The sequence below is a fragment of the Dipodomys ordii genome, unplaced genomic scaffold (assembly GCF_000151885.1).
Source record: "Dipodomys ordii isolate 6190 unplaced genomic scaffold, Dord_2.0 Scaffold182, whole genome shotgun sequence".
Classification (NCBI taxonomy): domain Eukaryota; kingdom Metazoa; phylum Chordata; class Mammalia; order Rodentia; family Heteromyidae; genus Dipodomys; species Dipodomys ordii.
Window position 1 is genome coordinate 187,103 of NW_012267398.1, and position 72,089 is coordinate 259,191.

The 72,089-nt window shown below is 42.2% G+C and overlaps 1 protein-coding gene across 1 annotated transcript; it reads left to right on the forward strand.

Moving 5' to 3' along the window:
* The first annotated feature begins 7,105 nt into the window (after positions 1-7,105).
* Hmgn3 (high mobility group nucleosomal binding domain 3) lies at positions 7,106-37,501 on the forward strand. The gene is made up of 6 exons (XM_013034103.1): positions 7,106-7,276; positions 25,575-25,625; positions 32,122-32,151; positions 35,200-35,253; positions 36,339-36,452; positions 37,013-37,501. The coding sequence occupies exons 1-6, from the start codon at positions 7,262-7,264 to the stop codon at positions 37,049-37,051; spliced, it is 303 nt and encodes a 100-aa protein (XP_012889557.1). The 5' UTR covers positions 7,106-7,261; the 3' UTR covers positions 37,052-37,501.
* Positions 37,502-72,089: the final 34,588 nt, after the last annotated feature.

Genomic DNA, 72,089 nt, shown 5'->3' on the forward strand with positions numbered 1-72,089 from the left:
TTGATCAAACAGAGTGCATACAAGAAGAGGCTCTCGCTTGGCTCTGCATTCTTACAACTGCAATCTTAGCTACTCAAGAGGCTGAGATCTGAGGATCACATTTTGAAGCCAGCCTGGGCAAGAAGGCCTGTGAGACTCCTATCCACTGAACCACCTACAATCTGGAAGTGGAAGTGGGGCTCAATTTAGAGCAGTAACCTTGAGTGGAAAAGCTAAGAGACAGAGACTAGGCCTTGAGTTCAAGCCTCAGAGTCAGTATCTCTCTCTCTTCCTCCCCCTCTCTTACACACACACACACACACACACACACACACAGAGATCTGAAGTCTGAAGCTTGGTAATCCAAGGTTGGGACAGATTCATACCATGTTCCTTCGTCCATATCTTGTGTCCTTCATTTCTGTGGCTAACATGGCTCTTTTCTACTTTTAGACACTGTGGCAACCTCTATTTTGGAGGAAGGGGCGGAATGGACAGAGGTGGGTGTAGATATTTACACCTCTTCCTCTTGACTTCCACAGTCAGCTAAGTAGTACAACTTACCATTTAGCAGCCGCTATCCTCAGAGAAGCAGGGGACTAAGGCATTTGTTTTGGCCAGGATCTATGCCAAATCAGAATTCTGTAGGAAAGGAAGTTTAGGGTGGATATTGAACACATAACTAAATATATATGCTTCTGATTGAAACAACAACAACAATTTTCCTCATAGTATAAGGAAATCAAAGTTCAAAGGGGTCATGTGATCATTGCTCAATGATAGATTTGAATTTACACCTGTAAATTGACTTTATAAATGATTAAAAACTTTTTTAAACTGACAAAGAGATGAAACAGACTTTTTTTTCCTTCCAATTCTGGAGAAGTCAAATGGATGAGAGAATTCTAATGTGAATAATATGTTTTCATGCTTAAAAAACAGTACCCTTGAGATTGTGCCATGTTTTCAGGCTACTTTTCCTTGGCTGGGTGAAAATGTCTACAGCCTTGTGGCTAGAGTTCATAGTGACCTGGCACTCATTTTATTGCCTCTATTAACTCTCAGCTAGTGCTTTTGATTCAGAATAGTCATCAATCAACCTAACCTGAAAATTATCTCCAATTGTTCAATGATCATTTCCAGAACAGTTCATTTGGTCTCTCATATTCCTCTGCCAGAATGTGTTCATGTCCATTAAGAATGGAGAAATGGCAGATCTGCCCTGAAAAGGTATGACTGCTGAGAACAGTGACATCCATGGCTCCCAGAGGTGCCTCTTCAAACTCTCAGGGATGCTGAGATTGGACAAAACACAGGAGCCAGAGCCCAGTTGACAGAAGGGTGTGTGTGTGTGTCTGACAGTGGCTGGCAATGATGGTTGTCTAGCGGAATGTGGAGCTTAGCCTGAGAGCCACCCCATTGATTTTTGGCACCTGGTGGCTTTGTTCCCTAGGGGGATGGGAGCCATCCTTGCTGTGTCCTCATGGTGAACCTCCGGTGATTGCCCACTGCTCATTTTCCCCATTTTGGATCTGGCAGGCTCTTAGCAATCTGGCAGAAAAAGTTGACTCCAAGAATGTAACCCAATCCTTGATGCTTGCTGCTTAGCAGGCCTAATACATCCCCAAATAGTCATTTGTGGGCTACAAAGGACGCACTAATTACACTTGGTGAACTCAAGCAGCAGAGCAAGACAGAAAGGTAAACTAAACAGAGCTTGAACCTGAAGAACTGGTGGGCAGAAAAGCTGTGGAAAATACATTTGGGACAAAGAATCTGTTCTTGGATTAAATTTGATTAAGGTCTGAGAAAGCAAAAAGTGGGCTCCTGTTGGAAGTCCGCAGGAGACACCTCTTGCTGTTAATAGTTTCAAGGTATGCTTGTACAACTAACTCTTGACATCTCAACACAGTGAAAGGCTGCAGCTTGCAGGATTTTGGCTAAGGTTCTCAACGTGGAAGTAGAGAGTCAAGAGCTGAGAGACAGGCCTCCTTGTTTAAGTAGCTAGGGATAAAAAAAATAGTGGGGCTGGGAAGGTGGCTCAGTGGTAGAGCGCTTGCCTTGCATGCATGAGGCCCTGGGTTCGATTCCTCAGCATCACATAAGCAGAAAAAAGCCGGAAGTGGTGCTGTGGCTCAAGTGATAAAAGCGCTAGCCTTGAGCTGAAGAGCTGAGGGACAGCGCCCAGGACCAGAGTTCAGCCCACATGACCGGATTCCAAAAAAAAAAAAAAAAAATGGTGGACATACTGGGCGTCAGTGGATAATGCCTGTCATCATAACTCCTCAGGAGGCTGAGATCTGAGGATCATGGTTCAAAGCCAGCCTGGGCAGTAAAGTCTGTGAGACTCTTATCTCCAATTAACCACCAGAAAACTGGAAGTGGCACTGTGGCTCAAGTGGTAGCGCACTTGCCTTGAGCTGAAGAGCAGAGAGACAGCGACCAGGCCCAGAGTTCAAGCCCCCACAACCGACAAAAAAAAAAAAAACAAAAACAAAACAGAGGACATAACACATGAGAGATAACAAATGGTCCATCATGGCACTTCTTCCCATAATGCCCTGGGTTCCCATTCAACCAGTGAAAAGAACTGGGACAGTACATACACAGTACATACACATCAAGCAATCAGCAAGAAGCCCCGAGGAGGTGGTGGGAGATGAGAGGAGCCTGTACTGTAATACCCTCTTCCAAGAGGATTCTGTTGGACTCCCAGCTCTAAGACCCCTCTCTATAGAGTCTATACACTACATTTTACTTTTTATTTTTGCTAGTACTTGAACTCTGGGCCTGGGCTCTATCTCTAAGCTTTTGTGCTCAAGACTAGTGCTCTACCACTTGAGCCACAGCTCTATTTCCAGATTTTTCTGTGATTAATTGAAGATAAAAGTCTCCTGGCTGGACAAAGGTGGCTCACACCTATAATCCTAGTTACTAAGGAGGCTGAGATCTGAGGATGGTGGTTCAAAGCCAGCCTGAGCAGCAAAGTCTGTGAGACTCTTATCTCCATTTAACCACCAGAAAGCTGGAAGTGGCTCAAGTAGCAGAGTGCTAGCCCTGAGTGAAGTTGTTCAGGGACAGTACCCATACCCTGAGTTCAAGCCACACGACCAACCAAAAAAAAAAAAAGTTTCCTGCACTTTCCTGCCCTGGGTCAAACCATAATCCTCAGATCTCAGCCCTTTGAGTAGCTAGGATTATAGGTGTAAGCCACAGGTGTTTGGCTGTATACTACATCTGATTTCAAATACACTTCCTCTGGCTGCTTTAAGCATTTTCTTGCCTTTTAATTCTTTAATCAGCACAGAAACAAACCCAGGCCCCTGCGATGGAATCTGAGTGATGGGTGGGAGGATGAAGGAGGTGGTGATCTAGTTATCTGCAGGTGGATGTGGAAGCTTCTCAGTCACTCTTCAGGTTGCTTGCAACTAAGGATGAAGAAGAATGTGAAGTAAGGGCTCCAGCCCAGCCAACTTGGAATGGGGAGCTGGAGGAAAATAAAGATCTATGGTAGGAATTTTGCCCACAGGTTCTTGTTTCTGCTTTTGAAATGTGTTTTTTAAAAGTCAACACACCTATTTCATACACACGTTTTATTTAGACATATCTATTTTACACATCTCACAATCCAACTTCAGTGGACCTTTCTACCCATAGGCTCTACATCTGTAGATTCAACTACCATGAACCCAAAGTATCAGGAAAAAATATATTACATCTGGACTAAACATATATAGTTCTTCTCTTGATATGATTCCATAAAAGAAGATGACATTACTATGAATTTTTGAACATTTATATGCATTCTGTGAGAAGTGGGATGATTTAGAGTATACAGGAGGAGGTATATAAATGAATAGTGCACAATTCATAAAGGGATATCTACAGGTTATGCTGTGGGAGCTTTGGAAACCAGGGAAGACTCTGCCAAAATGTAATAGAGATTTGCTGAGAGCAAAGATCTTGTCCAGAAATCTCAAATTCCAGTGTGGCCATAACAAAAGAAGGGTTGGAGTTGGGGTCTAAAAACCTGAATTCATTAGCAAGTAGCTCACATGAGTCTGGAGAAGCAGCTCTTGATTCGCATGTCCACTTTGTAACAACTCACCTTAGTCTCTTCCAAAGTTAGTATGCAAAAAAAATTAGCATTCAATCAAGTTAAAATTTTGATTGTAGCTACACATGAGGTAGAGATGGAAGGACTGTGGTCTGAGGTTAGGCCAAGTGAACAAAAGTCTTCAATTCAAAACACAATCCAAACATGATAGCACACATTTGCAATCCTAGCTATAAAGGAGGTGTTTGTAGAAATATTCAAATCCAGCCCCAGGGGGAAAATTGATTAAACACAAAATAAAGAATATGCTTTTGCTATCTCTTGTAATTTTTAATGTGTTGTTACACTCCTGAATTCACTTTGGAACTCTTTGCAATGATTTTGCCTTTTTGTTTGGAAAGTTCTGGGGTCTGTTAGGATTCCAGTAATTTCTAGTGGGAAAGAACGAAGGATCTAGAGATGGAAAAAAAAGCTTGCTCATGGGCTGGGAAGGTGGCTCAGTGGAAGAATGCTTGCCTTGCATGCCTGAGGCCCTGAGTTCAATTCCTCAGCACCACATAAGCAAAAAGAAAAAAGCCGGAAGTGGCGCTGTGGCTCAAGTGGTAGAGTACTAGCCTTGAGCTGAAGAGCTGAGGGACAGCGCCCAAGCCCAGAGTTCAGGCCCCACGACTGGACCCCCCCCAAAAAAAAAAAGCTTGCTCACTAATTTCTTCCTCAGGTAGTAAGTCTTTTAATATTGCCTGTCTTAGCATCCTTCAGAGAAGCTTTTACTACCTTAGTGGTTGGTGCTCAGTAGAATGTACTAACCAGATTTTCAAATTGTGGCAGGGTGACCTGCATGTGGCATTTTCACTTCTGCTCAGGTGCGTTCATCTCTAACCGGAATTCTACTGATGGGTGAAATCTTTGCAAACTACTCTTACCTTCAGTGCTGCCAGCAGAGGTTTGAGCTGATTTCCCAGATCCTGAAAAAAAACAAGGGTAGAAGGGAAATATTAGATATAGATCGAGATGTTGAGATGTTATTTTCTTACATGGTTCCCAAGGATACCAACTCAAAAGAAACTGGACAAGGCAAAGTTTACATTTGCAGAAAAGCACACCACCAGCCAAAACATCTAGCAAGCAAGCACACACACCAGGCAGGCTGCCCCCTTTTTATCACTAACCCCGAAGGCCCTGCCCCTCTGCTCACATTGGCTGAGCTCAGGTTCACAATCTGCAGAAGGATGTGATTTAATTCACAGGATGTAACAAACATTCAAGGAACTTCTAACAGGATGTCTTAAGTGTAGCAGGAAAAGGATGTAACTGAAATGTAATTAACAAAGCCCAAGCACCTGGCCAAAGCAGGAACCTTTCAGAAAAACAATTCTTACAAGATTAACAGAAAAGAAACAAATTATTTTCATAGAAAAGATGCTTTTCTCAATTCCCCATTCCTGCTCAGTCCCCATTCCTGCTCTGCTCAGTCCTGTGCAATCTACATCAAAAGAAAGATAACCATTTCTATTTTTCAACAGTTATTTTCAGCACTTGTAAAGGAACTAAGAGACCCAAATGACTTAATGTTTCGCATAATCAACTTTGTCTAGTCACCTAGCAAGCTTCAATTTCATCACAAGTATTTTATTATGTGCAATAAAAATAATCACGAGTTTGTTTGCTGTTGTGAACTGACCATTTGGCCTTGAGAAGCATAATGAAGTCAATTGTGTGAGTCACTTTTCATCACACAGAAGAAAATTAATCTTACCTTTGTCATCAAAATCTTTATATCTCCATAAAGTAAAACGGTTCAATGTAAATTGTTCTACTTAGCATCTTTCTCATGTGTCTTATTAACAGTATCTTCCATGGCTTAAGGATACTGTCAGAGGGCTGGGAAGGTGGCTTAGTGGTAGAGTGCTTACTTTGTATGCATGAAGCCCTGGGTTCGATTCCTCAGTACCACATAAACACAAAAAGTCAGAAGTGGTGCTGTAACTCAAGTGGTAGCGTGTTAGCCTTGAGCAAAAGCTTCAGGGACAGCACCCAGGTCCAAAGTCAAAGCTCCAGGACTGACAAAAAAAAAAAGTCTTCCCAGACTTTGGGTTGGGAAGGTGGCTCAATGGTAGAATGCTTGCCTAGCATGAACGTGGCCCTGGGTTTGATTCCTCAGCACCACATATGCAGAAAAAGCTTGGAAATGGCGCTGTGGCTCAAATAGTAGAGTGCTAGCCTTGAGCTAAGAATACTGTCAGATTTTTGGCAAATTAACTCTCTTCCAAGATACCTTCATTATTACTATTATTTTAATGGGTAAAATTACTAACCTCAGCGTTTTTGCAGCTCTAAAGTAATAGATTGACTTTTATCATAGTTCTTCTGAGTATAATCACATTGTCACCTAGTGAATGCCTGAGAGTAGGTATCTATCAATCACAAGTGGGGAACCAGACATTAATTTGAATAGATTCTCATTGACTAGACAGGACAACATAAGCATTAAAAATGACAATAATGATAGAATTGGGTGCTGTAGCTCACGTCTGTAATGCAAGATATTCAAGAGGCTGAGATCTGAGGATAGAGGTTCAAATCTGAGACACTTGTATCTCCAATTAACCACCAAAATGCTGAAAATGGAGGTGTGGTACAATGGTAGCACAAAAGCTAAGGGAAGCACACAGGCCACTAGTTCAAGCGCCCCCTCCCCCACAAAATTAAGTATAAAGTACTTGCTACATATACCTTCACATTAGAAAGTTAACGTGTCCATCCTTACTCTTTTATTTCCCTTCTAATGAAATTGCACTCTGCTCCCATTAACTGAAGAGAAAAAAAAAAGGAGCTTAAAACAATGACACTGGGTGTCCAGAGGCGCCTAGTTGAACTGCGCATGCTCAGTCGCCAGGCAGATTTGTCCACGGAGTGGAAACCACACCAGCGCGTACGGGGGCGGGACGGACATGGGCGTGGCCTCGTGGAATTTAGAACGGGGCCTCAGCCAATGGAGCCTCGCGTCCGGCGGCCGGAGCTCCTCATTGGAGGATCGGCAGGCGAGCGAGTGGAGGGCCGGGGGCGGGAGGGAGTCGCTGGGGTGCAGGTCGGGAGGCCGGGCTGCGCGGTGCCACGTGCGGGAGGGACCGGCGGACTGCACATCCAGGCGGCACCCGGCGGGGCGGCGGTGCCCGCGGACCCAGCCAGCGGCTTGTACTTTTCTCCCCCGACCACACAGTCATTATGCCGAAGAGAAAGGTAAGTCAGCCTAAAGGGAGAGCCGGGGAGAAGGCTGCTGCCCAGGCCTTCGGCGGTGCGCACGCACGGTTGGTCTGGTGGCGCGCGCGGGAGCAACTCGGGCCGGGCGCTCCCGGATGCCTGTTGCGGCCCTCGTCCGTCCCCGCTCCGCCCGTCCCCGCGTCCGTCCCCGGCGTCACGCCCGTCCCGGCCGGCCGCTCCCGGTTCGGGGGCCCGTCCTCCCCGGCACGGGGTCCGCGGCCTCCGCGGGGCCGGGTTCTCCGCCCCCTCCGCGGGAGGAGTTTCCTCCGCGCCAACTCCGGGCCCCGCGGGCGGCGGGGAGCGGGAAGGGGAGAGAAACGACGGGACGGGAGGCGGGCTAGCCGAGGTCGGGGTGACCCCGGAGCGGGGCCCGCGGGGGAGGGCGGGAGAGCCGCCCGGACCCCCACCCCGCGCCCACACCCTCCTCCCCGCGTCCGCCAGGCCGGGCCCGCGGCGCGGGACCTGGAGCGAGCAGGGCGCCGAGGGCGCGAGCGGGGCCGGGCTGGCCTCCGGGGTCGGCGGGGAGGCCGCGGGGCGGGCGCTCCGGGCCCCTCCAGCCTGCGAGCCCAGGGAGCCGGCTCGGAGTCTCGTCTTCCGCTCCCCTTCGGTGCTCCCGCGCGGGTACTGAGGACCGCGCGTGGGGTCCCAGATGTGGCTCAGGGTCGGGGTTTCGAGCAGGCAGTGACCCAGTCAGGGAAGGGCAGGGTCCCCAAGAAAATGGGGATCTCAAGTCAGCCAGGAGGAATATTCGATTGGAAGCATGATTGCAAATAATAATATTCTCTTTCATCAGAGACATGGTGGTGATGATGGTGGTGATGATGGTGGCGGTGGTGTTTGATTACATTATTTAAAAATATTGGAGGTTTAAAAATTCAGTACCATTTGCCTTCTTACTAAGAATTGGGGGCAAACATACCTTCTCCACTTATTTTTTTTTAAAGAAGGCATAGTAATTAAAGTATTTTTAATGCTTAGTATTTAATGTGTTCCTACTCTGCACCATATGACTTGGATTCTTTTATTCATGTCTCAGAATAGGTTGATCAAGGATGGAGTTCATAAGCACAAAAACTGCCTAAATCTCACCGACCATTAGTTAATAGCCAAGAAGCTGATGTGGCATATCCCAGAATCCTCTCCCAACTAGTCTTTGCTCCTCTTCCCTTGTGGAGGTGGTTGGAATTTAAGAATTAGGAAATAGGAAGGTGCTGGTGGCCTGAGAAGATGAGCCTTGAGACTCAATATTTAAACTTAATTTTGAAAGCCCTATCGTTTTTTTCTAGGGTGGTGGTTTTGGAACAAGGCTATTAAGGTGATGGCCTGATTTCCAGCGTTTTGTCAGAGGATACCTGGTGGGTTGGGAACTCTAGTGGAATCAGGAGCCAGTAAGTGATCAAGGTGTGAGTTAGAAGACAAGCCAACTAGTTCACGTTTTCATTCAGGTATGAACCTAGATGTAACACAACAACAATAAAAATGAGATAGAAGCACAATAAAGGGGGAAGCTGGGAGAGAACAGTGGGAAGAGAGAAAGGAGAAGATACTGAGAGGTAGCAGCAGCAGAGTGTACACACACAACATGAAAATAACAGTGAAATTCATTACTCTTTGAAAAAGGGGAATCCAAACGCAGGTATTAAAAGGTACAATGAGGAGATGAATCTGCTTGAAATACATTCTATGCCTCTGAGAATGTCCTGATGATGCCTCTTTATACCATTAACATATGCTAATAAAAATGAGTTACAGGGTGAGTTGGTGCTACTTCCCCTGCCCCAAGAATGATTACCTGTGTAGATAAACAGCAAATTAGATGTGTGTCCCTTATGTGCCAATAAGTAGACCTTGGCTTTTGAGGGCCATGCTGAGAAAACGCAGCATCCTCTGACAAAATGTGTTTTTGTGGCTAGCTGAGGGGGGATGGTGATCGCTCTCTGGTACATCCCTAGAAGGCCCATGGCTGCCTACCAAGAATCCTGGCCCTGGGGAACACCTAGGTACAGGCTCCTGTGTGTGCCCTTCAGGACTCCAATCATTCTTCCAAGAAGGAACTGTTTAATAGGAAGGCTTTATGCTCGTATCTGAAGCCCAGGGACCTGGGTTCTTCATCTGTCTTAGCTTTTGGAGTACCAAGAAACTACCAAAGCATTCATAGACGACTCCACAATGTTGTTTTCCTCGACTAAAGAACCACTCTTTGTGCATTATATACATCGCTTTCAAACTGCCACCCTTTGGCCCAGCACTGGTGGCTCACACCCGTAATCCCAGCTACTCAGGAGGCTGAGATATGAGGATCATGGTTCAAAGCCAGATGAAAGCCCATGAGATTATTCCTCTAGTGATCCATAAAAAAAGCCAAAAGTGGTATGCTAGCCTTGAGCAAAAAAGGTCAGGGATAGTGTTCAGGCCCCGATTTCCTGCCCTAGGACGGTCATGCATACATGCACACACATAGACTTCCCTTCATACCTTTTTTTTTTTTCATCTTAGCTTTTTTGTCTCACCTTTCCCTGGAAATCAAGAAATACTATTTAATTAGTTTCTAAGTTCTACAGAGCAAAAAGTGACAACAAAGTCAGGGAGATGTGGAATCCTGGCCCTGTTTTAAGGCTGTCAGGCCCCCACAGCTTGTTCTGCAGCTGTGTGCATGCTGTGAAGTATGTAGACTTGCATCACAAAGGCTGTGGGAGAGACAAGGAAATAGTTTGAGGTTGGGATAGTCCTGAAAGGTGGGAAGAACTCCCGTGCACAAAGAGAAAATCAGTCATGTTCTGTTTTCAGGTATTTGAATATCTCTAATCTAATTATATCTCAACATGACTAAATGTGTTACACAACTTCAAGGTCATAATGTCTTCCATATTGAAAACATTTTTATGTAAGATTATTTAGAACTGGTGATATGTATATGCATACACCCACAACTATACATGTGTTATATCTGTGTGTGTGATAGTTAAACCTGATTTTGTGTCCAGTATTGAGACTTGAACTCAGGGCCTGGCACTCGTGTGTCATTCTCCACTCAAGATTGAAGATCCACCATTTGAGCCACACCTCCACTTCTGGCCTTTTTTTTTTTTTTTGCTGGTTCATTGGAGATACTAGTCTCATGAACTTTCACCTTCCTGAGTAGCTAGGATTAAAAGCATGAGACACCAGTGTTCAGCTTAAATGTAACAATTTTTTTTATAAAGGAACTCTGTGTTAGGTTTTGAAGCACAATAGAACCTAGCATTGTGATCTGTTTTTGAGTTTGTAAAGGCTACAGTTGCATCTCCTTGGCTATAAACTGGGTAGGGAACGAGCAAAAGAGCAGGAAAAGGATGAATGGCAGAACAGTGAGTGGCTGAGTTCTAAGCTGTTCTGGTCACATGACCACTAGTGCCTGCAGTAGTCATGTTGTCTAGTGATGATCTAGTGTTTCACAAAGAAGCAGAGGCCAGGGAGGCCTGGGATCATTGGCTTGGCCTAAGAGCATCAGCGAACTGGTTTCCCCATCCTTTGTACTGTTCCTGTCCTTATCCTTGAAGCATTGTGCTAAGAAGGGGAGCACTTGTGGAATGTGTGTGTGTTGGAGAGACACACACAGTACACACAGTGTTGAGAGGTATAGACACTCTGAAGCAGTGTAGATAAGAATTTGCTTTATTTTTTAATCAGTTGTGGGGCTTGAACTCCTGCCTGAGCGCTGGCACTGAGCTGTTTTTGCTTCAAGCTAGTGCTCTACCACCTGAGCTACAGCACCACTTCTGGTTTTCTGGTGGTTAATTGCAGGTAAGAGTCTCACAGACTTTCCTGCCTGTGGTTGGCTTCAAACTGTGATCCTCAGATCTCAGCCTCCTGAGTCACAAGAATTACAGGTGTGAGTCACCAGTGCCCAACTAATTTTATACTTTTAGAGAATCATCTTCAAGTAATTGTAAAAAGAGGTAGACATTAATTTTTTTTTTTTTTTGTCGGTTGTGGGGCCTGAACTCTGGGTCTGGGCACTGTCCCTCAGCTCTTCAGCTCAAAGCTAGCACTCTACCACTTGAGCCACAGTGCCACTTCCAGTTTTTTCTGCTTATGTGGTGCTGAGGAATCGAACCCAGGGCCCCATGCATGCAAGGCAAGCACTGTACCACTGAGCCACCTTCCCAGCCCAGGCGTTAAATTTCTTTACCAGAAAAAGATTTACTGAAGATGATCTTAACTTACCATGAAGTCCATGTATACACTTCAGCTACATGCCCCTTGTGTCACTCCTGTAATCCTAGCTACTCAGAAAGCTGAGATGTGACAATTACGTGTGAAGCCACCCCGGGCAGACAAACTGGAGATGGCCACTTAACCAGCAAAAAGTGGGAAGTAGAGCTTTGGCTCAAGTGGTAAAGAGTGCCAGCCTTGAGAGAAACAGCCAAGTGAGAGTGTAGGACCCTCACTGTATCATTCAGTGGTGTGTAATAAATTAGGAAGTTGTTCAGGTACTCCCATAGTGTAGTTTCAGAGCTTTGTGGAAACCTCAACCTCGTGTTTATATCCAGCATCTACTACTGCATCTCTACCCCATAGCATACTGTTTTATTCTTAATTTTGTAGATTTGCCCTTTGGGAAATTTTACCAAAAAAAGTCTTGCTCAGTGTGTATTTTTTTGAGGTCCATATGGTAGCTTGTTATTAAATTCTTCGTGTGTGTTTGTGTGTGTGTGTGTGTGTGCGCGTGCGTGCACGTGCGTATGTGCACATGCGTGTGTGTGCACACATGTGCTAACACTGGAGCTTGAACTCAGGACCTCAAACTCTTACTTGGCTTTGTTGCTCAAGGCTGGCACTTTACCAGCTGAACCACAGCTCTACTTCTTTTTGGTGGTTAATTGGGTACAAGAATCTCTCATACTTGTTTGCCTATGCTAGCAGTGAATTAGGATCCTCAGATCGCAGCCTCCTGAGTAGCTAGGATTACAGGTGTGAGCCACTGGCTCCCAGCAGTATTTAACATTTTAAAGAAACTTCTGGACTGTTTTCCCAAGCATATGAAAGTTGCTTCTTGCTCAAACCTAGTACTGTGATGTATTTCTGCCTATAGACATTGGTGACTTTTATATATTTTACATTTATATTTCTTTAATAATGTTTTTGTGTTAGCGAGTTTCATGTGTATCTTAAGTTCATTGCCCATTTTAAAGTTGGATTGTTGGCTTGTTACAATGACATGTGAGGTAAGAGTCAAATGTATGAATTTTACATTCTTTAATTTTCCTTTGGTCCGAGACTGGGACTCAAACTCAGTACCCAAAGCTGTTGGTCAGTGGCTAGTGCTCTACCAAACTGAGCCCTGCTTCCAACCCATTTTTACATACTTTCTTTGCTAGTGTTGAGCATTACTTTTTTTTTCTTTTTCTTGGGAAAGCTGGTACTGGGATGTGAACTCTGGGCCTCATTCTCTTGCTCTGTTTTTCACTAAAGGCTGGAGCTCTACCACTTGAGCCATACCTCTACTTTGCTGGTTAATTGGAGATAAAAGAGTCTCTCCACTTTGTCTGCCCTGGCTAGCTAGGGACTGTAATTCTCAAATCTCAGCCTCCTAGGTAGCTAGGATTATATGTGTGAGCCGCGGTGCCTAACTCATTTTTGTTTTCCTGGTATCTTTTGAACAATAAAATAATCCTTATCCACTCAGTGATATACCTAACACCACAGATATCTTCTAGAAATTGTACAGTTTTAGTTGTTGTATTTAGATCTGTGACCCATTTTGAACTAATTTTGTGGGTGAGATAAAATATTTAATTCCCCTTTTTAAAAATGTGAATATCCAATTAGCACTATTTGCTTATATGACCCATCTTTTTTGCTGGGTGCTGGTGGCTCATACCTGTAAGCCTAACTCCTCAGGAGGTTGAGATCTGAGGATCATGGTTCAAAGCCAGCCAGGGCAAAGAAAGTCCATGAGACTCTAAGTTAACCTCTCAAAACCTGAAGTAGAGCTGTGGCTCAGAGTGGTACAATATTAGCCTTGAGCAAGAGCTCAGGGACAGCATGCAGGCCATGAGGTAATCCCCATGACCAACTCAGTTCATCATCAATGTAAAGCTTTATTTCTGGATTGTCCATTGTATAAAATTATATTAGGTGAAGTAAGCCAGGCCCAAAGAAACATAGGTCTCATGGTTTCCCTTATATTCCATTATCTACAAGTCTGTCTTGATACCAGTACTAACCTATCTTGATCACACTGGCTTTGTAGTATAATCTTACATCTGGTAGTACCAATCCTATGCTTTGTTCTTTCTTCTAGGAGACCCTTTATTTTAGAATCGGCTTCTGAATTTCTACCCCTTCCCCCCCCCAATAAAACCCTTCTACGATTTTGATAGGGATTGATTTGAATGTATAAACTACTTGAGAATTATCTTTGTAGCAATATTGAGTGTCACAGTCTGAATGTAAAAGGATCTGACATCCATAAATATTTGAGTTTAATTGAGTTATGCATTGCTATGGAACCTGTATTTGAATAAAACTCAAAAATGACAGGGCTGTACATGTTATTTATTCTCTCCGTGTTAAGTAAGCATTTATCGAGTACCACCTTTATGCAAGATTTTATCACCTTGGGAAATTGCATGTAAATACTGTTTTGTTTTGTTTTCATCCCATTTTAGAGTGAATGAGATTATCCTGTGTTGTTAAAAGAATGTCTGGTCTGACAGGATGGGTGAGCATAAGCCACAGTATTCATAAATCATGACAAACACAGTCATGAACCATGAAGGAGGAACACTATGCGCTATAAGCATTCAAACATCTGGCCAAACTCAGTGCTCAAAGAAGAAATGTTGGTAAGCTGTTGTCTTGTTAAGAGCTAGGGATGATAGCTTTTTGATCCTTGTTGTTTTTTTTATTTTAAGTTTTATTGTAAAGGTGATGCATAGAGGGGTGACAGTTATGTAAGTCAAGATATTGAGTACATTTCTTTTTGAAAAGTATCACTCCCTCCCTCATTTTCTCCCACTTTTTTCCCTCCAGACCCTCTGCCCCCCAGATTGTATAGTTCATTTCTAATGTTCTATCTAGTGAGTGCCATTGTTGAATTAGCTCACCCTTTGTCCCACCATTTCTGTGCTTTCCCTTCCCCTCCCCAAATCAGATAAATTTATACAAGACAAAGGGTACAGAAATCAAAACCAGTGACAGAAGGGAATAAATAAAAGAAAAAAGAAATAACTGCAAACGGTACAATAAGAAAATGTTATTTCCATTTCTTGACTAATTGGTTTTTTAAGTGTTGTTATCTGGAGCCATAATTCTAAGTTGATGCAGATTACTTGATTGTTTTTACACAGGTTATTATTCCTGTTCCTAATTAATTTTGATTTTGTTGTGTAATCCTTCTGATCTGACATGACATCTTTGAAGGCTTTGATCTTTTATTCCCCATAACCCTTAATGGAAATGCTGTAGATGATTGTTGAAAAGTTAATAAATGAATTATTGTCAGGGTAAGAAAGTAATCAGTTGAAAAATAGCTCATACTTTCCCTTCTAGAGCCCCATATGTTTCCAGCATTCCTTCTATAGTAACTATATAGGGCAGTTTACTTAACCTTTCATGAAATTTGTGTTCCTAATTTCCAAAGACATGGTATCCTGAGCTGTAAATAATAAATATCCTACCTCATAGTCTTGTGGGAATTAAAATGAAATGGTAGTGTACATGCCCAAGCATGGGCTGAGCAGCTGAAGAATGCCCATTGTTGTGATTAGGGTATTAATTATGAAGAGAACCATGATGTGTCAGAACTGGTGACTTAAGAGGCTCAATCCTAACTGCTCAGGAGGTAAGACCTGCAAATTGTGGTTTGAAGCTAGCTCAGGTAGATGCTCTTCAAGACTCTTATCTGCAGTTAGCCAGATAAAAGCCAGAAATGGGGGTATAACCCAAGTAGTAGAGTGCCAGTCTTGAGTGGACAAAGCCTAGCAAGAGCTCAAGGTCCTGAGTTCAGGCATAATTATTGGTGTGTGTGTGTGATTACACACACATGTACACACACACACACACAGAACTACAATGAAATAGTAGGCTCTAATAAACTTCCAGATTCACTGGGTGCTGGTGACTCATGCTTGTTATTCTAGCTACTCAGGAGGCTGAGATCTGAGGATCTTGGTTCAAAGCCAGCCCGGGCAGGAAAGTCTGTGAGACTCTTATCTCCAGTTAACCACCAGAAAAGGAAGTGGCGCAGTGGCTCAAAGTGGTAGAGCAGTAGCCTTGAGTGGAAAAAGCTCAGGGACAAGTTCTATATTCAAGCCCAACGACTGATGAAAACAAACCTTTTAGCTTCATCTTGCAGGACAAATGGCACCTGCATTGGAGAAGAAGCAGGCAGATCCCACCCGGGACATCTGATGGATGATAGTTATAAAAGTCCTTGCTTGATAACAACATAACTGCATTGTTTTTAGAAGAACACAAACTTTAGTACGTTTTTACATGGTTAATTTTTCTGAGAAAAGAAAGTTGAAAAATATCTCCATATAAAGATTAAACTGCTTTGGCAAATCAGTTCAATACTCTTCCTTTCCTTTATTCTCCCCCACCCCCACCCCCCCAAAAAAAAACCTGCTGCTTTTTTTTTTAAACCAAAGTTTAAACCATTTCTCTGCTGGGTACAATTTGGAAGTGGTGACTAAAATAAATAGCATTTGAACTGTCCACTTTCCTACGATCTAGTATGGTGAAGTATGATGTTAGTCTCCTGAGTAATTGAAAAATCAGAGTTGAAAATAAATCAGATCAAAATGTTGAATACTCTTTTTTTCTTCCTGTTCATTTTGCTTTTTCAGTCAAATCAGTCGTGGGTTGTTGGGGATGGTATTTATTAAATCCAGTAGTTGTCTCTTTTTTTTTTTGTCAGTTATAGGGCTTGAAATCTGGGCCTGGGTACTGTCCCTCAGCTCTTCAGCTCAAGGCTAGTGTTCTACTACTTGAGCCACAGCGCCACTTCTGGTTTTCTGGTGGTTAATTGGAGATTAGAGTCTCATGGGCATTCCTGCCTAGGCTGGCTTTGAACTGTGATCCTCAGATCTCAACCACTTGAGCTAGTATTACAGGCATGAGCCATGGGCACCCGGCAGTCTTCTATCCTGTGGGCAAAGGCAAAGGCCTCCATCAGTCACACAGAAAGCAAACACTGTGCCTGTCCTCTGGTAGGAGTGGGGAAGATGGTGAAGGGTTTCAAATTGGTCCGTAAGTTTAATATTTTAGGAGGAATTAGTGGCTGTAATTGAAATATCTGTATTATAATCTTCCAAATTTAAGTAGTACTAGTGATTGTGTATGATCCAGATCTGAGCTTTGTGTTTTCCACTCATTAGGCACCTACCTTATTTAAATAGAAATGTAGGAAATTATTAGGAATCAACATATGTACAAGGTATTGTGCTGTAATTGTATGTTTTACTGTTTGTGGAAGCAGCCCTGTACATAGATGAAGTGCTCTCTGTATGGGAACTCTGTATCAAGTCTTGGCATTGTTCTCTTCACATTGTATTAGTTGGCTGAACTGCTGACCTTGCCTAAAAGTCAAGATACATTATTTGCATTATCTTATCCTATCATTTTTATATATAATCAGGATTCATGCTCTGTGATCAGGGACTTGTATTCTCTTCAAATTCGGTCTTGATTATTTTAACTCATGCAAAGAAATAGAAAATCTACACTTGGCTTTTCCTAGGTTTTCTCTATTTTCCCTTCTCTTTAGCTATAATTTGTGATTTTTCACTTTTAGGCAATTAAATTCTGCGTTGTAGGCATTCTGAGGAGGAGGTATGGTTTATGTGGGAGATTATGTACCGGAGAGTTGAGGTGTTTGGAATGTGAAGCTTCGAAGCATTCTAGCTGGGCACTTGGTGGTACCTGCCTGTAATCCCAGAACTCTGGAGGCACAAGCAGGAAGTCCAGGAGTTCAAGGTCACACTAGGAAACATAGGAAAATGCTATTTCAAAGTCAACAACAGGAAGATTCCTTCCAAAGTTCCTTAGGTTTCCATGTGTGCCTTAAAAAAATTGCATTATTTTAACCTACTTTTCATTGCTCATTTTACCTCTCAGTTACAAGGTTTAATTTTAAATTTCTTCTTTTAGTGGTCATTTGTAGAGCTCATCATAACTACCTGACTGGTTTTGCGAAAGTTTCTTGAGCATCACAATTGTATTTCGTTCTTGCTAGATGGTGATTCATATCTGGACAATAGAAAAATAAAGCCTAGTACCATGTCAGATCGCTTGATTTCTTTGAATTTGTAACATGAGAATATTAAGACTGGCTTTTTATCTCATGATACTGAGAAGATAGCAAATGCAACAGCAATTCAAAGGCACATTGAAAAGCCGGGAGCCAGGGGCTCATGCTTGTAGCTGAGATATGAGGATCCCAGTTCAAAGCCAACCTGGGCAGAGGAATCTGAGAGACTGTTAGCTCCAGTTAACTAGCAGAAGGCCAGAAGTAGAGGACAAGGCCTTGAGTTCAAGCCTTAGTACATGTGTGCGTGCATACACACACACAAACACATACACACTAAAAAAAAGTGCTATAAAATGAGTTCATGTTTTGTCTTTAGTTTTGAGTGATACCAAAAAAAAAAGCAACACAAAATTTAGATCTATATCTATAACCATTTAACAACTCAGAATAGTAAAAGTTATGTTTCTTACCATGTCTTTTTTTTTCTGGTTTGTTGTGGGGCTTGAACTCTGGGCCTGGGCTCTTCAGCTCAAGGCTAGCTCTCTATCACTTTGAGCCACAGTGCCACTTCCGGTTTTCTGGTGGTTAATTGGAGAAAAGAGAGACCTTCCTACCTGGGCTGACTTTGAACCGTGATCCTCAGATCTCAGCCTCCTGAGTAGCTAGGATGACAGGCGTGAGCCACCGGCGCCCTGCTTCATCATGTGTCTTTTTAGTTTGTTAATTCAGGAGGGTGGTAAGTGAGACGCTTCTGTAAGCACCCGTGTCCATCCTGTGTGCCTTGGCTAGGGCCACAGCAGAAGGTGTTTCCCAACCTGAAAGCTCTTTGCTATCTGTACCCCCCATCTGAGGCCCTTGGTGAACCCCAGCTACTTGAATGCTGTGCTATGAAGAGTCTGAACTTTCTTCAACTTATCAGAAAGATAAGGCTGAGTCATCTGGACGTGTTCCTATGTGCCTGGCCTTGATTCTGTGCTTCTAACATGGTGGAACACTGGTTGTCCATCCTCCCAGGACTGCCGTGAGGAAAGCACTGGACCACATCCATGCAGACTCCATCTATGTTGCTCCTGTCCTCTGCTCCCTTGCCCCATCCTTTTCCCTGGGATGCAGCTGCAGTGATACACACGCACCGGAGGCACGAAGGCCCAGCTCCTTCCTCTTGTACTGGTGAAGAAATTGAGGCCCAAAGTCAAGTGTGAACCACACAGGAATTTAGGCTCAGCTGGGTTTTTTTCTCCACAATCCTATCTGTGCAGACCCATGTACATGGAAAAGGGTACAGAATAGTTCAAGCTATTTCTCTTGTCTCAAATATATTACTCATATATTATGAATTATCTATTACTCTAGTAAAATTTCACTTGAGCATGCCTTTTTTACTTTTATCTTTTATGAAAAGGTGAAATTCTCTCTTCTCTTTGGTTATCTAGATGAAATACATTCCCTCTAAGTAACTCTCAGAAGAGAGTTCTTGTTTTGAGTTCATCTAAAGTCTTTGTGTGTATGTGTGTGTGCACATGTATGCATGTGTGTGTGTGTGTGTGCACGTGTGTGGTGTGTGCCAGCACTGGGGTTTAAGTGCACTTGGTTTTGTTACTCAAGGCTGACACTCTACCACTTGAGCCACAGCTCTACTTCTGCCGTTTTTGCTGGTTAATTGGCGATAAGAGTATCCCAAATTTGTTCACCCAGGTGGCTTCAAACCTTGATCCTCAGGTCTCAGCCTCCAACCCAAGTAGCCAGGATTACAGGCCTGAGCCACAGGGTTCATCTTGGAGTGACTGTTATCGTGAAGAGCTGGAGAGTTGGAGCAGGCATACTGGTTTTCAGATCTTAGACCATTTGAGTTCATACCTGGTGAAATTGTCGAGCCAAACTGAGGAAGAAATAGTAGTCAAGAAATATGATACAGCCGTCTTTGTTAATGCACTATGATCTGGCACATTCAAAGATTACTTAGAAAGACAATACAGGTACAGAATAACCAACAATAAATCAGAGCTGGAGGTATAGCTCAAATGGTAGATCAATGGCTGAGCAAGGAGGAGGCCCTTAAGTTCAGATCCCAGCACCCTCAGAATAAGACACTGCAGGGCTGGGCATGCTGGCTCACTTATATGATTCCAGATACTGAGGAGGTGGAGATTGAGAGAATTGTGGTTCAAGGCCAGCCTGGCCAATAGTTAGCAAGACACCATCTCAACCAGTAAATCCAAAATAATGGTGCATGCCTGTCACACCAGCTATGCAGGAGGTATACATGATAGATAGTTGTTCAGGAGGGCTGAGCATACACATAAGTCCTCATTTGAAGCCTAACCAAGGCAAAAAGGTTCTCCTGCTTAATTCAAGTGGTAGAGGGCCTACAGAGTAAACACAAAGCTCTGACCAGTCCTACAAAAAAATGAATAAAAATTAAATACGCAGTGCAATACTGGAGGATTTGAAACATGGAACCCATAGGATGAATGAAAAGCACTCTAGATGTTAAACACAGTCTGTGTGGCTTTGAATAAAATCGCCAGTGTCTTTCATATGTCCTGGAAATATTTTCATCTCAAGGGAACTACCTGTTACTTCAAAAAAAAAACCTCATAAGAATTTCATGGGCAATAACTTCATTTATGAGGAAAATTTAATCTTGTATGAATCAAGTGGTTATGTGTTAAATTGAGCTGAAAGGTGACAGAATTAGACAACTTTCAGTCTTTCTTGGTGAGTTTATTTGAACTTTAGTGTCCAAATCACTGGCAAGCTCATCATTGGAATGATAGGTACATTTTTTTTTCTTTGAAGTCTAGGCTTGGGTTTGTTTTTTTTTAAAGAAATTTGGAGATGTAAAAATAAAACTATTGGCCAGCAAGTGGGAGAGAAATCACCTTGATGTAATAGATACTTTCCAGATAGAAGAAGCACTTGAGGTCCCCTGGCCCGGAGTTTTAGCATGCTGGCACAGATGACCGGGGCTGCAGATGAAATCTGTTTTATGACTGTTGGCAAGTGGTCACTTGAGTTTCCTAAGTGCTCTGGGCTTTCAGCTAATTCACTGAAGTTGTAAAGTTACAGCCCTGGTTGCCTGCACTCTTAGAAGTACAAGTCTTTCGGTGCCAGTGGCTGATGCCTGCAATCCTCGCTAGTCAGGAGGCTGAAATCTGAAGATACCGGTTCATAGCCAGCCTAGGCAGACAAACCTGAGAGCTTCTTAACTCTGATTAGTCAGCAGAAATTTAGACCTGGAGATGTGGCTTAAGTGGTAGAGCACCAGCCTTTAATTTAAAAAAAGCCATAGGACAGTGTCTAGGTCCTGAGTTCATATCCTAGTACTAGCATAATAAAATATTCAAGTTAGCTTCTGTAGGAATAGATCAGCAAAGGATTTTGCCTCAGTGAGCCTTAGCATTCTAGTTGTTTGAACCCTGCTGTGTTCCCACCCTCCACACGGCCTGTATGGTTTGCCTGCATTCTAACCACGTAGCAATTACTCTGGTGTATCTGCCCAAGGCTAGCCCTCTACCACTTGAGCCACACCTCCACTTTTTGCTTTTTAGTAGTTAATTGGAAATAACAGACTTTTCTGCCTGGGCTGACTTTGAACTATCATCCTCAGATCTCAGCCTCCTGTATAGCTAGGATTGATTACAGGTATGAGCCATCAGCACCTGGCCAACTTGACATACCTTGATACACATCGGCTTGCATGGATGCTACATGTTTAGCTCAAGAAGGCTCAGTGGTAGAATGATTGTCTCATATGTATGAGGCCCTGGGTTCGATTTCTCAGCACCACATAAGCAGAAAAGGCTGGAAGTGGCACTGTGGCTCAAGTGGTAGAGTGCTTGCCTTGAGCTGAAATGCTGAGAGACAGCGTCCAGGCCCAGAGTTCAGGCCCCATGACCCAGGGGAAAAATGAAAGGAAAAAAGAAGGCATCTAACTATCCTGATTCAGTGGAAGACACTAGAATCTACACAACATCGGCTCCTTAGAACCATGAGGCCCCTTAGGGCCTGGAACAAACCCATTGGCCTCCATTGGGATGAACACAAACCTCAGTGGGCCACCACCCTTCCTCTCTACCCCAGGAGCCATCACACTCTGCTTCATCTCACCTTTCTGGGAGTGTATTGTCCAGCTCTAGTCCAGAACAGAGGTTCTGGCTTGTGTCTGGCCAGTTACCTGCTTGCTGTGTGATGGCCCTGGGTCAACTGCGTTCAACTTAAAATAATCCTGCCAAAGCTCAGGTCCTCGCTTGGCCAGATCTGTGTTCTGAGCCAGCTGCCGGGGGCCAGTCTCTCCCCTGTGCCCTTGCCCTCTCTCTGTAGTGACCCTTGCCAACTTGCTGGCTCTCAGGTGCCACCCAGGCTTAGCAGGTAGGTGTTTGGACATTTTGTTGGGCCATTCTGGTTTTCATCCTGTTGCCTCACCCTCCATTTCAGCCCACCAGCGGGTTGAGCTGCATCTAAATCACCTGCCTTCCTTCCCGCCTTTATTTGTCCTTTATTCCTCAGATACAGCGCAGGACAGAAAATGGCGAGCTTTCCTACCATTCCTCCTCCTTCCTGTCTTGACCTCCTCGCTGTAAGGGTTCCTGGGAAGGAGGTTTGTGATGGGTCAGACTGCAATGGTAGATCCTCCCAAAGGGGTATACCTATTAAAACCTACGCAGCCAAACCAGGGGACCACTTGGTAGACAATCTGATGGAAAAAAATGTGCCAACCGTAAGACTGTTGAGTATAATTCCATGTGTCATTCAGAAAACTCCTTAAGAGCTTGCATATTTTCTGTCATATAACATCAGTGGACTACTTCACAAGTTACGAGATTATTTCTGCAACCTTTCTCACTTGATCCTAAACAAAACCCCTCTGATTTCATTATCACCTGTCATTCATGGATGGCTGAAGAGACAGATAGCCTGTGTGTGATCAAGCCACTGTCCTGTTTCATACGGCCATTCATATCCTGCGTGTTCTGCGCAGTCATACATGACCCCAGAGGAACTGTGCATGAGCTTGCTAATGGAAAGCCACGTGGAGAGATCGCCAGAGAACTCAGCTATGTCTACACTCGCAGTTCTTCACCTTTGAAGTAATTGACATTTCCAAAAACTGTTTTTCCCTAATCTCCTTTCCCCTCTCTCTTCTTTTTTTTTTTTGAGTTTTGTAGCTCTTTATTTTTTTTTAATTTTATTTTATTTGTGAACATAATGTACGGAGGGGTTGCAATTGCATGGGCAAGATGATGCATACATTTCTTACCAAGCATTGCAGCCTCCTCCTTTGTTTACCCTTCACCTCCCTTCCCAGCCTCCCCCCTCCCCCCCAATCCTTCCCCCCCTCCCCCCCCTACTGACATTGTAAAGCTCCTTTTTGACATGACAATTTGTACTTCTCATTGTTGCAACAGGTCCACCTGAATCCTTAAATGACTCTTGAGGCTTGAACTCAGGGCCTAGGCACTGTCTCTGAGCTTTTCTACTTAAGTCTAGTTAGCACTCCACCACTTTGAGCCACAGCTCTATTTCTGGTTTTGGTGATTAATTGGAGATTAGAGTCCCATGGGACTTTTTCTGCATGGGCTGGCTTTGAACCTTGGTTCTCAGATCTCAGCCGCTGAGTAGCTAGAATTACAGACATGAACCACCAGCTCTCTCGCTCTTGCTCTCGTTCTTGCTCTCTATCTCTCCACAAAAAAAGTGCATGCAGCACAAACATCATTAGTTGGGCATTTAAAGACTGATCTCTTGGTCATATTGCCTGTTGTGAACCCTTAGTTTAGAAGAGAATGGAAAAATGTCATTGCCACATCAACTTTTCTGAATAGCTGTGTGCTACTTCCTAAACTGCTTAGATCAGTCCCAGCCTCCTGACCAGAATGAATGAGACTGAGCATTCATAGAACACTCGAGAGTCATGGTAGAGAGTGGTGTGTGGGGAGCATTGAGTTGGGTTTTTTTGTTTTGTTTTGTTTTGTTTTCTGTCAGTCGTGGGGCCTGAACTCTGGGCCTGGGCGCTGTCCCTCATCTCTTGAGCTCAAGATTAGTGCTTTACCACTTGAGCCACAGTGCCACTTCTGGGTTTTTTCTGCTGAGGAATCAAACCCGGGGCCTCATGCATGCAAGGCAAGCTCTCCACCACTGAGCCACCTTCCCAGTTCAGGAGCATTGAGTTTTATAACTGCAGAACTGAGCAAAGCCAACTAACCTGTGTGGGAGTGGTCTTCATGTGCTCAGCCTGCTGAGATTGCACTAACTCAACCGACAGACAGCAGAAGATACATGATATGAGCATTCTTGTGCAAGAATGGGGCCAGCAAGAAAGCCCTCTTCCTTCAGAACAGAGAAGTTGCCACGCTGGAGGAGGAGACAGGTGATTTGGGAAGCAGGAGCTAATGTCTCGTGGGTGGTTCTGGAGAGAAGATAGTCCAAGGACTACAGAAGGCTCCTAGTGTCCTTTGCCTAGAAACGTTTTTATTTTTCACAGATTATAAACAATACTTACATCTTGTTTACAATGTTATTATCTAAGCTTTTTAAACCATAGCATCATACTATGTAGTCTTTCTTTCTCTTCTTTCCTCCTTTCTTCTTTCCTTCTTTCATTCTTTCCCTTCTCTTCCTTCCCCCCCTCCCTCGCTCCTTCCCTCCATCAGAGGTTTGTGTTCTTCCTTGGCTTTTTAACTCAAGGCTGGAGCTCTAGTACTTGAGCCATAATTCTACTTCAGCTTTTTGCTAGTTAATTAGAGATAAGAGTCTTCCAGATTTTTCTCTCCAGGTTGTCTCCAAACGGATCCTCAGTTCTCTGCTTCCATAGTAGCTAGAATTATTGGTGAGCCACCAATTAGCTTTTTAATGTAGGTTTTCTGTCTCCAAATGGCCTATGTTTAATGTCATTGCATTGTTACAGCATGTAAATATTTTTGCATTTACTGAATTTGTAGTGTCAAATCAGTACTTTGACAAAATTGGAATTGCTGTCTCATTGTCCTGTGCTCTGTGTCTTTCCTCAAGTTGTTCTTTGAGAACAACTGCCCCTCTGAAAGAGTGAATTTTATAATCTTACACATTTTGCACTCATTTTCATCAGATGAGGCCTTGCTATATAGCTGTGTTACTTTGCTGAGCCAAGTGTGGTGCCAAATGTCATTTTGCTATTTGTATTTTCTTCTAATGGGAGCTCTGTTTGTACTCATGACCCATTTGAGCCTTAGAGAAAGAGTATTGTATTCACCGTCATATCGTAAAATGTGGGAGGGAGTTTCCTTTTCTAATTAGCATACTTGTTTTATCTTACATGCAGGAAGGAACATATTGGGATATGTGAAGTGTTTTACCAACCAAAAGTAGACTTTTCTTTGAAACATAAGGGAAAATGTAACAGGCATTTTCCCCATAGCTGTGTGCAGCCTTTGTCTCCATCAGGTCTGAGCTGTCATGGGAGGGGACAGACAGCTGCCCAGGGGAAGGACCAAAGTCAGGAAAGGCCTCAGCTAGGGGTGGCTTGCGCCTGGCCATCTCGCCACAGCAGGGCATGCTGTAGAGATGCTGAGGCCGATGATGGAAAAATACCAATCTGTGACAAATACAGCAGATCAGATCAAAAAATGGTCTGGAAGCTTTGTGGTAGTCCTGACTTCCTTGGCCGCCTCCTATCCTTGATCTTAAAGGACGTAGTGATTCAAACAAGCAAGCGGATCCGGATCAACTGGCTTTCCAGTCCCTGTGCTTTAGCTGATGGTTCATTCATGACAGATGAGTGAAAATTGCTTGGGGAGACGGGAGTGCGCTGTGAATAAGGGTTTACGGCCCCTTTTCCAGTCCTGTTTTAAAAGTAGAGCAACTATGCAGCTAAATGTGTGTGTGTGTGTGTGTGTGTGTGTGTAAGTGTAACATACTCTTTCCTAAACTTACTTTTCCCTGTAGTCAATCTATTGGCTTCTCTGGTCCCAGGAGTTAAAATAAGCATTGTGTATTTTCATTTTATTATAGCATGTAATTTCCAATTTAAAGACAATTCACTGAAATAATTTTCTTTTCTAGTCTCCAGAGAATGCAGAGGGCAAAGATGGACCCAAAGTAACCAAACGGGAGGTAAGTATACATATATATAACACACACACACACACACACATATACACATCTGACATCTTCCATTTAATTCTGGAAAATGTCAGTGTTTAATACTATGGAGAACATTTCTGTGTGAGTGAATACTGTTGTAAATAAGATGGCTGAGACTGCATAAGCTGGATAAAGGGTTTTGTGTAGTCTCTCTTGCCTGGATATGATTCACTCAGTATATTGATGAGGTATTCCCGATTACTGCATTGTTTATCCATCCATCTGTTGGTCCTGCTGTCTGTTAGAGGGAATACTGAGAATTCCTTCTGGACAAGGAATGAGATAATAGGTAAATTCATCAAGGAGAACAGAGTGAGCGCCATTCATAGCAGGAAACTGAAAAGCTGTTGATCTCATAAATTTTCTGCTCCAGTAAGTGAATTATCAATTACTTTTTAGATGTATTGAGCTAAAAGGATCCATCCATGTCTTAGGTAAAAAATGAATAAAACTATGAAAGGATATATAATACCTCAAAAAAACACAAAAGCTTTGTTTAAGTTAGGAAAACTCTTTAGGGCTTTCAGATAACTAATTAGGCAGTGATTCAAAATTAGGTAATAATTCAAAGACACTGATTAAAATACAGAAAGCTGCTGAAGGGGAAGCACCTCTCAGAGATGCTCGTATTTGGCCCTTTGTGGTAGAATTACCAGCATCTAAAAGGAGACGGATGAGAAAGGAGGACATGAGATGCATTTGTATCTGTGATGACAGCCATTCCCTGATGTAGAAACCTTTACAGTGCGTGGCAAGCTACAGCTCTTACACTTGAGCATATAAACAAAAAGGGGTCAAAGGACAGGCAAAACCAGCATCTAGTCTCTTGATTCTTTTGATTGGGTGATTCAGACTGTGGTTAATAATTCAGAGGCATTTGTCCTTCTACCTAAACCCCTGCACAGGATCTATACAAGGAAATTCATTGTGCTAAAGGGGAAAATCTTTACCAGAAGCTACAAAGAAGTAATTTAAAAGCAAAAACAAAACTGCCTGTTTCTACCATCTACGGACCAAGCATCCACTGTCTAACAGAATTTGGGATAAACATGAAGTTGGTAATCCAAAGTGTGTAATCACAGAAGTGCTAAAAACATCTGAAAGATGACAAGTGCTTACATAGCCTTAGAAAATGGCAAATGTGACTTTGAAGAGAGTTGGCTTAATGTAACCTTAGAGGTTTAAAATTTGGACACATGCACAGATTTGGGTTTCTCCTCAGGAACTGGTATTTAAATTGATTATATGCAGTAAAATTTAGCAAGAGTAATCTTTTTTATTCCTCTACACTGAAAGCAAATCAAACTGGTTAGAAGAGACATAAAACAAACATATATATTATTTTAGCCTAAAGATTTTTCTACTTTATAATTTTAGGTTGTTGCTGGTTTTACATTTGATTTCATCTTGTTTCTGTATTTTTTAAAATACTATTAGTAGCAAAAATCTTCTCTAGACAAGATCCTGTCATTTAAATCGACACCAGTTTAAAACTCACAATCATGTCTTTCGGTCATTGACCTTGTGAGAAGGTCAGTCTTTTGGCTGGTAGCTTAGGGTAAAAAAGCACTGTCAAAACTATATGGTGATTGATCCCATTGAATTGGGATTTATTTCAGGCTGAGTTTTCCAGTTCTGTCTCTGGGATTACACAGCCTTGATGATGGTAAACAGATAGTGATTTCAGAGGTCTTTCCTCTTTTGAAAACCTTCCACCGGTGCTGAGTATTTGAATGGCAATGCTAGTGTGTATTTCTGCAGAACACTTGGGTAATCAATGATTAACAATATATCACCATTATTATCCTCAGCAGTTGACCAAGCTCTTTCAATCCATTATTTTGTCTGATCTATACAATAATTTAAGGTCCAGTTCTCCTTGGAATTTTTTGTTTTTGTTCTTCTTGTGCTGGGGCCTTGTACATGCTAAGTTCATGTTCTACCATTAAGCAATAGACCAGTGCAGACTTTTCTTACCAAAAATCTATGAGCACCTACAATGCGAGAAGGTTTACAGTGAAAAACATGCAAAAAGCCCTGTTTTCAGAGAACCTCTGTTGTGGTAAGGAAAAAGAAAATAATTGGATAAATAAAATAATTGGTGCTGGGGCCTGAGCCACCAGCAGTCTTGTGATCCTAGCTACACAAGAGGCAGATGTCTGAGATTTGTAGCCATCTCAGGCAGGAAAGTCTGTGCGTAAGACTTTTCTCTAGCCACCAAAACTCTGGAAGTGAAGGTGTGCCTCAAGTGGTGGTAGAGCTAAGGGACATCACCCAGGCTCTGAGCTCCAGACCCCTACCAGTATAACAATAACAGAAAAGGGCATTTTCTGTCAAGCAAAGATAAAGCAAGGGACAGAAATGGTGCACATCAGAGAATGGCTGTGACTTGATTACAGATAGGTATTATTCCTATTTTAGCTAAGAACAAACAAAAAATCTCTGAAATAATATAATTTTGCTCAAGTGTGACAACTGTGAAGTAGCAGAACCCGGGAGAAATGTCCAGATCTCCTCATGCAAAATCCTGCTTCCATGTGCTTTTCCTGTACTTAGAAAAATCTGACAAAACCAATTTCTTGGTCTTTACCTTTGTTCATTGTAGGCTTAACAATATATATTTTTCCCTTCTTGCCAGATTTCAAAGGAAGACAAACTCTACTTCTCATCTGTTTTGACAATTAAAAGCAATTTGTCTTTTGGTGTTTACTTGGAAATACATGGTCAGGTTCAAAAGCAAAAACACAGCTCATAAAGATAAGCATACTTTCCAAGCTAAGTGCCTAGTGGCTTAATGCCCATAATCCTTGCTACTGGGGAGGCTGAGAATGTAAGGAACGTGGTTTGAGGCTAGATTGGGCAGAACACTTCATAAGATCACTCACTTCCCACTCAAGTTGGGTGTGGTGGTGTGCACAGCTATGTGACAGCTGGGATGGGAAGATGACGGTGCCAGGCCAGCCCAGGCAGAGAAAGTCTATATTCTGCCTTCACAGAGAGAAGCGAGACCGAGTAGTATGTGCCTATAATCCCAGCAACCATCAAAAGCCTAGAGTAGGTGATCATGGCTTAGGCATGTGCCCCAAAGTAAGACCCAGTCCTAAATATAACCAGTGACAAGCAGGGCATGGCTCAGCTGTGTTGTGCCAGCTTAACCATTGGAGGCCCTGAGCTTAAACCCCAGTATCTCCCTACCCCTTCCCCCCAATAAAAGACTTAATTCCAAAGTCCAAGGAGATGGCCCAGATATTTTTAATGCTAGTTAGTGAAGTCCAGCATTTCTACTTGGATCCAGCTCTCCTTGAGAACTTTGTCCTTGTAAGATTAGACTTGTGTGCTGCTTTCACTACGTGCTAGGAGACAGAGAACCCATGCCTTTCTACTGGTGGCCTTCACCAGAATTGTGTCCGGCCTGGAGAGATGATAACCATCAGTAAATGTTTCCTGAGATCATTCTAATGTCCCCAGTACCTTGGCAAACGCTCACATCGCATGTATTGTGTGGGTCATTGTGATGGGATTTGTTGTTGTTAAAGCCTTTCTTCCCTCCTGTGCTTTTTGGCCATTTTTCCTGAGGTTTCACACTGAATAAACAAATTAAGAGAAATTCTTACTTTTTTTTTCTAATTTATCCCTAGCCAGGCTGAGTCTTAAATGGGTACTTGAGATGCTAGGGTTGTTTTAAAGAGGGGGGGAAAAATAGCAGTCGTGTCTCTTTCATGTGCAATAAATATAGTCCAATCATTTATAGATTTTAAGGCTGTGGAAGCTGATGGAACTTTCCAGGAAGGCACCCACACTTGCATGCATAATTGGTCCTGCTGACTTAGTAAAATGTTAGTCTCAGCCTTGTCTGTGTGCACTGAAAAAGAAAATATCTTATGGTGGTTATTACCGGATAGGAAATTTCAAGGTGTCTGGTTTTTTTCATAAGATGGTTTGACAGTAAAAATAGCCATTTGTAAAGGCTGGCTGGTTTGGATAACCTGTAGAGAGAAGACTTGTTTTTGTTTTTTCATTAATTTCCTAAGCTTTCTAGTTTGATGTCTTGTCCCGGTCGAGCGAAGTGCATTCGATGGAACAGCTGGATGCTGTGTGGAGGAATGCTTTGATTGGAAAGGGTTTTCTGACGTCACTGAGCCTGTTGAGTTGCACTTTGGGTGGTCACGTGGGGAGGGAAGGACCAGAGCCAGAGTGCAGTAGTGGGGTTTTTTTTCCCCCTAACAACAATTGACAGGCAGTGCTGAGTAATGGCTAACATATTTGGTCTTTTCTCAGGGTTAAGCTAGAGGTGTTAGAAGAGGAACTAGTGTTTACTTCTTCCATTCATGTCAATATTAATGGAAGGCCCCTGCTAGGCACTGGAGGTTCTGAACTAGAAGAGAAAGGCTAGCCCAGGAAAAGGGGAAACAGACATGAGCCAGGTAGGATGAACAGTAAAGCCAACATGGTGCGCTTAGGTTGACCACCAAGCAGGTGTGCAGCCGCTCCTCTCTCTGCGGGCTCCTCTCTCTGCGGGCTGCCCTGTGAGCCAGAGCTGGGTTCTGAGTGGTGATTGGTAGCTATTCTTTCTGTCCAACTCAGAAAGCGTCTTGACGAAGCACAGGATATTTGATTTCAGGTTTAAATGAGGATGTTGTATGTGTGCCAGTACTAGAGCTTGAATTCAGAGCCTGGGTACTGTCCCTTAGCTCTTTTACTTTAGGATGGCACTCTACCACCTGAGTCACAGCTCCACTTCTGGCTTTTTACTGGTCAGTTGATTAAAAAGTCCATTGGAGTTTTCTGCCCAGATCTTAGCTTCCTGAGTAGCTGGGATTACAGGCGTCCATTTCATTGTTGTTTTTTCTTCAAGTGATGGTTGACTCTTGTGGGAAAGGCAGGGACTGGATCCTGATTCCTAGGGATTTGTGGGTGCCTCGTGGTGAATACATCATGACAACCACGGTGTTTCCTGCGGAGGCTCTGCCGCATGCCCGCCTCCTCGGGGGCTGTGCTTCCAGCTGTGTGCCGACCAGTACCACCTCTTGCTGTGTGCGGCCAACCACGCAACCTGCGCCATCTTCTCATCTCAGCATATTTCATTAGCTGGCCTTAAGCCCAGCTCTGATCTTTCTTCAGAGACCCCAGGGTTCAAATGCTCCATGGAGAATCAGGCCCTTCCTTTCTTTCAGTAGTTTAAAGGAAAATGAGTTTAGCTTCTCTGATGTTACTCATTGAGAAAGTTCTTAAAAATGGAGATGGCAAGACATAATTCTTCCCAGTTGGGCCTGACAGACTCACCTAGACTGCCTTAAGTGTAGGTTCGAGATTTCCCATGATTCCTCAGCATCATGGCACATGCTCCAAGACCACACCTGCTGCCTGCTTGGCCCCCTTCAGGATGTGATCTGAAGCATTAAAGCATTAAGCATCGTGAGGCAAACCCTGCAGAAAGTAGCAAGAAATAGGGGGATAGCTTGAGTTCCCTTATTCAATAAGTGTTAGTGAGGATGGATGTGTTGAGCACTGTACTCTTCCTCTCGAGAGGAAGCAGCAGGTAAGACAGGAAAAGTATGGTGCTGGAACGGTTTTTTGGTTGTTTTTTTTTTTTTAATGTGTTTTAAGAAAAAAAAGCGGTGTGGTTTTAGAATATGAATTCCTTTGAGAAGTCAGCTTCTGCTGGATAATAAATGAAGTATCAATTCTGCGTGTGGTTGTGGAATTGTCTAGGATGGTCCAATTATTTTTAAATTTTCTTGACAGTCATAATTGCTATTAACTGGTACTGTCCTTGAAGAAGAAGTTTGCTGAAGAAAAATATTAACCTAAATTCAGTATCAGTGTATAATCTTTCGGTTTTCTGAAGTTTGAAATTAAAAGACTAGTGAACCTTTTACTCTAGTCAAATGATTGAACATACATGCTTTTAGTAGATAAGTGTTTTATTACAGGCTAAAAAAAAGTCTCCCTTATTAACTGTGGGTGATTTATAGTGATTCTCCAGCCCAGCAGAAAGATAGGGAACTTGTGCTTACTCTGGTCTCTATGCATTAATATAAATCTCTTTTATTAACTCACAGGCTGTAGCTTCATTTGAAGGAACAGGAGTCTAGATGGACACCATTTCTCCAAGGTCCCACAGTGGTCCTCCTGTTCATTGTATCTTGAGATTTGATATTTAGGTTTAGGAGTCTATGGGAGATTTCTTCCTTTTCTTAGTCACTGAACCTTAATTGGGAAAGACTACTCATTTAAACAGAATGCCTTGTGTTACATGTCTAGAAAATCTTTGCAAAGTCAGTAATCAACTGTTCTCTGAGAGGACGGCTGGGTAAGGTCTGTTTTACTGTCGCTTAACGTGGACAGGCTGATGGGAATTAGACCTTCGATTCTTTTGACAAAGTAAGATACGTCACGATGGATTTAGAAAATCAACCTGGTTTTATATAATTACATACATGTGTTTTTTCTTTCCATTTTGTAGCCCACAAGACGGTCTGCCAGGCTATCTGCAGTAAGTATCTCAGAGCCCCTGGAGTTTTACCTTGGGGGAGGGGAGGGTGCAGTATCCATTCCCTTGGTACAAAGCAGCAAAAGGATGATTAAGATGGCAGATGGCATTTCCCTGGGGAATGTTTTCTTGTTGACAGTCACCTGGGGTCACATCTCCAATAGGCCTGACCCCTGTTGCTGAGCAGGTCACCTGATGAGGTGTCTGAGGAGCAGCAGCTGGCCCATGGCCAAGAGCACAAAGCCCAGGGCACTTAAGGTTCATTACCAGAGATCTTGACAGGAAAAACATCCATGAGGCAGAGTCCTCGTCTTCAAATGCTGCACCCATTTTTCACAGCTCATACTGTTTATTCCAGGGCCAGAATGTTCCTAAAATTGTTACTCAGAGTGTCTTTCTGCAGGTCATCTCCAGGAGCGTGAGGAAGGTTAGAGGTGCTGGGGCAGGTGGGTGTGGCCTGGTCTCATACTCACCTCCGCCACTGGAGATGGAGGTTCTGTCACAGAGAGCGTTACAAAGGAAATGGTTCGATGAAAATCGAAGACACTGGTACATTAATACAATACATCTGGACACAGAATATCAAGTATATGTGTCAATGAGAGTCAGAGAGAGAAAACAGCAATGAGGCTTCAACTCAGGGCCTCTTATTCTCAGCTTCTTGCTCACTGCTGACACTTAAATCAGAAAAATTTGGGAGCCAAAGCCAGAAGCCAGTGACTCATGTAATCCTAACTACTATTCAGGAGGCTGAGATCCTAGGATCCTGGCTTGAAGCTAGCCTGGGCAGGAAAGTCAGTGAGATTCTTATCTCCAGTAGACTACTCTGAAAAAGCTGGAAGTGGCACTGTGGCTCAAGTGGTAGAATGCTAGCTTTGAGCAAAAGAAGCTCAGGGCTTTTGCTCAGGGCAAATCTTTTTTTTTAATTAATAAATTGGGAAACATAAAAAGTTGTATCTAGAGAATAAACTTTGAGATTTAGAGTATTTAAGAATATTAATGAAAATATTCCGTGCGTGTGTGTGTGTGTGTGTGTGTGTGTGTGTGTGTGTGTGTGTGTGTGTGTGTGTGTTGGTTGTCGGGCCTGAACTCTGGGGCCTGGACACTGTCACTCAGCTCTTGAGCCACAGCACCACTTCCAACTTTCATGTGGTGCTGAGGAATCGAACCTAGGTCCTCATGCATGCAAGGCAAGCACTCTACCACTGAGCCATCTTCTTAGCTCCCTTCCTTTCATTTTTTTTTTTTGAAAAGTAATTTCTTTTTTTTTCCTTTTTGCTAGTCCTGGGACCTGGACAATTGCTGTTCCTGAGCCTCTTGTGCTCAATGCTAGCTATGATCCTCAGATCTTAGCCTCCTGAGTAGCTAAATTATAGGCATGAGCCACTGGCATCCAGCTGAAAGGCTGAAAGGGAATTTCTAACAGTCATTCTCCCAGAATTAAACTGTCTCCAATTTCACTTTATGCTCTGGGTGAAAAAAGCTAGACTCAGTGTGAAACCTGAACCTCTTAGGGACATTGGAAGGTTCCATGTATTTTTTTTTAATCTTTAAAACATTCTTTATTAGTCTGTATTACCATTAAATAGGAAGAAGAACTTATGCTATTCTTCTATAGGATGACTAGAGATAACAATAAAACACTGAATATTTTTTAAAGCTAGAAGAAAAGATTGCTATTGTTTTTACCATAGAGGAACTTGACAAGCGCTTTGTGATCTAAATATTACATAGTATACACTTGTATTTTTCCCCGTGGCTGGGGAGACCCTGGCCATTGTTTTCTATTTAAAAACATTATTCTAGTGACAAGCAAGATTTAGAGTGCAGTATTTGCCCTACGAGCTCTATAAAGAACTGTGCTTTACACCGATCACCTTCCTCCACCCCCACGCAGGGGCCCCCTGCTCTCTGGCACACTGGCCAGGGCTGAGGAAAGCCATGGGAATCTGGGTTCTGTTCCCTGGGGGGTGGGAAGAGAACCACATAAGACAGGAAATGCTAGGTAGGAATACTGATGGCTCACACTTTGTAATTTAGCTACTTGGCAGGCTGAGAACAGAAAGATCATGGTTCAAGGTCAGCTTGGGCAGAAAAATGCTCAAGACACCTTCTGAACTCACAGCTAGACACATTGGCCTGTGCCTCTCACCCCACGCTGTGGGGGAGGCTGAGGTCATAGGATCCAGGTGCCAGGCCAGTGCAGGCAGAAAAAAAGTCAAGAGACTCCCATCTTCGCTGAAGGGAACCTGGACATAATTGTGCACACCTGTAGTCCTGGCTGCAGAGAGACACAGCAAAGACAGAGCACAGCTCAGGCACACACTGGGAAGCAAGACCCTGATTTTGAATAAATAACCATTGAACCAGAGGGCTAGAAGTGTAGCTCAGTGGTATCATTGGCTAGCCTAGCAAGCGTGAGCCCTGAGTTCAAACACCAGTACTGTCATAAAGACAGGAGAAAATTAGAGAGCTTTTTGACTAATAGTATTTATAAATGTTAAATGTCAGGAATTAACAGTGGACATCACTAAGACCAGCCCCTAATCTGGGCAGGGTAAACTACACATTATGCTGACATTGAAGAGAATAAAAGTCTAAAGATGGTGGGGTACAGAATTCAGGATCTACATCAAGAGAGGAAGGATTTGCACCCCCCCATTTGAGAGACACCCCAGTGGGCCTTGCTGTGATTTCTAGATTGTTGGGAAGGCAAACTGAGTCATGTGGCCAAGGCTCTGAGCCATTCCTCTTGTTTCTGGACTGGGATAAAAGGAAGAGCAGAGATACCAGAGACAGAAGTGTCTTATCTGTTTCCTGAGAGCTATTCTGGACCAGTGACTAATGAGTTTGCTTTTCTGTCTCACCTGCCGTTCACTTGCGAACCCAAGATGAAAATAGTCGTAAAACACGGATGTCTTCATGCTGCTCCCCAGTGCTGAAAATAGTACGAGATCGTGTTTAAAATGAGCACCATCAGGAGTTGGAGCGGATGGTGGTGCTTTACAATCCTTTCCTGCTCTTTCTAATTCATTCATATCATCTCTACAGAAACCTGCTCCGCCACCCAAACCTGAGCCTAAACCAAGGAAAACATCTGCTAAGGTAAAGGTGGGGATGCCCAGCCTCCCACCTTGGGATTTTTAAAGCGATGAATAAATGATCATTCCACATCCCAAAAATCATCTCGAGAAAAATCATGTGTAATGATTTAGGCTAAAGTGTACTGACTGCCACTCTTAGGGTAAGTCTCAAAGGACATAAAGCACAGTTCTGTGCCTTAGCAGGAATGGTTTCCCATTTGCTGAATGGGGATCAGAGCAGGTCAGGCTGAGGCCCCCCATGAGAACTTGGGCTGGCAGCTGCCTTAGAACTGGTAATCTGTGCTCATGGTGCCCAACTAGCAGGGTAACAGCTGGCTGGGGGAGGAGCTTCCAGACTCCGGTACCGGATACCTGAGGTTGTTCTACCCTGGTAGATCTACCCTTTTGACTGATTCATAAAGACAAGCCCTCTATGCCAGCCACTATTGCTCGCTTTCCACATAATCTTCACATTATCTCTATTGAGGTAAATAACATACACTTATTTGTCAGCGAAGAAGCTATAAAGTACATAAATTACCAGGGATAGAACCCAAGTGAATTTTCTGTACTCTGCCTGTCAGAGCATGGTCTTGTTCTGCATTGTCTGTGTGTGTGTGTGTGTGTGTGTGTGTGTGTGTGTGTGTGTGTACACGCACATGCACACAGAGCTGACTTCCATGGCTTAGTCTTAACAGGGCTATTGTCTCATCTGGTGAAGTGCGCTGGATGTACTGGAGTGGAAAGCCTCATGTCTCATGCATGAGAAGCTGCTCCTGCCCAGGTTCTCCCAAACACTGCCTTGGACCAGCCGTGGCAGCGCCACTTCTCAACCCAGAAGAGAGGTGGTCCATGAAACAAATCCTTGGCGGGTGGTTAATAGGTTTCCCACAGAAGGGAGAGCCCAGTGGGCTTGCTTTCTTTGTCACCATGTCATAATCTCAGAGTTACTCCATGGAAGTCTGAATTGGGTTGGTTTTCCCCTGAAAATTACCATGGCCACCATCGGTCCATTTCACCAGGTGTCAGGATGGAGGCGAACTGATGTCCGCTCCCATCACTCCACATCTTCATGTGCGCTCTCCTTGTGCTTTCATCTCCCATCAGAAAGAACCCGGAGCAAAGATTAGCAGAGGAGCCAAAGGGAAGAAGGAGGAGAAGCAGGAAGTTGGAAAGGAAGCCACTGCACCATCTGAAAATGGTGAAACCAAAGCTAAAGAGGTACTTTCTGCAAACACCTCCCACTGACTGACTCCATGTCTGACTTGCTCGGTCCTGCAGCCTGTGATGACACACTCGGCATGTCTCTCTTTATTACCTGTAATGTAATTACAGATCCACATTTCTCGCTCAAGTGTTAATGTCTCATCCTCCAGAAGTACCCCACCCAGCAACTTGTCAGTAAAGGGGCACGTTGAAACAGTGAGAGTTAAGGGTACAGTAGAAAACTTGACACGTTTGCAGTGACTAGAATCAGATAGTGGTGTGGTGTATATTATTATTGTTGTTGTTGTCGTTGTTATTTACTATAAGCAATGGGACCTTATAGGTAAGGCTGCTGTGGTTGTTTGAAAAGCAGAAAGCAATAAATGTGGCCTAGCATTGGCATGATGTCTTCCCACCTTGTCTGTTCTTCACCCAGAGCTGAAATAGATTGTATAGAAGAGCTGCAAAAAAAATGAATGGTTCTTATGCGTCTGCACATGGTTGGACATTGCTTTGATTATAGTCATTTTCAGGTGCATTGGACTATATCACTCTCTTCTTTTTCTTTTCCACAGGCACAGAAAACTGAATCTATAGATAATGAAGGAGAATAAATTGCCATGGAAAATTGGGGGTGATTTTATTTACCTCTTGGGACAACTTTTAAAAGCTATTTTTACCAAGTATTTTGTAAATGCTAATTTTTTTAGGACTCTACTAGTTGGCATATAGTATATATAAAGATGGATATTCGACCCTCTTGTAATCATGCTTTTTTGGAAATTTTCATCATTCTCAAGTAAAATAAATACCTATCTAATAATTGGAAATGTATGTTTAAAGTTGATCCATCATTCCATGCCCTCACTTTAAAAAACTTCGTCTTGTGCAACCTGTGGCGTTTTTACTGTGCATATTTGAATTTTTCATGCAGTTTTTCTAGAGCAATAATCAGTGGTGCTTTTGTACCTAGGTTTTATGTGATTTTAATGAGACATGGATAGTTGTAGCTACCTGCTGATTATTTGTGGTTTAAAATAAAAGATTTTCTTGTCTGCAAAATACTTGGCTGTTATCTTTATTTGATTTGGGAAGGATCTCATTTTCTTAGTGCAGTGCAGATGACATAAAGAATTTCTATAGACTTAGCTGGATGATAGTGGTTCACACCTGTAATGCTCACACCTGTAATCCTAGCTACTAAGAAGGCTGAAATCTGAGGATCAGGTTTGGAACCAGCTTTAAGTCCATAAGGGACTCTTTATCTCCAAGTAACCAGCAAAAAGCGACAAATTGGAGGTGTTGCTCAAGTTGTAGAGCCACCAGCATTGAGTAAAAACTAAGGGACAGCACCCAGGCCCTGAGTTCAAGCCTCAGTACTGGAAAAAAGGATTTCTACAGTCTGTTCCATGAGGATAAGTGAAATAGAATTGTTTCTTAATTTCCTGGCTTTCTACATTGTTGTTACTAGTTCAGTGACAGTACAGAGGAAAGACATCCAACTCACTTACAAAGAAGTGTTCAGCAATGGGCACCATATATAATAAAACGTAACAAGTCCTAGGAAAACAGGTTTGTTCAAGCAGAGCTAGTAACTTCAGGCTTGTCTTTGAAAATCGGCCACTTTGCACATAACACTCGGTCACATTTGTAGTAAAGGCCTTCTTACTCCCTGGAAGAAAGCTCCTCACCCCACACGGCCACCCTGCAGTCGTGTGCCAGCCTCAGAAGGAGTCTGCAAAGATATTATTAGCACTCTTTTTGAGGCTAGGAAATGGGAGTGTGGGTAATGTGTGACCTCCCAGAAGGGAGGTCAGTTTTGAACCTTTGGAATGTTACACAATGTCCTTCTGTCTGCGAAAGAACTTGGCAGTGCTAGGATCAGATCTGGTACATAAAATTTTGTTATTTGTGATCATCTGATAGCCGAGTCCCCAGGAAAGCTGAATTCTTTGAACTGTGTTTAGATGAAGATTCACATAGCTCAAGGTGGAGAATAAAGCTCCACCGTGCAGAGAATGCTGTCTGGAAGACTGTGGCCTGTTAGGAGTCTGAGATGTTTTTATGTTCTGGTTATATCCTTTGTCCAGCATCTAATTTAGGGCTAAGAACTTAAGCCTGCTGTGTCACTGTCTCAAGTCTGCTGTTATCCTTTTGTAAATACTAACCATACAGTTGGCCCGGGCTGTCCTCTCCTGATGAAACGCCATCCTTGGTTTCTCATTATGAAAGGTATCACGATGCTTCTTGCATTTTGGACACGCTAAAATCACCTTGATCTCAGAACAATATTGGGTGTCCTGTGAATACTTTCAGTTTTTTTTAAAAAAAAAAAGTTTAATATGCTGTCAATACATTGCTGGCTAGTTTCCAATTCAGAAGTGGATGCTCGTCTTTACAAGCTTTTGGAAAACAAATCGCACAGCTGATCGACCTTTCATTTTTTTTCAATACCTACCTTGTGGTTATTGTTGCACCTAGAAATATGTAAATTCGAATGAATGTATAAACAAATGATAGTATGTAACACAAGAACTCAGAATCTCCCCTATTTATACATCTGAGAGGTCATTACTGCACACTTAGTCCATATATGTGCACATATGCAAGCATACACAAATAACTTAGAGATGTTAATGTTTGCATTTGTCTAACAAGGTATAGTTGGCATAGATTTCTATGTTTTCCATATTTCAGTACTACCAATGAAACTAGTTAACCTGCTTACAGCTAGAGCCCTGCCTGCTTGCAGCTTAGTTGAGTCACACTTAACTTCTTCCATCGACAGCATGAGAATGCCATTTCTCCCCGCCTTTGGCAGCACTTTTCATTTTGGCCACTTAACAAATATAAAATTGGTTCCACTGCTTTCATTTCAAATTCCACTAGAATGACTAGTAAATTTGCAATTGTTCTAATGTTTACTGGCCCTCTGAGTTTCTTTTACAAATTCTGGTTTTTGTCTAGTTTTCCTTTTGAAAAATCGGTCTGCTTTAAGTTTTTCGTAACAGCCATCAATGCCATTACTTACTGTGTGTGTACTGGTACTGGGGTTTGAACTCAAGGCCTTGCTCTCTCATCTTTTGGCTTTTATAAATCAAGGCTGGCACTCAACCACTTGAGCACCTGGCTCTTTGCTAGTTAATGGGAGGTAAGAGTCTCACAGATTTTTTTTGTATGGTCTGGTTTCAAACCTTGATCCTCAGATCTCAGCTTCCTGAGTAGGATTACAGATGGGCACCGCTAGCACCTGGCTTAGTGCCTTTTATTTCAGTCACAGTGAACTGTAGATCATTGATACATGTCTGTTACAGTGTATGAGTATGTTCATTATTGCATTGACCACACGTGTGAATGCTGTAGTGCTGATAGTTTACCCTAAATACTTGGGAACCTCACACTGACCCGATCAATAAAATAAGGACACACTGCCTGCAACCACATGAAAGGCACAGATACCACCCACTGCCCACCTCTATCTCTTGCATAAGTGTATGGTATGTTAGACTCTTCTTCAAAGTACTTGCCTGCTGATCTATGGAGAAATCCTGGCCCTCCGAACCTACAGTGACAGTTACAGGGTGCCCCTCATGTCCAGAGCTGAGCTAAATGGATGGTGATGTGCACACTTGAAGTTTTTCCTGGAGGTGCTCAGTGGTTTCCGGTACACATGATACTGGAATTTCCAATTTTAAATTCTGTGCTAATGGAATCTGAGCCAAAAGTCAAAACTACCTTGTTCTAAGACTAGATCAACCACCCCATAAACTCCAGTGTATGTTTATATAATACATCTGAAATGAGACATGAAATGAAGGTTTCTTTCTGTCCCCTAAATTTAGGGGACTTTCCTCTTGGCTACCAGACAAATGTTGTCCCTTGGGTTGCCAACTGAACAAGCGTGGCGAGCCTTTGCAAGGCTCAGCACTTGAGAAAGTGGCTGCCCCTTGCTTTTTCCTCCAACATGAATTCCAAGTGTGTGTCGTTTCCTATGAGTTGATCCAGCGTATTGATGTTTAAATATCAGAATAATAATGGCTAATAATAGGATTTAATGCTTTTTAATAAGCCCTTCAGATAACCAATTTTGGAGGCAATTGTTTAATAATTATTTTGGCCAGGCATCGGTGGCTCATGCCTATAATCCTAGCTACTCAGGAAGTTGAGATCTGATGATTGCAGTTTTAAGCCAGCCTGGGCAGGAAAGTGCAAGACATTTATCTCCACTAAACTACCAAAAAACGCTGTGTGTGAGCTGTGTCTCAAGTGGTAGAGTGTAAGCCTTGAGCAAAAAAGCTCAAGGGACAACACTCAGGCCCTAGTTCAAATCCCAAGACCAACACACAAAAAATCATTTTGTTAGTCTATTCCTAATGCAACAAGCTCAAAATTTTCACCATCAAGTAGAGACTGGCCCACTTTTACAGGGACAATACTCAGGCCCTAGTTCAAGTCCCAGGACCAACACACAAATAATTTTGTTACTCTATTCCTAGTGCAACAAGCTCAAATTTTCACCATCAACTAGAGACTGGCCCACTTTAAACTGCATGATGCACCCTTCCCTTCCCCTCATGGGAGAAGAAGTCCTTTGAGAGTTCTTTTTACAAATCTTTATATGTAAAGTATCATGGCTTTAAGCTGGACGATTCCTGTGATGTGACACAGAGATGCAAGAGACTAAATCAAAGGTAAGTTGGACAACATCAAAATTGAAAACAGTTAAAAAAAACGCACAGGATGGCAGAGAAGATTGAAATGTGTGTGCACCACCAACAAGCTGTCTAACAAGGATCCAGATTTCAGGTATAAAATTACTTCAAAGATGCTGAGCTTTCAAGATGAGCACAGGATTTGAGCAGATGGTTCTTGGAACCTGTCAGTGGCCAATAAACAGTGAGAGGAGGCCACCCCTTTGTGAGATGAGTTTATATCTTCGGGGGCTGGAAATCATACGGAAAAGGAAATACGTGTTGCTGAGGATAGGGGGGTGGAATTTGAGCAGACAGTCAACGCTGGTGAAAACGCAAAGTAGCACGGTCCTTTGGGAAACAACTTAGCAGCTTCTCAAAAAGTTAAACAGTAGCTTGCCACTGGTAGCTCATGCCTGTAATCCTAGCTACTCACAGGGCTGAGATCTGTTAGACTCTTTTATCTCCAATAAACCACCAGAAAATGAAGTGGCGCTGTGGCTCAAGTGGTAGAGTGCTGGTCTTGAGCTGAAGAGCCTGAGGGTCAGTTCCCAGGCCCAGAGTTCAAGCCCCACAACCGACAAAAAAAGAAGTGTGTTAGTCTCACCCAGTACTTCTGTTTTGATAACCAGTACTATGGAACAAACCCTACTTAGGTAAAAACACACACATGTAATCACAACTATTTTTCATCATATTCCCCAATGGAAACAATCCATACATCCATCAGTGAGTAAAGGAAAAGTGTAAGTCCATGTAAAGAAGTACTATTGAGCTCTCAAAAAGGGACACAATACTAATATGCTCCTACACAGATGACCCTTATAAACACCATGCCAAACAATAGGAGTTAGGTATAAAAGGCCACGTGCCACTTCCATTTATATCGACTGTCCAGTATGCGAATTCATAGAAGCACAGCGATGACTGGTTGCGAGGGGATGGGTAGGGAGAAATGAGAAGTAGCTGCTAATGAATGCAGGGTGTCTTTGGGGGGATGATAGAATTGTTATGGAATTAATGACCGTGCTTGCACAACTTTGTAACTATTCATTACAACTCTTCCTGAAAGTTAACATTTATCAGGTTACTCAAAGCATAAGATGTGGAATCAGTTGACCTACAGTTAAGCATTGAGACTGGGTTCAGTGGCTCCCACCTGTCATCTCAAATACTCCAGAGGTGGAAGTCAGGAGGATTGTGATTCCAGGACAACACATGCAGAAAGTTAACAAGATCCCAATGTTAGCCAATAAGCTAGGCCTAGTATCGTGTGCCTCATCCTAGATACAAATGGGGGTGGGGGAGGGAGTTGAAGGGATCATGCTCCAGGATTCCCTGAGAAAAAATAGGAAACCTTGTTTGCAAGTCCTGGAGACATAGCCCAAGGTGGGAGCACTTGCAAAACTGAGTTCAAGCCCCAGTACTGCAAGAAAAAAGAAAAGAAAAGTGAGCATTGTTCTCAGTTCTTTAACTTGCATCCTTCAATTTTGTCACCTCTTAAGTAGAGTCCCAGCTTAATAAAGCTCTTAGGCATGAATGACATGATGATAGAAGCCTGTGCATGTAGTGTCTGCCGTGCGGTGGGCTGTCCCGGCAGTGGGTGAGTACAAGTGGCTTTGCGAATCGTGTATGTTGGTTGCGAGCAATTGCCTTTGTCAGTGAGCCTCCCTTCAGGGCCAACAGGAAGAACTGTTCTTCACTTAAAACACAATGGTTCAGTTTGTGAACTCTAAAGCCACGCTGCCTGGGTTCAGTCTTGGTTACTCACTGGCTGTGTGACCTTGGAACATCCACACCTTAGTTTTCCTGTCCATCGATGGGAATTAAAGTAGTACTTGCATAGCTGGGTATAGAGGTTCACGCTTGTAATCCTAGCTATTCAAGAGGCTGAGAACTGGGGATCTAGGTGGAAAGCCAGCCTGGGAGAAAAGTCCAGGAGATACTTATCTCCAATTAGCCAGCAAAATGCTGGACGTAGAACTGTGGCTCAAGTGGTAGAGCACCAGTCTTGAGTGAAAAAGCCAAGCGAGAGCACAAGACCCTGAGTTGAAGCCCCAGGACAAAGTGAGAATTTGGGGAGTACTGACACTGGTATTCAAAATCAAGAGCATGCAATGGTGACTCTGTGGGATGGGCAGCATTGTTTTAGTGTCCCTTCATGCCTCTGCAGCCTCCAGAGAGGAAAGCCAGTCAATGTGTGGGTAAATGAACGTGATCTGCAGTGTCCAGGGAAGAGCCAGGCTTAGGAAAGGTGCTACCACAGCGGTGTCCATCTCCAAATGAAGCTAATTGGTTGGTATATAGGGTTATAAATGGTTGTATAAACAACCATTGTTGTTAACATGCTCGAACACAGAAACTGTAATTCTGTCTAGTATTCCTTGAAATTATCCCATACATGAAATGATCTTTATCTTGTTTAGTTATTATTTAGTCTTTTGAATGCTAAGAACAGAAACTTGAACACCTTCTTGTATGGGATTATTCTTGTGACAAGAATTGCTCATTCTCTTAATTCACGTATTTACTTTTAATTTCTCTTAACTCATATATTTACTTTTTTTTTCTTTGTTGGTCATGGGGCTTGAACTCAGGGCCTGGATGCTGTCCCTGAGCTCTTTTGCTCAAGGCTAGTGTTCTACTACTTTAAAGCCACAGCTCCACTACTGGTTTTTGAGTGGTTAATTGGAGACGAGAGTCTCACAGGGACTTTTCTGCCCAGACTGGCTTCAAACTGTGATCCTCAGATCACAGCCTCCAGAGTAGCTAGGATTACAGGTGTGAGTCACCAGCACCTGGCTGCATATTTACTTTTGATCTAAGTCCAACTTGATTTCAGGAAAATTACACCATCATTGCTGGTACCTTCCTTTCTAGATCATTGAGTACTTAGTGGTTGGAACAAATGTTCACCTAGAAATAAACTTACCCATATCTAGATCAATGGGTCTCCTGGGCTCCTGGAGGCCAAGTCCTAGGCCACACATGTGTCAGCCACTCCCTTTGGTGTGGCTTACATTCCCTACTACAATAGGACCAACAGAGTCGCTCAGACTAATTGAACATATCCTGCTTTCAAACAGCTCTGAAAGTTAGTGCTTTTTAATTGGTGAGTCAAAAGCAATCTGTCACTTACAATCATTGATTTCAGCTCCACTAGATTAGAGACACATGAATCAATTTGATTCTGACCCCAGCAGCATTTCAAATACCTGGAGATGCCTAGCACAGCCTATCTGAGGACCTGCCCTGCCTCTCGCTATCCTTGTAGTGTATCACAGGACCTAGATCTCTTTGGAGCCCCTCGACTTCAGACATTTGAAAAAAAGAGCAGGAAATTTTCAAAATGGCATCGGTGGCTCACGCCTATAATCCTGACTACTCAGGAGGCTGAGATCTGAGGATCAGGGTTCAAAGATAGTTCAGACAGGAAAGTTCACAAGATTCTTATCTCCAATTAGCCAGCAAAAATCTGGAAGCGGAAGTGTGGGTCAAGTGGTACAGCAACAGGCTTTAGTGAAAAAGCCAAGCAAGGAAGCCTGAGTTCTAGTACTTTCTGGGTCTCCCTTTGTCTCTGTCTCTGTCTCTCTGTCTCTCTCTCTCTTACACACACACACACACACAATTTGCATTAACTTGAACACAGGAAGCACCTATTTTCAATTTGGACTTGTGCAAAAACAACGTTATATGGCTCAAACTACATTTTCCTCTAGTTTTTGTTTTATTATTATACTTTCTGTGAGTTTATCCGGATCTCTAAAGTGTATTTTACTTAGCATAGAGCACTGCAGAAGTGCATCAAAGTATGTCTTTCAAGGTCATGCATGCATCACAACTATGTTAAGGGCTGAAGGTGTAACTTAAGTGGTAGAGGGCCATCTGAGCAAGCAAGTGAGCAAGCCCAGTGACTTTGAGGCCCTGAGTCCAAACCCCAGTACCACCACACAATGCATGTGCATGCATGCATGCATACATACACATACATGTACGCATGTGCATGCATGCCTGCATATTGAGCATCTAAATATCAGACATTTTGCACGATACTGGGGTCAGTTTCCTTGCTCTGCAAAGCATAGACTAGTAGTCAATATTAATTACATCCTAACCCAAATAAATGTACATTTTCAAGAGCCATTATAGAACACTGACCTCTTCCACAGAAAGCCATTAATGTTATTTCCCTAATGCATTTTGAGAATTGTATCTCAACCAACCTAACAGATGTTCAGTCATAAACATATCCACAGGAACTTACCGAATAGCATTCTTGAAGTATCATTCATCTGGTTGCCATAGAGATCCTGCCAAAAATGGCCACTGCATTTGGCATAATTAAGTTTGAATTCTACTTCCAAGAAATAATTAGGTATGAGTTCTTATGGTCCTTTCAATGATTGTCTTTTCAGATGGAAAGCTCAGTCTGTCATACATGTGACCGGTAGAGTTTGAGTGACCTGACAGGTAGATAAGGGTTTAGGGATCATGGAGGCTGGGAGCCAACCTCCCAGGTGTAAAGAGAACTTGGGCTGGCCTTCGAGAGCATGTGATATTACTTTGTTCTTAGAGTTGAGTCTTAGTGTTCCAAAAGAATTGTTTTTTTTTCCCTGTGATATATGTGTGATCTCCTAAGAGTAGAAAATAAATCAGAATAATCTGATTAAAAGGTATGCTTTTGCTGGATGCTGATGACTCACATCTATAATCCTAGCTACTCAGGAGGCTAAGATAGGAGGACCATGTTCAAAGGCAGCCTAATCAGAAAAGTCTGTGACATTCTTCTCTCTAATAAGCCAGCAAGAAGCTAGAAATAGAGGTGTGACTCAAGTGACAGAGCACCAGTCTTGAATAAAGAAGCCAAGCTAGAAAGCCCAAGGCCAGTGACTCATGTCTGTAATCCTAGCTAATCAAGAGGCTGAGATCTGAGGATGGTGGTTCAAAGCCAACTTGGACAGAAAAGTCTCCATGAGAGTTTTATCTCAAATTAACCACTGAAAAGCCAGAAATGGTGCCGGGGCTCAAAGTGGTAGTGCACTAGCCTTGACAAAAAGAGCTCAGGTCTTGAGTTTGAACTCAGTTTGAGCTCAGCCCCAGGAATGATAACAACAACAAACAAAAACAAAAAAACAGCCAAGCTAGAGTGTGAGGCCCTGAGTTCAAGCCCCAATAAGCCACCAAAAAAAAAAAAAAAGGAAGGAAGGAAAGAAAGAAGAAAAGAAGGAAGTGTCTCTAAAAATACGCATTCACCCTGAGGAAATTCAAAGTGAGGGACTGGTAATCATTCTTAAAAAGTGACTTCTTAGCCAGTGCCAGTGGCTCACCCTGAAATCCTAGCTCCTCAGGAGGATGAGATCAAAGGATTGGGATTCAAAGCCAGCTCAGGGAGAAACCTCCACAAGACTCTTATCTTAATCACAAAATAAATCAGAAGTGGAGCTATGGCTCAAGTGGTAGAGTGCTAGCCTTGAGCATAAAAACTCAGGGACAGTACCCATGCCCTGACTTCAAGTCCCAGGACTCACACACACACACACACACACACACACACACATATAAATTAATTAATTAATTAATCAATTAATGAAACCTGGCTAATAAGTGAAGGAAAAGGGTGACGTCCCAAAAGAAATGAACTCATGGGCTGGGAAGGTGGCTTAGTGATAGAGCGCTTGCCTTGCATGCGTGAGGCCCTGGGTTCGATTCCTCAGCACCACATAAGCAGAAAAAAGAAAAAAGCCAGAAGTGGCGCTGTGGCTCAAGTGGTAGAGCGCTAGTCTTAAGCTGAAGAGCTGAGGGGCAGCGCCCAGGCCCAGAGTTCAGGCCCCACGACCAGACCCCCCCCCCAAAAAAAAGAAAAAAATGAACTCATTTTCTGACATAAAACTGTAACCCCTCTGAACAACATGGTAATAATAACAATAAAAATATGCTTTTAAAACCTGGCTACTCACTGTATACAAAGCACCATGCTATATATGTTTCACAGACGAGTTAACTGTTGAGCACCTGTGGTGTTCTGAGTCTTTTGTAATTATCACTTTAACAAGAAATGTCATTTTTGGCTTTGATCTTAAGAGACAAGATAAGTGTTTGGTTAGATGCAATTCTGGAATTATTTTTTTTTTACAGTGAAGATGGATACTGATTTATCAAAACTAAGAACTAAACCCCTGTCAGTCACGCATCCACAGGGTGTCTCGGAGGCCCACGAGCTGACTTTGTGGTTCAGGCTCACAGCACCATTCCTGGCCTATGGAAGAATGTTGTTTTCTTATCTGTTTCCATGGGTGGAACTTGAGCCTCGAGTGGGAGCCGGCAGCTAGTTATTCATCCTTGTACTCTACACACCTGACTCTTGACGGCCGCATGATTATTCAATGGATGCTTATTGAATTATTCACGTAGACTAAATGAAAAGTCTACCTTTCAAAGAAAGAGGAAACAAAACTAAAATATAAAAAAAGGAAAGGAAAGAAAAAAGATTTCCTAGGACTATATATTAGATATTGAGTTTATTTTGTAGATAATAATAATGAGATTTTACAAAAAAAAATCCTGGGCTGGGAAGGTGGCTCAGTGGTAGAGCGTTTGCCTTGCATGCATGAGGCCCTGGGTTCGATTCCTCAGCACCACATAAGCAGGGGAGAAAAAGCTGGAAGTGGTGCTGTGGCTCAAGTGGTAGAGTGCTAACCTTGAGCTGACGAGCTGAGGGACAGCGCCCAGACCCAGAGTTCAGGCCCCACGACCAGACCCAAAAAAAAAAAAAATCTTATTCTTCAGACAGAAATGGATGCTAAAGCTATAAGATAGAAAAATATTACATTGGCTACAAATAAATTAGTAAAAATAATGTTTGTTCATAATTAAAAACCACTGGTTTTCATTTAAAATGTGCAAAAGAAGGCTGGTGACTCATGCCTGTCATCCTAGCTACTCAGGAGGCTGAGATCTGAGGATCACGGTTCAAAGCCAGTCCAGGCAGGAAAGTCTGTGAGATTTTTATCTCTAATTAAACACCAAAAAACCAGAAATGGTGCTGTAGCTCAAGTGGTAGAGCACTTGCTTTGAGCTGAAGAGCTTAGGGACAGTGCCCAGGCCCAGAGTTCAAGGCCCACAACTGACAAAAAAAGTGTAAAAGAAAGGAAAAAATGTTTCCTAGAGCAAAAAAATGTAAAATGTGTGTAGTTCACACTAAAAAAGGTCTAGGAAACAAGGAAATCATCTCAAAATAAAGACTTTGTTAAATGGCAAAAAATTCAATACATAAATAAAAATTAAGAAAAATGAGGGAAGGGGGTGAGAATATTGAAAAAGATGGTATTGATCAAGATGCATTGAATTCATAAACTGCTCTATTGAATGGAAACTTGTTTGTACAGATGCTTAAAGATAATTTAAAAAATACTCAAAAGAAAAAGGTTTGAGAGAGTTAATGACAGAGAAAGTGCAAATCCTCCCAATTCTTTCAATCGGTGTGAAGGGACAGGGTGTCAGGGGACCAGGGAGCAGAAGTCATACGAGTTCCAAAGGCTGGAAGGAAGTATGTGGGCTCGAATATTCTTGGATTGGGTTCTTGACTAACCAAGCTTAGGCTACCAGAGAAAAATCTATTCATTATGTGATTCCATTTCTTTCATAAAATGGTTACATTGAATTTGATTAGTGACTTTTAAAACCACTAAAAGCAACCGAATGCCAATAATTATCTCCTGGTGGTAGTGTGGAAACTTCAAGGAAGGACCATGATCCGCCCTTTAGCCATCACTTTACCCAGAGGCCCCTAGAGCCCACGGCTGAATGGTCCTTCTAAGCAATGATTCCTCTAAACAATCAACACACAAGGTTTGTGCATTAGAGAGGAGGGTTGTTGGTGGGGACCAATGACAACGAAGATTATAAAAAGCGCTTAGCACCATGCCTGGCATACACTAAAAGAAAATATTATGGGAATGTGGACTAAGTCTGTGAGACATATGGTTTCCATAGGGGAGAGACAGCATAAGCAGGATGTTTAGAGAAAAAGAATCTGGGAAACAAAACAGATCACTTAAGTAACTCTTGTGTTTTTTTTTCTTTGATTAAAATGCATTCTGGATAGTACATATTAGGGAATTATTGTGAGCTTTTCAAGTTTGTATGAACACTTAATGATGTTGTAATTATTGTTCAGAAATACATTCTGAAGTTTTTAAGGATCATTGGTGTGATAGCTATGACATATTTAAACATGATTCAGCAAAAGTATGACCCATGGAGGTTGGAGACCCCAAACAGCAAAAGCAATCCTTAACAGGAAGAATGGTATTAGCAGAATATCAATACCAAACATCAAACTCTATCACAAAGCCATAGTAATAAAAAAAAGTTTGGTATGGGCACAGAATATGCCTGATAATCAGTGGAGCAGAATAGAAGACCCAGCAGACCTATAGCAGTCTAATATTTGATAAGAAGCCAAAAACACAGGTTGGAAGAGAGACAGAGCCTCTTCACCAAATGGTGCTGGCCACATTGGCTATCCACATTGCAGAAAACTGAAGCTAGATCCTTATGTATCACCTTGCACCAGAATCAATTCAAAATGGATCCAAGATGAGGTGACACTGTTCAAAAAGAAATGTATTTTTGCCTGACTTATGTAACTGTAACTCTTCTGTACATCACTTTTACAATGACATTTTTTTTAAGAAAGACCTCAATAGGGGCTGGGAAGGTGGCTCAGTGGTAGAGCGCTTGCCTTGCATGCATGAGGCTCTGGGTTCGATTCCTCAGCACCACATAAGCAGAAAAAAAAGCCAGAAGTGGCACTGTGGATCAAGTGGTAGAGTGCTAGCCTTGAGATGAAGAGCTGAGGGACAGTGCCCAGGCCCAGAGTTCAGTTTCCACGACCGACAAAAAGAAAGACCTCAATATAAGGCCATAAACCATGGAAATATTACAGAAAGCATGGAAATATTACAGGAAGGGGTAGGGTCAACACTAGGGCCGCTAGGCATGGATTGAAACTTTCTAAGTGAAGATCCAGAATTACAACAAATCAAAGAAAGACTAGATACATGGGATTACACTGAACTGAAAAGTTTCTGCATGGCAAAGAACATAGCTAATAACCACAGAATGGGAGAAGAGTTTTACCAGATATGCATCAGATAAGGGGCTAATGTCTAAAATATACTTAGAGCTCAAAAAATGAAAACTGCCAAAAATAAATCCTCAAAGAAACAGCAACTCAATAAATGGGCTAAAGAGTTAAAGAGAGACTTCTCAGAGGAAGTAAGAAAGACCAATAGACACAGAAGAACTGTTCCACATCTCTGGCCATCAAGGAAATACAAATCAAAACAACATTGAGATTCCACCTCACCCCAGTTAGAATAGCTAATATCAAGAAAACTAACAGTAACACATGCTGGTGGGGACATGACCAAAAGGGAATGCTACTGCACTGTTGGTGGTAATGTAAACTTATTCAACTACTCTGGAAAGCAGTGAGGTTCCTCAAAGCCAAACATAGAGCTTCCCTATGACCCTATAGTTCTACTCCTGGGCATTTATGCAATAGACCACAAACCAGGCCACACTAATGCTACCAGCAAAATCATGTTCATTGCAGCATTGTTTACCATAGCCAAGATATGGAGTCAACTCAGATTCTTCTCAGTGGATGAGTGGATCGAGAAAATATGGCTAATATACATAATGGAATTTTGTGATTCCATCAGAAAGAATGACACTGTACCATTCATAAGGAAATGGAAAGATCTGGAGAAAATTATATTAAGCCAAATAAGCCAGACCCAGAGAAACAGAGGTTGCATGGTTTTCCTTATTTTTGGTAGTTAGAATGTGCCTATAAATCTATAAGTAAACACACTGAATGGTAAAACAAAAATTTCATGGGGGGCATGATAAATTATATAAGACTCTAGGCATTCACACACATTGATACCAAAAGACAGAACACAAAGGTGCACCTATGTGCAGCTCTGATCATATAAAATAATATTTATCAAAATGAGCTCCAAGAAATGGAAACAAGAAGGGTTTTTTCTTTGTTGCTGTTTTTGTTTTCTTTTTGTATTGTTTGTTTGTTTATCTGTCTTTGGGCAGGTAAGGGGAGGTACAGAAATGGTGGGACAAAGGGCAAACAAATGCAGCAGTGGTATGCACGAGACACTTTGTTGAAAAGGAACTATACAACTTGTAGGTGGGGATGGGAAGGAAAAATTAGGAGAGAATGAGGGAAGGGGTAACATTGTCCAAAAGAAGTGTACTCTTTACTTGACTTACGTATTTGTAACCCCTCTGTATATCGCCTTGTGATAACTGTTTAAAAAATTTAAAAACAAATATATTAAACTTCTATAATACACCTAAAAAATGACACGTAGGAGTTGGAGGCATGGCTCAGTTGGTAGAGTACTTGCCCATGAGCAAAAGCAACAGGTCCAGAGTTCCAGCTCTACTCTCAGACCGAATTTTTAAATGAGACATATAAATAATACATGTTTTATATTTACGTATATGTACACATAAACTCACCTAGAGAGCTAAAAATAAATGTAACACAATTTTCATTAATGGATCTAGCAGTGGGTATGCAGGTGTTTCTTGCAATATTGTCTCTTCTATCTGTGTTCGTTTTCATAATAATAAATGAAGTGAGAAAATGTTATTCCTTGATATCTTACAGAAGAGAACAATTATTAATAATCATGTACATTAGTAGAGTGCTTATCATGTTTCAGATTTTATAATAAAGAATTTGACTTGACCAAAGAGAGCTGTAGATCTTATCCATATCCAGTAGTTCATGCTAGCAGAGTGACATCTAGTTATTCTTCTGGTCATCTCATAGCAGCTTAACCTCAAGACTGAGCTGGACCCACAGGGGCAATCGACTAATCGATTAATCATGCCTAGGTAGTATTGTGTCCATAAAGTCTGTGGGTACTGAAGTTCAAGTAAGCATTCCAGGCTACCTTTTCTCCATTGTCAAACATTGATACCTAGGGAAAACACAGCCTTCAGGACAGGAAGGCTTTGAGATTCAAACTCTCCTAATTCTGCACTGTGTGTCTCTTCCTTCAGTTGGTTCTAGTTCATACCCCTTTGCTTGGTGGCAACCATGAGTTTGATGGTAATAAATGAGTTCCAGGAACTCTTCCAGTGAGTTATCAAAACTAGAAGTGGGTGTGGAAACTACTGGAACTTGACAGAGCTGTCAAAAATGAGCACCCACTTTGGGAACTGTGTTTACAGTTTGTGGTTTGACGAATTCTCCTGGCCTAACTATGCTCTTTAGTGCTTTTATAAAAATAATACTGCATGAGTCTGAATGGACTCTACTAAACCCTCTGATTTTATCTAAATTACAGATGAAGAAATCTAGGAAGAGGGCTTTGATTTGCCCAACACCATACAGTGAGTCAGTTGTAGAATGAGAATTTAAACCCTGACCAGGGGCTGGTGGCTCCCAGCTGTAATCCTAGTTTCTCAGAAGGAAGAGATCTGAGGAACACAGTTCAAGCCAGTCCAGGCAGAAAAGTCCATGAGACTCTTATCTCCAAGAAAACCAACAAAAAGCCAGAAGTGAATAGGTGGTTCAAAGGGTAGGGCACCAGCCTTGAACAAAAAAGCCAAGGGAGAGAATGAGGCCCTGAGTTCAAGTTCCAGGACTGGCATATACACATGCACACACACAAATATTAATAATAATAATAATGTAAGCCCTGACAAGCTGCTCTAGTGCCTGTGCACCTTCTTGTTAAGAAATAAACATGTCAGGGATCTAAGTGAAAATAATTGCTCAGCAGATTGGGCCAGGAAGCAGTGTGGGTCCTGTCCCCTGTCCCCTGCAGTTCTGTACTTTCAGAATTACAGTGAGGCATAGCAATACCATATTCTTGGAACAAAAGATTCAATGATGTTTAGTCCTCTCCACGTTGTTTTCTAAGGCCATTAAGGGGCCTAATTAATTTCACAAAGAGCCCAAGCGTTCTAAGAGAACGGCTCCCTCACAAACCTTCTCTATCCATGCCATCAGATCTCTACTTAGCTGGCCATGCCAGTTAATAGCAGGCTTGCTGTGAAATTGCGGTGTTATGAAAAAATGTTGGAAAGAGGAGAATAACCCACACCTCTCTCCGCTAATTGATAGTTGACAGTAATTCAGATCTAAATGGCACAGGCTTCAGAATTCCAAACTAACAGTGGTAATAAAAAAAAACAAAAACACCTGAATACCCTAAAGAAATTCTGTAAGACCTATCTAATAATTCAAGTTTCTGTCTACTTATCTTTTATGAAACCCAAAATGTTCTAGTAGGAAATCCTAATTTTAACAGACCAGAAGTGTCAAGTCTTTGCAAGCACTCTGCTAATTTTTTAAACTAACTAGCTGACTACGCTTTAAATTGTAATCAACTCATTAGGAAAGCATGCAGATAATGGTACTATGTAGGTGCAAGCAAAACGTATAAATGACTTACTGCAGCAGCTGTGGAGGCTGGACATTTGTGCTTTGAATGTGGGCACTGGTGTGTGAACAATGCTCTTACACAGGTTGCCACCCTCCAAAAACCTGGAGGTAAGCAATTCACTAGTGGGGACAAAACCGGCCAATGCCAGGAGCACACAGAAATAAGAGAAGTCCAAGAGAGTAAAACCTCCACGGGGTGCTTTATTCTGCTAAGTTGGGTCTAATGACCAAATGAATTTTCACAACATTTTAGTCACAGTTTTCTATGAAATATGTTAAGTAGCTCATGTTTTACTTAGAAAAAAAAAGCCACAAATCCAAACACTGCTTATTTGGGGTGGGGATGAGGAGTTTACTTTGAGCTCTATTATAGTCATTTTGTGATTTTTTTCCCCATCTTTAACATTTGGGAGCATGAGTTGAATAGACACATTGAATTAAAACCCTTGTGCAACTATCTAAAGGTATTATTATTATTATTTTGTCTGCTGTGGAGCTTGAACTCGGGGTCTGGGCACTATGCCTGAGACTCTTTGTGCTCAAGGGTAGAGCTCTACCACTTGAGCCACAGTGCCACTTCCAGGTTTTGAGTGGTTAATTGGAGATACGAGTCTCACAGAGACTTTTCTACCCAGGCTGTTTTTGAACTGCAATCCTCAGATCTCAGCCTCCTGAGCAGCTAAGATTACAGGCGTGAGCCTTCTTCAGGAAAAGAAAGAATAAGACAAACTAAAAATGCTGGAAAGAAAGTCAGAAATGGTATGTGTATATTTCCACATCTATATAATAAAAATGTATAATAAATCAAGTATAAGTGGAATAAAGGAAATGAGCATCAGAAAACCTTTCTTGTCTTCCTTCCAGATAATTAAGTGTCATAGCCTTTGAGGGTCAGAGAGGACTGTGGCAGAGTGGGAGAAATGTGTGTCCAGCAAGTCTCAGCAGAGATTATTTGGTTTGTTTCCATTATATGAGTTTTTGATTCCTGCATACTTTGAAGTCTGCCCCAGGGAAAGTGTTGAATTGGGGCCTTTTGTGGCTGGAATCTTTGGCCTGGAAGGCTGGCGCCTTCAGCTGTGTCTCATGCCAAGCTTTTGAGATTCTGTTCTCGTTCCAAAAGCTGACAGGAGCTTCCTTGCAAAGTCCTCTGAAAGAAATGAATGAGACGAAAACCTCCAACAGATTTCTGCCTCTCTGGGCCCTTAACTAGCCTAATTAGCTTGTTGAGCTCGCAGTGCAGGAGGGGAGAATGCAGTGCGTAGCAGACCCAGCCCGCGCTGAGACAGAGGCTCATGGGAGACCATGAAACAGGCAGGAAGCAGAACCAGGCCTAAAGCCCCTAGGGACACTCAGGAGAGGCGACAGGGACAAGATGGCCGACAAGCTGCTGCCATCCCGGGGCTGGTTCTCCAGAAGACCTGGATTTGGAACCTTGAGCCATGCACCATCGTGTATACACACACTTTGCAATAGCAAACCTAGTGAGCATAGGATAGTCCATTCCTTATCGACACCTTGTGGACTTAAAAGAGGAATGCAAATTTTAAAGTGGTTCTGAGGAATTCTTTTCCAACTTTAAAGTGGGGGGGGGGGGCGTGGAAGTGATTGAAAGTAAAAATGACTACTAACTAATGATAAGAGGGATCTAAGTCAACTGTAAAGAAGAACTTCCTGATCATCTTAAAATAGAGCTGTTCTCAACCCTACCAGACTGGCTTGCTTTCTATGACAAATATTTGTTAACATCACCTTTGCTAGCTTGGGATGCAAGTCCTACATAAAGTAATATGCTTTCGGCATAATTTCAAACATCCACTACTCTGATGGATACCTGCTTTGTGGTAATGGGTTAGCCTATTTGGATACCCGGTGGCTCATACTTCAAATTCTACCTAATTAGGAAGCTGAGATCTCCAAGATTAAGATTCATAGCAACCCCAGGCAGAAATTTCATAAGACTCCATCTCCAAAATAACCAAACCCAAGCTAAAGGCTTGGTTCAAATGGTAGCACACCAACTGAGAAAGCAAGCTGAGCAAATGTGAGGTCTTGAGTTCAAACCCTGGTACTAACCAAACAAAGCACGCAAAACTCAATGAACTGTGCGACCAATGTATCTACATAGAATCGCTGCTCTTTGCTGGTGTTTGGAATTACAGCAAGCAGCTTTACTGGTCTTCTCTGAGACAAACCCAACATCATTCAGTTATGTAGTGAGCTAGAAAATCCCACAGAAGCTGAGGTCTCATGTAGAGGGGAAGTTTCTGGAAAAGTGCCATAGGGGCTGCTTCAGGGTTGTTAACACCAAAGTAAAATTATTTCAGTGTTAGTTTGTCTCAGAGAACCATTTTGAATCAGATTACTGACTGGGCATAAGATATTGAAGAAAAATGGAAGGATTCTGCATGAAATACGCAATTTTTCTCCTTGGCTTATGTCAAGACAACAGACATGACAGATACTGCCTGGCTGGCCATTTTGCTCACAGGATAATTGCAGAGTTTGACATGAGAGGAATGCTGTCCCCAGAAGCCATGTATGACACTACAAAGATCAGGACTTGTTGGAGAGACTTGTTTTATCAATAAAAACAAAACAAAACTTGAGCTGAGCTTCCTTGTGGCTCACACCTGTAACCCTAGCTACTCAGAAGGCTGAGATGTGAGGATTATGGTTCAAAGCCAGCCCATGCAGGAAAGTCTATGAGATTTTTATCTCCAGTTAACCACCAAAAAGCAAGAAGCAGAGCTGCAGTAGAATGCTTGCCTTGAGCACAAAAGAGACAGAGCCCAGGCCCTGAGGTCAAGCCTCAGGATCTGCACAGAATAGAACAAAAAGAAAAGAAAAAAATAACTTGAGCTTGCATTTGAAAAGTCAAGTGGGCTTCCCGCTCTCGGAGCGCCAGCCACAGTGGCTTACAGAAAGAGTTCATTGCATTTGTCAAGAAAGAACGGAATGGTTTCCATCTGGGTTCAAGTGACTTCCTTATGTGCCACTGCACACCAAGAGTCCTCTGTGCAGCCATGCTAGCAACACTGTGACATCAGCAGTAGGGTCACGTGTCACTTTGTCAAAAGCAGAGGGCTTCACAGCCACCAGGATTCATAGCTGCCGAATGATCTCGAGTGGGTATGATGATCTTGACTGTCACTGTAAGTGCCAGGGCAGACTCATGGAACCAAATTACAACATGGAGTCGGGCAGTTCACGGAGACAAAGGGGAAACCTGACAAAGGGCTGGGTGATCTAGAGTTTATGGTGGACATTACCAAGTTCCTCTCAGAGCTAACCATCAAGCTGCAGGGCCTCCACCAGATTCTCAGCTCCCTGCTGTCCAACATGAAATCAATCCTTGGATACTAAATCAAGACTGGAAAGTTCAAACCAATAGGAACAATGCAGTACCCATCTTGATTTGGGAAGAATAAAAAGCTTCCTAGGACACTTGAAGATGTTGGAGAATGTGCAAAACTAACGGAGGCATTTGAAAAAATTAGAGACCTGGAAAGTAAACAAACAGAATTGAACATCTTTGCTTTACCATTCAACGTGGAACCAGCAGACCTGCCTGAAAACCTACAACATGAAATCATTCAGCTACAAAGTGATGCTGAGTTTAATGCTAGGTGTCACATCTTCCCCTGCTTGAGTTGAGTAAACTTCATGTGAGTTATGATGGATTTCCCACTTGGAGGAGATATATGAGGTTTGAACAACTTACTGCTTAGAGCAGTTCTTTTCAAAACTTACCATCACAAAAGGTCCACAGCCATCATTCAGCAATCTTGATTGAAAACTGACAACATTTGTTTTGTTTTGTTTTGGTGGTTGTGGAGCTTGAACTCTGGGCCTGGTTGCTGTCCCTCAGCTCTTCAGCTCAAGGTGAAAGCTCTTCCACTTGAGCCACAGAGCCACTTCCAGTTTTCTAGTGGTTAGTTGTAGGTAAGAGTCTCATGGACTTTCCTGCCCAGGCTGGCTTTGAACCATGATCTTTAGAACTCAGCCTCCTGAGTAGCTAGGATTACAGGTCTGAGCCACCAGCTCCTGGCAACCAGCAACATTTCTTATGTAGCCAACCATCTACATCTGTCTAACTTTTAAAAACTCTATAATTTTATACATGATACCTAAATTCTGAGGTTTAATTTATTTTTTTGTTTTTTATTTTTGATGGTCCTGGGGTTTGAATTCAGAGGCAGGGCTCTGTTCCTGAGCTATTATGCACAAGGCTGGCTCTGTTCCCCTTGAACCACAGCTACACTTTTGGCTTTTTGGTGATTAATTGGAGATGAGCGTCTTCATTGACTTTCCTATCTGGACTAGCTGTCCACCTTAATTCAAAGATTGCATCCTCCTACTCAGGAGCTGTAATCCCAGATATTCATCTGAGATTACAGGTGTGAGCCACCACATTCAGTATGAGGTTTAAATTTTAAGTTAACATTCAAAAAATAAATAAAAATTCATCTGTATGCCAGGGATTAGTGTTTTTTTTGTTGTTTTGTTTTTTTGTTTTTGTAGGTCATGGGGCATGAACTCTGGGCTGGGCACTGTCCCTTAGCTCTTCAGCTCAAGGCTAGCACTCTACTACTTGAGCCACAGCACCACTTCTGGCTTTTTCTGCTTATGTGGTGCTGAGGAATCGAACCCAGGGCCTTGTGCATGCAAGGCAAGCACTCTACCACTGAGCCACCTTCCAAGTCCTAGTATTTTGGGGTTTTTTTGTTATTGTTTTTTTAAAAAAGGACAAGCGATGGTTTTATTGGAAGAGAGAAGTGAATATTTCTTTCATTTTCTGTTTGATGGGAAGTGATGACAGTGAACACAAAAGTTGGAATTCTAGCGTATAATATACAGGTCATAGCATAAATGCCACCAGAAGGCATTTAAATGGCCAGTTTCACATTTATTTTCTTTTTCAACCTATGAAGGAAAAGGAATTCTCTTTAAGTATTGAAATAACCATGTCACAAAGAAATATAAACAGTATAGAAATATCTAAGTAAATAAATAAACAAATAACTATAAGATGCAGCCTGTTCCAGAAACCAAGAAATGGTTTCACATAGACATCACATAGACATCCTGATGAGCTGTGTGGGGCAAAATTAGTCTTGCCTCTTCCCAGGAGTTCCTTCTCATAAAGGATGTATATTTGATATCTCCTGTTGCATTTAAAACGGGAGGCAGAAAGCATCACCACCTGTACCTGCTGGTCGCTCTAGCCTATAATTTTAGCTACCCCAGAGGCTGAGATCTGAGGATTGAGGTTCAAAGCCAGCCCTGGTAGAAAAGTCTGTAAGACTTATCTCCAATTAACTAGCAAAAAGACAGAAGAGGATATGTGGCTCCAGTGGTAGAGTTCCATCCTTAAATGAAAAATCCAGGATATAATGCTAGGCCCTGAGTTCAAGCCCCAATACAGGCACACAAAAAAAAAGGAAAAGGGGGAAGAACACTTGTCTTTATTCTCAGATAAGATATGTATATAGAAAATCTTAAGGAACACACAGATAAAACAGGAAGAAAATATTAAAACTCATAAAACTATGTATGTAAAACATATAGATAGATATCAAGATATGAGAGTAATATATAAAAATCAACTGCATAGGGCTGGGAAGGTGGCTCAGAGGTAGAGCGCTTGCCTTGCATGCATGAGGCCATGGGTTCAATTCCTCAGCACCACATAAGCAGAAAAAAAAGCCAGAAGTGGCTCTGTGGCTCAAGTGGTAGAGCGCTAGCCTTGAGCTGAAGAGCAGAGGGACAGTGCGCAGGCCGAGTTCAGGCCCCACGACTGGACCAAAAAAAAAAAAAGTCAACTGCATTTCTATATACTAGCAATGAGCAATTTAAAATATTCTAGAACTAGATTTTGGTAATGGTTCCATAACTTGATAAAATTAGTCCCCAAATAATTCAACATTTGTCTATTTTTCTGGTATGGAAATTATTCCTCTATAAATTATTTTTTAAAATCAGGGCATGTGAAAAAACGGATATAAACAGTATTTTTTTCCAAAAGAAAAATTAAAAGAATTGTTTCATTATCTATGCTCAATTTGTAACAATCAATTTGTTGTCATTTCTACTGTCAAATACTCTGATCTTAAAAAATGTAGTCCTACTCAGGGTATGTCCAGATTACTTTCAGAACAGAAGTCAAATATACCATGTCATAAACCTCCACAACTGACACTACAGGCAGAACTTGGATGGTCACATTAGATTACTGTTTATCTGGCAAAGCACCAATGAGCCTGGCTACAGCAAAACAGGAGAAATGAAAGGACTAGCCAGTCAAGGATGGCTGTGAGAGGTCAGAGTCTTTCTCTCTGGATTGATTGATTGCCCCTTGGTCCAAGGGTAGAAGCCACCCTGGGTGCTTAGAAGGAAACCAATATCTTAGCTTCCTGGCCCTGATCCACCTTTGGGCCCTGGTAAAGAACCTGCCTTTGATTAAGTCAAAGGGAACTGTCAGAACTCCAAACAACTCTCCACAGCTTTGCAGGTGCAGAGGAAAACACCATCCTGATATCCTGCAAATAATCAGTGCAGAAAATCAGTGTCCCAAATCCTACCATCACCCTTTGCTACACATAAAACATTCTCAGTACCGAGGGTTTGTGCGGGTAATCCTAGCTACTCAGGAGGCTGAGATCTGAGGATCGTGGTTCACTGCCAGCTCAGGCAGGAAAGTCTGTGAGATTCTTATCTCCAATAAACTACTCAGAAAAAAAGCTGGAAGTGGAGCTGTGGCTCAAGTGGTAGAGTGCTAGCTTGGAATGCACTCAAGCTCTGATTTCAAGCCCCACAACAAACCAAAATTAAAAATAAAAATTCCCAGGATTAGCCATAAAATATTTAATAGTTGCATGTATAGTTTGTATTTCCTGTCTAGAAATATCTCAGGAGTAAGTTTAGATTCTGGCTCAAAAGCAAAGTGTCCAGCTATAATCTCCCAGGCTTTGGTGATGAAAATAAACAAGGTGGGTCACTTGCAAGGAAAAGTATTTTTGTCTATGGCCATACCAGCCAGAATGTGCCAAATCTTGGCTGATCTCAGAAGCTAAATAGGGTCAGTCCTCAGTGGGAGGATGGTGCAACAATAGAATTCAGGAAGTGATTCTATAGCATTTAGGTCTGTAGCTCGTTATTTAACTTTCGTTACTTTGTAATCTATTATATTTTAGTCATTTTAGCCGTATAGCTGTACAAAGGGATTTCATTTTAACAAGTCACATATATACAAATATATACATAAATATGCATGCATGCACATACACACAATGTTTCGTGTGTGTGTGTGTGTGTGTGTGCACTCCTATACTGGAGCTTGAACTCAGGACCTTGTGCTCTCATTTGGGTTTTTCACCAATGGTTGGCACTCTATCCCTTGAGCCACATCTCCATTTATGGCTTTTTGCTGTTTAGTGACAAGAGTCTTACAAATTTGTCTGCTTGGGCTGGCTCTCCGACCTCAACTTTCTGAAAAGCTAGCATTATAGGCGTGAACCACAGGCTCCCAACCACACCATGTTTCTCAATCATAGTCAACCCTCTGCCATGATCCCTCATCCCTTTTCCCCTTCCCAAATCAATCTCATCAAGATTCCTTGTTCCATTTTCACCACATAAAGTATTTTAACTATGTTCACCCTACCGCCCCTGCCCATTTATCTTCTCCCTTCCCACGAACGCTTAAATTCCATACAAGACATGTTTCAATTTCCAAATATGGATTTTTTTTGTCAGTTGTGGGGCCTGAACTCTGGACCTGAGCGCTGTCCCTCAGGTCTTCAGTTCAAGGCTAGCGCTCTACCACTTAAGCCACAGCACCACTTCGGCTTTTTCTGTGGTGCTGAGGAATCGAACCTAGGGCCTCACGCATACAAGGCAAGCGCTCTACCACTGAGCCACCTTCCCGGCCTGCAAATATGGATTTTTTTGAAGTGCATGTTAATTGTTCAAAGGGGGTTCACCATGGTGTCTCACACATGCATATACTGTTTTTCAGTCAAATTAATCATATATATACATATATACTTATATGCTTAGACTGTATATACGTATTTATATATTTATATTTTAAGTCTAATGTCCACATAAGAGAGAAAATGTGTCCTTTGCCCTTCTGAACCTGGTTTACTTCATGTCATATGATGATTTCCAGATCCATCCATGTCCCTATAAATGACAGAATGAATATTATTCATTATGTATAGATGCCACATTTTTTAGTCCATTCATTACTAAAGTAGGGCATCTGAGCTGTTTCCATGACATAGCTAGCGTGAAGAGTGCTGCAACAAATATGAATGTGCCCTATGTCTTGACATAAACTCATGTCAACATTCCACAAAGAAATCTTAATGAGCAAAATGAAATAATTTGCTGTGGCGACAGGCACAGCATCACAAATTTCTAAACTGCCAGACACCGAGCTAAGCATTTCATATACTTTGCGACCTACACATTTCATAAAAAATGTGAGTAGAGACTATCATTATGCTCATCTTACAGATTAAAAAGCAAAACAGGAATTTAGAGAGAGACTTCTTGCCCAGAGATGATTATTAAAACTGTAGCTAGAAAGAATCTCATCAGAGTGGACCAACACATAAAGTAGATGCTCAACTCCTTTCCTATGTGGTACCCAGCAGCTCTACTTTGATAATAAAACACACATGCCAAGCCAGGTAAGGGGTTAGATCTAGAACTGAATAGTTATAATTCCTCCCAAATGTGAATTCCATGGCTTGTGTGAAAAAACAAACACAAAAACTGTCTTCACTATCTTTGTCACCAACACCTAGCAGGCCCCTTCTGCATGTCGTTAATGACGTCACTGTCATTGTCACCAACACCTGGCAGGTCCCTTCTGCATGTCATTAATGACATCATTGTCATTGTCACCAACACCTGGCAGGCCCCTTCTGCATGTCATTAATGGTGTCACTGTCATTGTCACCAACACCTGGCAGGACCCTTCTGCATGTCATTAATGGCATGCCACTGCAGGTCTTCTCATGACAAATTCATACTCATTTGAGATTCAAAATCTGGACTCGGTAGGAGGAACAGGAAAGGAAGGTATTTGGGTGGTTTCAGTGCAAGGCATGATTGAAAAGGGAATTTACTTTAAAAGGAAGACTGAAGAATCTGAGGACAAATTAATAAGTGTTACGTTAGGTGGGTTTTTTGTTATTATTGTCATTGGTGGTGGTGGATTTTTGCCAGTCCTGGAATTTGAACTCATGGCCTGGGCCCTGTCCTTGAGCCTCTTTGTACTCAAGACTAGCATTCTACCTCTTGCACCACAGCACCACTTCCAGGTTTTTCTGAATAGTTTAATAGAGATACGAGTCTCATTGACTTTTCTGCCTGGGCTGGTTTTCAACTGCGATCCTCAGTTCTCAGCCTCTTGATTGGTTAGTATTACAGGGTGAGCCACCAATGCTCACCTCAGTTTTTGTTGTTGTTTAAATATTCTGACAACGGACATTTTAGAGAGTGACAATGTATAATTTCATTTCTAATTTTCTTCTTTGAGATTAGTATTTATTTAAGAAGAATATTATTTATTTTTAGCTGTCTTCTAAAATTAAATACATTGTTTTTTAATGAGAAGATTTCAATAGAAGATGGTTCTGTTATTGGTGCATTTATATCTCCTTTAACAATATTCTCATAAAGTCCCAGAAATAAAGAGGGTTTTTTTGGTGGGGGTTCCCCTTTAGAACTGGGTGAAATGGCCATAGGGTCAGAGAAAGGCCAAATAATGTTTTCTGAATGAGTGTGGCAGAGGAATGTGGGCATATGAACTGTGTGCGACACAAGCCCCATTTAGTAGCAGCTAGATCTACATATTTCTAGTGCTAGAATCATCTTTAAATAGAATGCTCTGGGAGAGCCTGTATAAATTCTTGTTCACATTCTTCCTCATTAGTGTACTCAACATATATTTAGATCTTAATCCATAGGAGGCTGTAGTGAGTGCTTGTGTACACAGATATATTATTTCATTTTCACAATAACCAAATAAGATATTGATTTTGTTACAACACTGAAAAAAAAAGGAACCACTGTTTGCGTTTTTCCGCAGGTTGAGGTTGAATACAGGAAATTCATGTTCACACAATTATGGGTAAGGTTGAAGAAGTCTGTTCTAGGCTGCGTCTGTGGAAATAATTCCCAGCGAATCACGTAACTGGTCCAGTAGGAAAATCACTGCTATCTAGGGCCGAGTATATTAAAATCACATCTCAGCCAGGTGCACTGGTGGCTTATACCTGTAATCCTCGCTACTCAGGTTGCTTCGATATGAGCATAGATCCTGGTTCAAAGTAAGCCTGGAAAGTCAGTGAGACTCTTATCTTCAATTAACCAGCCCAAACACGGAAGTGGTAAAACTCTAGCCTTGAGAGAAAAACTAAGGGATAAGACCCTGGCCCTGAGTTCAAGCTCCAACACTGACACCAAAAACAAAGCAAAACAAAACAAAAAGGAGTATAGAATAGGAAGGATAGGCATAGAGTACAATAGGAAAATAGAATATAATGAATAAAACAGAAAAGGAAAGAAGAGAACACCATAGACTAGAATCAAACTGAAGACAGTAGAACAGAATGGAGCAAAGTTAAATTAAACCCCATCTTAGTGCTGGAATCCAAAGTCAAGAAGCAGCAGCAGATACGCAGCTGGCACTGCCTTTGACACACTGGACGCTGGCCAGGGAAGGCCGGACACCTGCTGTAGACAGGAGCTCACGTCTCTAGAACTCATCGCCAGCAGGAAAACAGCCAACTGAGGGACAATGACGCTGCTCATATCTGCCTTCCAAACTGCCAACAAATTCATCAGCATGACAGCATGGAAATCTTAGCTAATCCCCTACTGCTGAGGGGCTTGAGGAATTCAGGGTTTTGCTTTCCAGCCTCTGCTCTGGAGAAACGATGCTCCCAGAGTTAGGATGTAGAATAAATAATTGCCAGGCACCTGTGGCTCATACCTGTAATGCTAGCTACTTGAGAAGCTGAGATCTAAGGATCATGGTTTGAAGCCAGCCTTGGCAGGAAAGTCTGTGAGACTCTTATCTCCAATGGACCACCAGAAAAACAGAAGCAGTGTTGTGTTTCAAAGTGGTAGAGAGCTAGCCTTGAGCAAAAAGAGCTCAAGGACAGCACCCATGCCCTGAGTTCAAGCCCCACAACCAACAACAACAACAAAAAATCCACTTAATCAGAGACATATCACAAGGTCCTTAAATTTCCCTTTTTATGAATCTCTCACTATTAATTTAGTTACTTGGATGCCTTAAGCAAGTGTTTGACAAAGAAAACAAAGAACTTCCAAGGTCCGAGCCCATAAGCACTAAAGTCAACCCAAACCTGAGAATGATCATTTCAAATGTGACACAGAGCCCCTTTTCTATTCAGAATGAACCTCCAGAGGGCAGAGCTGTGTAACACATGCTCCACGTTTCCCTGGCTCCTTTCTTTTCCTCCGTAGCCAGCAGGCTTGAGCCCTGGGTGTTTGGCCAGGTGAAGTTGGGGGGCCAGCAGCACACATTAGTCCTGGTCATTCCGGTGATCACCAGTCCACATGCTGATGGTGGTGTTAAGGGCAGATGACAAGATGGAGCCTGGCTTCGCCTTGCTCACTGCCCACCACACCAGACAGTGACATGACACTGGCTTCTTCACGCTCTGGGGCCGTCTGTGACAAGTCACACTGACTGGACTGAATTCAGGCCCTCCGACTAGCCAGGAGAATGATCTAGTATTTGAGCCATATTCTTTCCTTGCTGTTGCTTATTTTCTTTCTGCTTTTAGCTATTTTTTTCAGTCAGGGTCTCGTGGTCACTTGACCTGGGCTAGCCTCCACCTGTGCTCTTCCTACCTCCACCTCTCATGTAGCTGGGATTAGCTAGCCAGGTCTAGATTTTTTAAATTCCTCAGTCTCACTCCTGGAAAGAGGGGCCCTTTAATATCTTGAAAACTGATCACTGCGATCTACTCTCCTCCACCAAGGCTGTGAACGCAATGTAGCAGGAAAGCTGGAAGATGGAGAACTTGGGGCCAATCTCTGGGATAGCTGGGGATTGCTGGGAGCAAGGGAGCATCCTTCTTTCCTTGCTGCATCCCAAGAACACATGGGTAGGCTCAATCAGATGTCATCATTTATGGAAGATGGTAAATGCGTTGACTGCCAAATCCACCAGGGACTTTCCATGCCAACGCTCTACAAACCTGTCTCTGTTCATTTATATGATTGAAAACAGTAAAGCTGTGAGCCGGCTCCAGCAATGTAAAGGAAGGACTTGTGACCTCAGGTTTATCTCCAGTGCCTAATGATCCCAGAGTGAAGCTGCATTTCATCGTATTTCAAAGTGTTGTAGAAATGGATCCTTAAAGTTGTATGAGCTAACCAAAAGTGCCTGGTTTTTGAATGAGAGTAGGAAAGTTCAGTACAAAAAGTGGTTATCTCAAAAGATAATTATTTTGTGCTAGCTATTTGGGAACTTGGAATAATAGTCATTTAATGGCTTTGATTTGTTTAAATGGAATACATTAATCACCTGATGAGACTTATAAAGAAAGATCCTGTGCGACATAGGCTCCACTGGGTGCTGATGGCTCATGCCTGTAATCCTAGCTGCTCAGGAAGCTGAGATTTAAGGATTTCAGTTCTAAGCCTGTCAGGTCAGAAAAGTCCCCATGAGACTTTTATCTCCAATTAACCACTCAAAACCTGGAAGTGAAGCTGTGGCTCAAAGTAGTAGAGCACAAGCCTTAAACAAAGGAGCTCAGGAAAAGCACTCAGGCCCTGAGTTCAAGCCCCACAACCAACAAAAAAGAAAAGTGAGCAAGCGAGAGAGAGGAGGAAGGAAGGAAGGAAGGAAGGAAGGAAGGAAGGAAGGAAGGAAGGAAGGAAGGAAGGAAGGAAGGAATGGAGGGAGGGAGGGAGGGAGGGAGGGAGGTTCCATGTCAGGAGAAAATTCTTAACAACAGTTGAAGAACCTAACCAAAAAGTAGAAACAATACAAATGTTTTTCAACTGGTGAACAGATAAAGAAGATGTATTGTAAGCATGCAATTGAATATTATTAAGTCATAAAAAGGAATAAAAAGCTGTGATCTTGTTATAATACAGCTGAAACTCAGCATTATTCTTAATGAAGAGACCAGTGATAAAAGGTTATGCAACATATGATTTCATTTATACAAAATGCCAATCAGATGCAATTCTGTAGAGATAGAAAGTAGATTTGTGCTTTTCTGGGACCGAGATAGAGGAGAATGGGGAATAACTATTAATACATATGAGATTTCTCTTTGGGGATGATAATAAGTTAGCTGATGGTGCTTGTTGAACAACTCCATGAAAGTACTAAGAACAACTAAATTAAACATTTAAACAGGAAATATTATGGTTTATAAATTACATGAAAAGAACTGCTAGCGATTTCCAGAATTGGTCCGGTGCTGGTGACTCAGACCCATAATCCTAGCTACTAGAGAGGCTGAAATTGGGGAAGTCATGGTTCCAAGCTGGTCTGGACAGAGCCTGGGAGCTGGACACGGTGGCCAGCCCCTGTGAGCCCAGCAATGCCTGGAATGCTAAAGTGGGTGGATGGCAGTTCAAGCATGTCATCAAGTTTGGAAATGAGACCTTATCTCTCAAATAACCAGAGAAGCCAGACACTAATGGCTCATGCTTGTAATTCTGGCTGCTCAAGAGGCTGAGAGTCATTAACTGAATCATAAATTGAACTCCATGAATTGAACCCCATGTTTTCCATGTAACTATGCCCAAAGTTTACCTGAATTAATGCCATCTTATAATAGCCTGGGACTAAAACTAGAATCATGGGAACTGGAGACCAAAGCAAACACAGCTGGCTCTCCCCTGTGCCTCAGGAGAAATTGCAAGCATCAGTCTTCCTCCTCCCATTGGGCCTTTTCCTTACATAAGATCAGAACATGGCTCAGAAGAAAAGGTGTTTCCCGGAGCTCTGTCCCCATGCCAAGCCCAAGAGCATCTCCCCTCTTCTTCCCCTTGAACAAAGAGGCCCCTCTGCCACATCCAGACAGCTGCTACTCTGCAGCTCAGCTGACCCGTGATGCGCCTGTGCACTTGATGCCTTGTCCTCTCTTCCTCTTGAGGATCTCAATAAATGACATTGAAGTCATCAGTCCAGAAGCACAAAAGCCTTCTCCTAATCATCAGTCATCCTTGAAAACTTCAAAAAATAGATAAAAGGAAAAAAAAACAATCACCATCACCCAGCAATCATCTTTACTGGTGTATTTCTAAGGTTTTTATGTATACATAGATATGCACACACATATATGTATGTACATATGTATATATGTATGCATATGTATATATATATTCATACATATTTTTCACGTTATCTATTTTAATTAGTTGAGTTCATACTGTAAAGTTACCTAGGAATTGTGTTTCTAGTGTCCTTCTTTCTAGTGTCTTAGCTTTTGACACCGACAGTGTCAAAAGAGTTAAAAATCACAAAGCCTTACAGTGTTCATGCTGTGAACAAAACACTCCTAGTTCAATTTTGCGAGCTTTCTTATTCAGATTTATTCTGTCCTACTTTCCACACTCTCTTATATGTAATCTAATTTTGTTATATGTATTTCTAGGAAACACTCTAAAGACTTCCTAAAATAAACAATGTTTTCAGCATTGCTGCGGCAGTTTGGGTCAGAAATGTCCCCTGAAGGGCCCTGTGTTACCATGCCTTAATGATTTGGTCTTCAGTCTATGGGGCCATTTTTAGGAGGCAGGACCTAGCAAGAGGAAGTTTGGTCTTTGGGGGTGTGCCCTTGATGGGGTTCCTGGAATTCTAGCCCTTTCCCAGCTGCTTCCCAGCTAACCAAGAAGTGAACCCCCACCCTCAAACACACACTTTCACCATAATGCCCCAAAGCAAGTGGGCCAAACAACCCTGGACTAAAACTGTGAATGATAATAAATCTTCCCTCCTTTCATCACCTCAGTTATTTTCTCACAGCAATGGAAGACTGACCAACACAATGCCCAATTTTAAGTGCACAGTTCAGTAGTATTAAGTATGTTCACACTGCTCTAAAACCAATCTCCAGAGCACTTTCCTCCTCCATTTTCTTACCACCAGAAGAAAGACACATTTTTTCTTCAGTTTGATTCAATTCATTTCTCTCCACATTTGTTTAGTAGCTTCTACAATTAATGATAGGAAGTCCTATTGAAGAACTTTCCCTGTTTTAGACAGTTTAAGTTTAGAGTAGGGTAAGTTTGAACTCTTTCTCTCTCTTTCTCTCCCTCCCCCCTCACACACACATACTCAAAGGCATAACATTTTCTAGCATTCTGGATTATTTCCAGGCCTAATTTATTGAATTTTTGCTCTTTTCCTTTGCTTGAATTTCGGTTGTTTTAAGTGACATTATGATTTTATGTAACTGCAATTGGTTAGTTCTTTTAAAATTTTTATTTAAAAAAGCAACAAGCTGTATTTAGCCAGGTGCTGGTGACCACACCTCTAACACCTCTAGCCTTAGCTACTCAGGAGGCTGAGATATGAAGATGGAAGTTTGCCTGCCTGCGCAGACAAACACTCAAGATTCTTATCTCCAATTAACCAGAAAAATGTAGAACATGGAACTGTGACCAAGTGAGAGTGCTCGGCAAAAAAGCTGTGGGAGAGTTCAATACCCAATGCTGGAACACACACACACACACACACCACACACACACACACACACACGCAACTATATTTTACTTTTTTTTAATTGAAAAGGTGATGACACTATATTGGATTTTTCTTTTTTTTGGTACCCATCCTTGGACTTGAACTCAGGGCCTGAGCACTCTCGCTGAGCTTCTTTTTGTTCAAGGCTAGCATTCTACCACTTGAGCCACAGCTCCATTTTTGGCTTTTGTGTGTGTGTGTGTGTGTGTGTGTGTGTATTTTATTGGAGATAAGCGTCTTATAGATTTCCCTGCCCACCCTGACTTTGAATTGAGATCCTCAAATCTCAGCCTCTTGAGTAGCTAGGATTGCAGGTGTGAGCACAGGTGCCCAGCTTCACACAAAGCTTCTCTTTTTTTTTTAATATATATATACTCTGAATTCACTATATCTTTTTTTTATTAACTGTATTTTTTTGTCTTTTCTTTTTTGGTACTGGGGATTGAACCCAGGACGTTGCACTTGCTAGGCAAGCGCTTTGCCACTGAGCTACATCCCAGCCCTACAAAGCTACTCTTACAATTCAGTTTTGAGAATGGTTTGAAACAGATCAGAAGTACACTGTTAGTACAGGTCATGGAAACAGAAGCACAGATCCTGCCGCTTCTCAAAGCTCATTACCAAGAATGTCTTCAAAAAGGTGGAAAGTTTAGAATCACAGTGACTTTTAGGCCCTGTGTTTAAAGTGTATGGTTTAAGAAATAATATATTTAATGAACTAATACACACACAGTAGTATATCTTATCATATCTTATAGGATTGTGAAAATATACTGGAAATTGAAATGCCATTGATTTTGTTCCGCTGGAGGGGATTGGCCCAACAGATGCCTGCTTAGCATCTTCATATGATGAGCTGTGAGACACGCAAACAGGGGAGATTCACACTAACTCTACAGGGGCATAATTAAAAATAATTAGGCACAAAATAATCCACAATTTTAAGTAAAATAACTTCAAGAAAACAAAACAGTGATGGATTTTTGTTTTCAAAAAATGGTGTTTGTGTGGTTCCTCATATAGGCTTCCTTCTTTGTATAGACCTGCCAAATTACTTTTTTTTCCTACTTTTAAATGTTCACAAAAAACTGTCTCCAAGGAAGAAAAGATTTGTGTTTAATGACTAGTTTGTGTTTAATATGCTAGTTAAAGGCAACCAGAGTATAATCTGTATACTGTAAATGTAAGAAATCCTAATCAGCGTAGAATGATGATAGACAGATAGCTTATGCTGAAAACCTAAGAAGAGATTCGTAGGAGAGGTTCACAGAGGCTCAATAGTGATGCGCATATGATCGTATACACAATGATGCTTACCAAAATGAATTCCAAGAAATGGAAACAAGGTTTTGTGTTATTTTGCTCTTTGTTTTTGTTTTTGCTCCCTTGTTGCTGTTTCCCCACCCCCATAACTTTTGTCTTGTTTGTAAGTTTATCCAGTTTGGGGGAGGGTAAGGGGGGAGCACAGAAATGGTGGGACAAAGAGTAACAAATGTAGCAGTGATACTCACTAGACACTAAGTGAAAAATATAACTTGTGCTGGTAGGGAGGGGGGGAGGTCAGGAAAGAAAAACTGGGAGAAAACAAGGAAAGAGGTGACAGTGTTCAAAAATAAATGTACTTGTTACTTAACTTATCTAACTATCACCCCTATGTACATCACCTTCACAATAACAATTAAAAAAGATATGGGGCAAAAAAGACAAAGATATATAGACAACCCCCGCCCCCCTCCAAAAAAAAAGCAGGCAGAAGGGCTGACTCTTTGCTATAGCAACCAAATAATGGCCAAATCCCAATGAAACCACAGTTATTTCTTGCCCACATTGCGGAAGGATTGTACTTTGACCTTCTGCTGAGCTGTCTGGGCTGTGTCTTTCCTTCTGGGATCCGCACTGAGACAGCAAGCAAAACTGAAGGCAAGCTGAGGGGAGCAGCGAAACCACACACCAGCATTGCAGTGTTCAGCTGGGGCAGAGGGTGTTTCTCTAGGTTCACATTCCAGTTGGAAAGTAAGGATAGACGTAGTAGGGCAAAGAAGTAGATCTGAACCACAGGAAAGAACACAACCATGCTGACACATTGATTTCAGTTCACTGAGATTCTAACTGAACTTCTCACCCACCGAGAATCATGACATTAAACTTAGGTTGTATTAAGATCCTAAACTGGTGATAATCTGTTACTATAGCAATGTTTTAAAAACACAGTAATACAACTTTTTGAAGCAGGAAAATGAGGCATCCAATGACAGAGGCAGAGGGGCTTCTAAATCTCTGGTGTGAAAATTCCAGAAAGATGCAAGGCTTCACCTTTAACTCACATCCAAATTTCTGGAGACTGTTCTGAGTATATGCAGTGGCCTTTTGCCATGGCACGCCAGGCCTTTTATTGAAAAAAAAAAGGAAAAAACATTACAAAAACAAAAATAAAGAAAATAACCCTGAAATGGTTTCCAGTTTCCTCAATTTCTTTGCACTACCTCTTAGTCTGATTTTTCTGCACGAGGTGAAGTGGGCAGACTGCTGTACAAAAGAACTAGGTGTCTAGCTCCAACAGGATCTTCAGGAAGAAACCATACCAAGAGCCTTTGATGAAAAACAAAGGCAACCCAGGGCCAGTAGCTCAGGTCTATACACCTAGTTAATTCAGAAGGCTGGGATCTAAGGATCATGGTTGGACGCCAGCGTGAGCAGAAAAATTAGTGAGGTTC

Excerpts from the sequence above, each read along its gene's own strand:
- Hmgn3 (XM_013034103.1), top strand. Across the intron at positions 32,152-35,199 it reads GGTCTGCCAGGCTATCTGCA|AAACCTGCTCCGCCACCCAA; the intron begins GTAAGTATCTCA and ends TCATCTCTACAG. Across the intron at positions 35,254-36,338 it reads CAAGGAAAACATCTGCTAAG|AAAGAACCCGGAGCAAAGAT; the intron begins GTAAAGGTGGGG and ends ATCTCCCATCAG.